The 72,089-nt window shown below is 41.9% G+C and overlaps 1 protein-coding gene across 1 annotated transcript; it reads left to right on the top strand.

The window, feature by feature from the left end:
• The first annotated feature begins 16,295 nt into the window (after positions 1-16,295).
• LOC118381284 (somatostatin receptor type 5-like) lies at positions 16,296-41,742 on the top strand. The gene is given in 5 exon segments (XM_052513249.1): positions 16,296-16,824; positions 31,182-31,893; positions 31,895-31,939; positions 34,609-35,058; positions 41,498-41,742. Coding segments are annotated over 4 exon segments (1,287 nt in total). The 5' UTR covers positions 16,296-16,824; positions 31,182-31,185; the 3' UTR covers positions 41,582-41,742.
• Positions 41,743-72,089: the final 30,347 nt, after the last annotated feature.

The raw sequence follows: 72,089 nt of genomic DNA, 5'->3' as shown, positions 1-72,089 counted from the left end.
CTCTTTTAGGTTCTACAGTCGTGGCCAAAAGTTTTGAGAATGACACAAATATTCATTCAAGTCTGCTGCATCAGTTTGTATGATGGCAATTTGCATATACTCCAGAATGTTATGAAGAGTGATCAGATGAATGCAATTAATTGCAAAGTCCCTCTTTGCCATGCAAATGAACTGAATCCCCCAAAAACATTTCCGCTGCATTTCAGCACTGCCACAAAAGGACCAGCTGACATCAAGTCAGTGATTCTCTCGTTAACACAGGTGTGAGTGTTGACGAAGACAAGGCTGGAGATCACTCTGTCATGCTGATTGAGTTCGAACAACAAACTGGAAGCTTCAAAGGAGGGTGGTGCTTGGAATCATTGTTCTTCCTCTGTCAACCATGGTTGCCTGCAAGGAAACATGTTCCATCATCATTGTTTTGCACAAAAAGGGCTTCACAGGCAAGGATATTGCTACCAGTAAGATTGCACCTAAATCAACCATTTATAAGATCATCAAGAATTTCAAGAAGAGCGGTTCAATTGTTGTGAAGAAGGCTTCAGGGCACCTAAGAAAGTTCAGCAAGCGCCAGGATCGTCTCCTAAAGTTGATTCAACTGCGGAATCAGAGCACCACCACTACAGAGCTTGCTCAGGAATGGCAGCAGGCAGGTGTGAGTGCATCAGTGAGGCGAAGACTTTTGCAGCAAAGAAGCCACTTCTCTCCAGGAAAAACATCAGGGACAGACTGATATTCTGCAAAAGGTACAGGGATTGGACTGCTGAAGACTGGTGTAAAGTAATTTTCTCTGATGAATCCCCTTTCCGATTGTTTGGGGCATCCGGAAAAAAGCTTGTCCGGAGAAGACAAGGTGAGCGCTACCATCAGTCCTGTGTCATGCCAACAGTAAAGCATCCTGAGACCATTCATGTGTGTGGTTGTTTCCCAGTCAAGGGAGTGGGCTCACTCACAGTTTTGCCGAAGAACACAGCCATGAATAAAGAATGGTACCAGCACATCCTCTGAGAGCAACTTCTCCAAACAATCCAGGAACAGTTTGGGGATGAACAATGCCTTTTCCAGCATGATGGAGCACCTTGCCATAAGGCAAAAGTGATAACTAAGTGGCTCGGGAAACAAAACATCGATATTTTTTTGGTCCATGGCAAGGAAACTCCAACGACCTAATCCCATTGAGAACTTGTAGTCAATCCTCAAGAGGTGGGTGGACAAACAAAACCCCACAATTTCTGACAAACTCCAAGCATTGATTATGCAAGAATGGGCTGCCATCAGTCAGGATGTGGCCCAGAAGTTAATTGGCAGCATGCCAGGGCAGATTGCAGAGGTCTTGAAGAAGAAGGGTCAACATAGCAAATATTGACTCTTTGCATTGACTCTTTGCACTTCATGTAATTGTCAATTAAAGCCGTTGACACGTATGAACTGCTTGTAATTATACTTCACAATTCCACAGCAGCAAACTTTGTGGAAATGAATATTTGTGTCATTCTCAACTATTTGGCCACGACTGTAAATAGCACCTTTGTGTATTCTCTCTGGCAGTTCAATTTATCCAATGAGTTTTTCACAGCTAATCTCCAACAACCGCTACCTCTACCCAGCCCAGCTTCATCTCCATCCATAGGCCCTGGCATTGGACATGTATTCCTAATATGGACACCCATATCAGTGGATGTTTAGGAGGGCTTTGTCAATCAGAAAGAATGCAACTCATTTTCAGCACTGACCCTGCCCAAACCCTCTTCTTGTCCTCCTATCCTCGTCTCCTTTCCTAGTGGGTCCATTGTCGTCACTGGTCTGCTCCGTGCTCCAACCAATTGGCTGCTGTTTCTGTGAATAACAAGCACAGAGATGTATTCTTTTTGTATCTTTCGTTCTTGCGTTCCAACTTGCAGACTGTCTGAAATTGAATAGAACACCAAATAGGCGTCTTACTTTTCCATAACAAATCCACCAACAGTAGCAAAGGAGAATACTATTATTTCTGTCTCTGTATTCTTCAGTCAGCGTTATGACTAGTAGTGGAGGGCTACACTGAACATCCATAAGCCAACGAAGATAGAAGACGTGGGTTAAAATACTATTTGAAATCCTTTCAAATACTATGGCTGTGCTTGATTGAACTTGCATGGAGCAATAGAATAGTCTCAAAATTGCAAGTAGTATTTGAACCCAGGTCTGGAAGATCGTATCTGTTCTGAGTTTCTGCTGTGTGTTTATTGGTCACAGAGGGATTAGACTAGCCTTGTAATTACCAGACTGATTACCGCTGCGTAGGGAAAAGCCATGTAAGTTCGCGAGACCAGGCGGCTTGCGAGGCTGGGTTTAGACAACATGGCTGAGAGAACACAGTTGATCAGGGGGAACCAGGAAGGACAACGCTCAGAGGACAGATTGCAGGAAAATAATGTTGTGATGAAGAGAGGAAGGCTAGGGGAGAGCAGCTGATAGTGATGTGGCACATTTGGAAACAAAGACGATAAACTATTATTTTACAGCATCTGGTGGATGGAGAGGAAAGTAGGTGCTGTGGAAGTAATATTACACAGAGATAGATAGAGAGGGAGAATGACAGAGAGAAGGAAACAGACAGAGAGAGTAGGGCAAAGAAAAAGAAACACAGAAAGAGGGAGATAACCAATATAGAAAGACAAAAATGGAAGACAGAGAAAACAATGGGAGAGAGAGGGAGAGAGATTGAGCGGGAAAGAGCAAAAGAAAGAGATATGATTAAAGGTACTACGTGTAACAATGTAACACACAAACTGTCTCTATTGTCAAATTGACTGCAGCCAGCAAATCTCTTGTTGTCAAATTGACTGGGGCCAGCAAATCTCTTGTTGTCAAATTGACTGGGGCCAGCAAATCTCTTGTTGTCAAATTGACTGGAGCCAGCAAATCTCTTGTTGTCAAATTGACTGGAGCCAGCAAATCTCTTGTTGTCAAATTGACTGGGGCCAGCAAATCTCTTGTTGTCAAATTGACTGGGGCCAGCAAATCTCTTGTTGTCAAATTGACTGGGGCCAGCAAATCTCTTGTTGTCAAATTGACTGGTCCGTTGTTGATTGAACTCATAGCTTCTTTAAGTTTGGACAGGTCACCATACTCTCATCTATTTGAGTGACGCATGTTCAGAGAGTGGACATAGACAATGTTGCCACACTAAGTCAAGCGAGGTGTCATGCGTCATAGGAGTCATCAACCCCAGAGGTCTTTCCTCACCCTGTTAACGTTCACCACGTCCACAGGCTTTAGAATAGTGCTATTTCTCTGTCTTTTTATTGAGTTTTTAGCTCTACCCCTCCTTCCCTGCCTCTGTCCTCTATATATCTCTTCCTCTATTTTATGTATTTGCTCCCTCTCTCCTTAAATTCCTCCCTCTCCTCTCCTTGTCTCTAGGGAGCCATCCATTCAGATGCTGTTGAACACTTCTCCCTCTCCATGTCTCTCACTCTCTCTTTCTCCCTATCCATGTCTCTCACTCTCTCTTTCTCCCTCTCCATGTCTCTCACTCTCTCTTTCTCCCTCTCCATGTCTCTCACTCTCTCTTTCTCCCTCTCCATGTCTCTCACTCTCTTTCTCCCTCTCCATGTCTCTCACTCTCTCTTTCTCCCTCTCCATGTCTCTCACTCTCTCTTTCTCCCTCTCCATGTCTTTCACTCTCTCTTTCTCATCTCCATCTCTCTTTCAATTCAATTTCATTTCATTGCCAAAGCAAGTGAAATTAACAAGAATTAAAACTGAGAAGAAACAAATTTAACAACATCAACAAAAAATGATTAACAGTAAACATTGCAGTCAAAAAGGTTTCAAAAAGATAAAGACATTTCAAGTGTTACATCATCAGTTATGTACAGTATTTTAGCAATGTGCAAATAGTTGTAGTACGAATAATAGTACAAATAGTACTACAAATACCACCAATACTTATAAACAGATAAATATTGGTGATATTTACAATGTTTTTGTACTCCACTTGTTGCCCTTTTCCCATGGCAACAAGCCACACATCTTGCCACTGTGATTGCACATGGTGGTATTTTGCCTAACAGATGTGGGAGTTTATCAATGCTGAATTTGTTTTCAAATTCCTTGTGGGTCTGTGAAATCTGTGGGAAGTATGTGTCTCTAATGTGGTCATACATTGGCAGGAGGTCAGGAAGTGCAGCTCAGTTTCCACCTCATGTTGTGGACAGTGGAGACATATCCTGTCTTCTCTTGAGAGCCAGGTCTGCTTATGGCGACGTTTCTCAATAGCAAGGTTATGCTCACTGAGTCTGTACATAGTCAATGATTTTCTTAATTTGTGGTCAGTCACAGTGGTCAGATATTCTGCCAATGTGTTGTCACTGCTCAGGGCCAAATAGCAATTTGTTTGGCTGATTCTTTCCAGTGTGCCATTCAGTCTTTTGGACTTCTCACAGTTTGGTTGGGTCTGTTTGTGTTTGTGAACAGAGCCCCAGAACCAGCTGGCTGACGGGACTCTTCTCTAGGTTCATCTCTCTGTAGGTGAGGGCTTTGTGGTGGAATGTGTGAACATTGCTTCCTTTTAGGAGGTTGTAGAGTTGAACAGGTTTTTTCTGGATGCTGATAACTAGCAGGTATAGTCATCATTCTGCTCTGCATACATTGTTTGGGGTTTTGCGTTGAACAACAAAGTATATTTTGCAGAATTCTACATGCAGATTCTCAATTGGGTGTTTGTCCCATTTAGTTAATTCTTGTTTGGTGAGTGGACCCAGACAATCACAACCATAGAGGGCAATGGGTTTGATAACTGATTGAAGTATTTGGGATGTCAAGTTTTATGTTCCTTTTCATGGCATAGAAGACCCTTCTTGACTTGTCTTTTAGATGGTTCACAGCCTTGTGGAAGTTACCTGTGGTGTTGATTTTTAGGCCGAGGTAGGTATAATTCTTTGTGTGCTCTAGGGCAATAGTCTCACTCTCTCTATCTCTCACTGTGTCTCTCACAGAGAGTGTCAAGAGATTTATGTAAAGTATATCAAGAGATTTCCTTTGCCCACGAACACAACTCAGAGGAGTTACTTCAGCCTCAACACCCAGGAAAACTGTCTATTGCTCTAAATCAGGTCCTGTTAGTGGAGAGAGAGAGAGAGAGAGAGAGAGAGAGAGAGAGAGAGAGAGAGAGAGAGAGAGAGAGAGAGAGAGAGAGAGAGAGAGAGAGAGAGAGAGAGAGAGAGAGAGAGAGAGAGAGAGAGAGGCCATGTTCACAATCTGTCCTGCCTACTACTTACAAAAACGACATACTGTATACTAATTGTACTACATACTATTTAGAAAGTACTGTTTAGTAAAAACAAATGAAGTAAGCAACACATATTACCACACTAGGCTCATACATATTGAGAATGCATCATCTAATGGGCAAGTACGCTACTTAATATAATGTTTACATACCCTACATTATTTATCTCATATGTATACGTATATACTGTACTCTATATCATCTACTGCATCTTTATGTAATACATGTATCACTAGCCACTTTAAACTATGCCACTTTGTTTACATACTCATCTCATATGTATATACTGTACTCGATACCATCTACTGTATCTTGCCTATGCCGCTCTGTACCATCACTCATTCATATATCTTTATGTACATATTCTTTATCCCTTTACACTTGTGTGTATAAGGTAGTAGTTTTGGAATTGTTAGCTAGATTACTCGTTGGTTATTACTGCATTGTCGGAACTAGAAGCACAAGCATTTCGCTACACTCGCATTAACATCTGCTAACCATGTGTATGTGACAAATACAATTTGATTTGATTTGATTTGACGTTGATTCCCAGCATTAGTTCATTTTAGAACAGTGCATCTGATTATCAGCTTTAGTCAAACCCGTGTGTCTGGAAAGATCATTCTCTTCTTCAATAGTGTGCAGCAAATTCTACTAGATGAACAACCAAAATGAGTATGACATCCTGGCATTTAAAGCAAACTCAATTGTAGAAAATGTGCATACCGAAAATGCCTACTATTTAGAACACGGGTATTCGGGACACGGTCAGAGCGAGGGAGAGGGAGAGGGAGAGGGAGAGAGCGAGAACCAGAGAGAGAAAGGGAAAGAGAGAGACAGGAAGAGAGAAATGGACAGTGACTCTAACCTATAATAGTCCTTAGTAAGTGGTGACACGTAGCGATAGTGGTCCCTTGACTGGTGCTACACACTGCCACAGCCTGGAGGCTGCCCCGGGGCACTGGGTAATCTCATGGTGGTTAGCGGCCCGTCTCAGGGCTACGGGAGACTGGTGGGGGCAGTTGGAGATGGTGGATTGAGAAGTAAGGAAAAGGGGATTTGAAGACCTGGAATGGAGAGAATAGGGCAGTGAGGAGGAGGAGAGGAGAGGGAAGGAAAGGACAGGGACAGGTAGGCATATGTCTACAAGAAGGTATAAGGTAGTGAGAAGGAGGGAAAGAGAGGACAGTTTACCTCCTGGGTAAAGCTGGGCAATGGAGGTGGACTCTTAGACATATCAGTTCATTCATCAGAGTGACAGATATAAAGTGACTAGTCGACCATCTTGAGTCAGATTGTCTCAGGAGACATCGTTCCCACTTCCCAGGAAATCACTGTCATATAACTTCACCCCCCCTTTCCTCCCTCTCTCCCTCCCTCCCTCAGCCCCTCCCTTCATCCTCCCTTTCCTCCCCCCTCTCTCTCTCCCTCCCTCAGCCCTCTTTCATCCCCTTTCCTTTCCTCCCCCTCAGCCCTCTCCCTCCCTCAGCCCTCTTCACCCCCCTTTCCTCCCCCTCTCTCGCCCTCCCTCAGCCCTCTTCATCCCCCTTTCCTCCCTCCCTCTCTCCCTCCCCCAGCCCTCTTCATCCCCCTTTCCTCCTTCCCTCTCTCCCTCCCTCAGCCCTCTTCATCCCCCTTTCCTCCCGCTCTCTCGCCCCTACTGTATTATGTCCTTAAGCCCCACCCTGCAATGCAATGTCTGTCTGTCTGTCTGTCTGTAAGTAAAGGGGCTTTATTGGCATGGGAAATATATGTTTACCTTGCCAAAGCAAGTGAAATAGATAATAAACAAAAGTGAAATAAACAATAAAAAAGAACCTTAAACATTACACTCACAAAAGTTCCAAAATAATAAAGATAGGTTGAATTTACAATGGGGTTTGTTCTTCACTTGTTGCTCTTTACTTGTACTTGTACTTGTGTATTTCACCCAATAGATATGTGAGTTTATCTCTCTCTCTCTCTCTCTCTCTCTCTCTCTCTCTCTCTCTCTCTCTCTCTCTCTCTCTCTCTCTCTCTCTCTCTCTCTCTCTCTCGCTGTCTGCTTTGTGATATTTTTAAAGTTGAAAGTCAAACACTGCAACTGCCACAGGATTACAAAGATACTTTACATGTCATCATATAATTGGCTGTGTATGACCCATTCCATTGCATTGACCCAGGCCAAAACGGGTCTTTTGTCCAATCACATCAGATCTTTTCACATCAGATCTTTCTCAGAGCTGATCTGATTGGTCAAAAGACCAATTAATGAAAAAAGTACCAGAATTGGGCTGCCTGTCTAAATACAGCCTTTACTGTCTCTCTCTTTTTCTCTCTGTTTCCTATATACGCTGAGTGCACAAAACATTCGGAACACATTCCTAATATTGAGTTACACCCCCTTTCACTCTCAGAACAGCCTCAATTCATCGGGGCATAGACTCTACAAGGTGTTCGAAAGCGTTCCACAGGAATGCTGGCCCATGTTGACTCCAATGCTTCCCACAGTTCTGTCAATTTGTCTGAAAGTCCTTTGGGTGGTGGACCGTTCTTGATACACACGGGAAACTGTTGAGCGTCAAAAACTCTTAAGAAACCGGTGCACCTGGCATCTACCACCACACCCTGTTCAAAGACACTACAATGTTTTTTCTTGTAAATTCAACCTCTGAATGGCACACATACAGTACACAATCCATGTCTCACTTAAAAACCCTTCTTTAACCTGGCCAGTCATGGAAAGAGCTTTGTACACATAGTGTTTTGTACACTTAAGGTTTTGTACACTTAGTGTAGTCTTCCATATAATAAAAATAACCCAAGGGCATACTAAACAATAACACAAGGCAATGTTAAAACACAAAAACACATCCCAGTAGTACAGGCAGGAAGTTGAGGGATGAGTCAAATATATAAACCGGTTTCTCATGGTCCTGTTCTTGCCAAATCCAGACATATGAACACAATCAGTACAACTTTGGCCACATGGGATTGATAGATAGGCAATACTTAAACAGTGATGGAGGGTACAGGTCAATCCCAGTCCTCTGAGAGAAGAAGAACAGGGAGAAGGAATAAAGGAGGAGCGAGGAGTTGGAAAAAAACATTCTATTATGTTTTGTTTTGGAGTTCCTTGAAATTGCTGTTGTTTTGTGTTAAAGTAAAATGTTAGAAAGGAAGGATAATCTCACATTTATGTGCTATGGTTTTGTGTTTTTGCATTGTGTGTGTTTTGTGTTTCTGTTGTATATTTTCTGTTGTTGGTGACTGTCATACATTAGAATTATAGAAGTAAAATCTTTGAAAGGAAGGATAATCACATGTATGTGCTATGCCAATAAAAATGAGTGCCTGAGTGCCAGTCTTTTGGTGCTATCATGCCAACTCATTGTCACTTAATGGCTGCATTTACACAGGCAGCCTAATTCTGATCTCTTTTACACTAATTGGTCTTTTGACCAGTTACATCAAATCTTTTCACTTCAGATATTTTTCAGAGCTGATCTTATTGCTCAAAAGACCAATTAGTGAAAATAAGATCAGAATTGGGAGGCCTATGTGAAAGCAGCCATTAAGTCAAATATTGACCAGTTTTCATGGTACTCTTCCTGACATTTCCATTGTTGGTTCACCACAGAGGTTTGAAGTAAATCCAGACATATGAACATAATCAGTAAAACTTTGGCCGCAAGGGGCCACAAGCATAAATCAACTGATGGGGGCTGTAGGTCAGTGTTTCCCAATCCTGGTCCCGGCCATGAGGACCATAAAGGGTGAATATTTTTGTTTTTACCATAGCACTAACACATTGAAACAAGTAATCAACTCATCATAAAGCCTTTTAGCATTTCATAAAAGGTTGTGTTGGTGATAGGGCAAAAACTAAAACGTGCACCCCGTTGGTTCCCCCGGGACCAGAGTTTGTAATTTGAGAAACAACTGGTGCATGTGCTTTATAAGGATTTCAACTTGTATGTGATTTGTCTAGGCCCTACTGCAACAGAGACAGTAGTGGTTATACCAAGATGGATCATCTGTGGTTGTGGTTATTTCCTCTGGAAGGACTGGCATACTGTATGTCTTCCAGGGGAAACTTGATAGGTTTCAGTGCATCTGGATCCCCGTGGTTTGGTATATGGGAGAGGATGCAGTGTTGAGAGGGGTTGGCTGGGCCGTAAGAGAACAAGACGAGGGACAAGGGAAGGAAAGGAAGAAAGAGTGATGAGTTGGAACATAGTGACAATAATAATAATAATAATAATAATGCTGGATTTTTCTTCTTCTTTTTCTAGTATGTTTTTGGAGTTCCTTGACATCGTTGCTTTTGTGTTGTACATTGTGTTGTGTTATACATTGTGTTGTGTTATACATTGTGTTGTGTAGTATACATTGTGTTGTTTTGTACATTGTGTTGTGTTATACATTGTGTTGTGTTATACATTGTGTTGTGTTATACATTGTGTTGTGTTGTACATTGTGTTGTGTTGTACATTGTGTTGTGTTGTATTGTGTTGTTATACATTGTGTTGTGTTGTACATTGTGTTGTGTTATACATTGTGTTTGTGTTGTACATTGTGTTGTGTTGTACATTGTGTTGTGTTGTACATTGTGTTGTGTTATACATTGTGTTGTGTTGTACATTGTGTTGTGTTATACATTGTGTTGTGTTATACATTGTGTTTGTGTTGTACATTGTGTTGTGTTGTACATTGTGTTGTGTTGTACATTGTGTTGTGTTATACATTGTGTTGTGTTGTACATTGTGTTGTGTTATACATTGTGTTGTGTTATACATTGTGTTGTGTTGTACATTGTGTTGTGTTATACATTGTGTTGTGTTATACATTGTGTTGTGTTATACATTGTGTTGTGTTATACATTGTGTTGTGTTGTACATTGTGTTGTGTTGTACATTGTGTTGTGTTGTACATTGTGTTGTGTTATACATTGTGTTGTGTTATACATTGTGTTGTGTTGTACATTGTGTTGTGTTGTACATTGTGTTGTGTTGTACATTGTGTTGTGTTATACATTGTGTTGTGTTATACATTGTGTTGTGTTATACATTGTGTTGTGTTGTACATTGTGTTGTGTTATACATTGTGTTGTGTTGTACATTGTGTTGTGTTATACATTGTGTTGTGTTATACATACATTGTGTTGTGTTATACATTGTGTTGTGTTATACATTGTGTTGTACATTGTGTTGTACATTGTGTTGTGTTATACATTGTGTTGTGTTACATTGTGTTGTGTTGTACATTGTGTGGTGTTACATTGTGTTGTGTTGTACATTGTGTTGTGTTATACATTGTGTTGTGTTGTACATTGTGTTGTGTTATACATTGTGTTGTGTTGTACATTGTGTTGTGTTATACATTGTGTTGTGTTGTACATTGTGTTGTGTTATACATTGTGTTGTGTTATACATTGTGTTGTGTTTGTGTTATACATTGTGTTGTGTTATACATTGTGTTGTGTTATACATTGTGTTGTGTTATACATTGTGTTGTGTTATACATTGTGTTGTGTTGTACATTGTGTTGTGTTGTACATTGTGTTGTGTTGTACATTGTGTTGTGTTATACATTGTGTTGTGTTATACATTGTGTTGTGTTATACATTGTGTTGTGTTATACATTGTGTTGTACATTGTGTTGTGTTGTACATTGTGTTGTGTTGTACATTGTGTTGTGTTGTACATTGTGTTGTGTTGTACATTGTGTTGTGTTGTACATTGTGTTGTGTTATACATTGTGTTGTGTTATACATTGTGTTGTGTTGTACATTGTGTTGTGTTATACATTGTGTTGTGTTATACATTGTGTTGTGTTATACATTGTGTTGTGTTGTACATTGTGTTGTGTTATACATTGTGTTGTGTTGTACATTGTGTTGTGTTATACATTGTGTTGTGTTATACATTGTGTTGTGTTATACATTGTGTTGTGTTATACATTGTGTTGTGTTATACATTGTGTTGTGTTATACATTGTGTTGTGTTATACATTGTGTTGTGTTATACATTGTGTTGTGTTATACATTGTGTTGTGTTATACATTGTGTTGTGTTATACATTGTGTTGTGTTATACATTGTGTTGTGTTGTACATTGTGTTGTTACATTGTGTTGTGTTATACATTGTGTTGTGTTGTACATTGTGTTGTGTTGTACATTGTGTTGTGTTTGTACATTGTGTTGTGTTATACATTGTGTTGTGTTGTACATTGTGTTGTGTTATACATTGTGTTGTGTTGTACATTGTGTTGTGTTGTACATTGTGTTGTGTTGTACATTGTGTTGTGTTATACATTGTGTTGTGTTATACATTGTGTTTGTGTTGTACATTGTGTTGTGTTATACATTGTGTTGTGTTATACATTGTGTTGTGTTATACATTGTGTTGTGTTGTACATTGTGTTGTGTTATACATTGTGTTGTGTTGTACATTGTGTTTGTGTTATACATTGTGTTGTGTTGTACATTGTGTTGTGTTATACATTGTGTTGTGTTATACATTGTGTTGTGTTATACATTGTGTTGTGTTATACATTGTGTTGTACATTGTGTTGTGTTGTACATTGTGTTTGTACATTGTGTTGTGTTATACATTGTGTTGTGTACATTGTGTTGTGTTATACATTGTGTTGTGTTATACATTGTGTTGTACATTGTGTTGTGTTATACATTGTGTTATACATTGTGTTGTGTTATACATTGTGTTGTACATTGTGTTGTTGTACATTGTGTTTGTGTTGTACATTGTACATTGTGTTGTGTTGTACATTGTGTTGTGTTGTACATTGTGTTGTGTTGTACATTGTGTTGTTTTATACATTGTGTTGTGTTGTACATTGTGTTGTGTTATACATTGTGTTGTACATTGTGTTGTGTTGTACATTGTGTTGTTTATACATTGTGTTGTGTTGTACATTGTGTTGTGTTATACATTGTGTTGTACATTGTGTTGTGTTGTACATTGTGTTGTTTATACATTGTGTTTGTGTTGTACATTGTGTTGTGTTATACATTGTGTTGTGTTGTACATTGTGTTGTGTTATACATTGTGTTGTGTTGTACATTGTGTTGTGTTATACATTGTGTTGTGTTATACATTGTGTTGTACATTGTGTTGTGTTATACATTGTGTTGTGTTATACATTGTGTTGTGTTATACATTGTGTTATACATTGTGTTGTGTTATACATTGTGTTATACATTGTGTTGTGTTATACATTGTGTTATACATTGTGTTGTGTTATACATTGTGTTATACATTGTGTTGTGTTATACATTGTGTTATACATTGTGTTGTGTTATACATTGTGTTGTACATTGTGTTGTGTTATACATTGTGTTATACATTGTGTTGTGTTATACATTGTGTTATACATTGTGTTGTGTTATACATTGTGTTGTGTTATACATTGTGTTGTGTTATACATTGTGTTGTGTTATACATTGTGTTGTGTTATACATTGTGTTGTACATTGTGTTGTGTTATACATTGTGTTGTGTTGTACATTGTGTTGTGTTGTACATTGTGTTGTGTTGTACATTGTGTTGTGTTGTACATTGTGTTGTGTTATACATTGTGTTGTGTTGTACATTGTGTTGTGTTATACATTGTGTTGTGTTATACATTGTGTTGTGTTATACATTGTGTTGTGTTATACATTGTGTTGTGTTGTACATTGTGTTGTGTTATACATTGTGTTGTGTTGTATACATTGTGTTGTGTTATATACATTGTGTTGTGTTATACATTGTCTTGTGTTATACATTGTGTTTGTGTTGTACATTGTGTTTGTGTTGTACATTGTGTTGTGTTATACATTGTGTTGTGTTGTACATTGTGTTGTGTTGTACATTGTGTTGTGTTATACATTGTGTTGTGTTATACATTGTGTTGTGTTGTACATTGTGTTGTGTTGTACATTGTGTTGTGTTATACATTGTGTTGTGTTGTACATTGTGTTGTGTTATACATTGTGTTGTGTTGTACATTGTGTTGTGTTATACATTGTGTTGTGTTATACATTGTGTTGTGTTGTACATTGTGTTGTGTTGTACATTGTGTTGTGTTGTACATTGTGTTGTGTTGTACATTGTGTTGTGTTGTACATTGTGTTGTGTTGTACATTGTGTTGTACATTGTGTTGTGTTGTACATTGTGTTGTGTTGTACATTGTGTTGTGTTATACATTGTGTTGTGTTATACATTGTGTTTGTGTTGTACATTGTGTTGTGTTATACATTGTGTTGTGTTATACATTGTGTTGTGTTATACATTGTGTTGTGTTGTACATTGTGTTGTGTTATACATTGTGTTGTGTTATACATTGTGTTGTGTTATACATTGTGTTGTGTTATACATTGTGTTGTACATTGTGTTGTGTTGTACATTGTGTTGTTTTATACATTGTGTTGTGTTGTACATTGTGTTGTGTTGTACATTGTGTTGTTTTATACATTGTGTTGTGTTGTACATTGTGTTGTGTTGTACATTGTGTTGTGTTATACATTGTGTTGTGTTATACATTGTGTTGTGTTATACATTGTGTACATTGTGTTGTACATTGTGTTGTGTTATACATTGTGTTGTGTTATACATTGTGTTGTGTTGTACATTGTGTTGTGTTATACATTGTGTTGTGTTATACATTGTCTTGTGTTATACATTGTGTTTGTGTTGTACATTGTGTTTGTGTTGTACATTGTGTTGTTTTATACATTGTGTTGTGTTGTACATTGTGTTGTGTTGTACATTGTGTTGTGTTATACATTGTGTTGTGTTGTACATTGTGTTGTGTTGTACATTGTGTTGTGTTATACATTGTGTTGTGTTGTACATTGTGTTGTGTTATACATTGTGTTGTGTTGTACATTGTGTTGTGTTATACATTGTGTTGTGTTATACATTGTGTTGTGTTGTACATTGTGTTGTGTTGTACATTGTGTTGTGTTGTACATTGTGTTGTGTTATACATTGTGTTGTGTTGTACATTGTGTTGTGTTGTACATTGTGTTGTGTTGTACATTGTGTTGTGTTGTACATTGTGTTGTGTTATACATTGTGTTGTGTTGTACATTGTGTTGTGTTGTACATTGTGTTGTGTTATACATTGTGTTGTGTTGTACATTGTGTTGTGTTGTACATTGTGTTGTGTTGTACATTGTGTTGTGTTGTACATTGTGTTGTGTTATACATTGTGTTGTGTTGTACATTGTGTTTGTGTTGTATGTTTTCTGTTGTTGTTGGTAACTGTCACGTGTTTTAAATGATAAAAGTCAAATGTTTGAAAGGAAGGATAATCTCACATTCATGTGTAAAAAAGTCATACAAATGTAGCATGAGTGTCAATCTGTTTGTTTCCGTCATGACAACTCCTTATCACTCGTTATCATGACAAACATGTTTGTCTTGACAATGAGCAATGGGGTTGGGACCAGACTAATGCCCACATGCCACCCTGACAATGATCTCTACTTAGGCCACAAGGGAGTGATAGAGGGCCATAATCAATCATCTAATGGAGGGTATGAGTCAGTGTTTCCCAATCCTGGTCGTGTGACCCTATGGGGTGGATATGTCTGCTTTTGACTAGAACTAACACATTTTATTAACTTGGTTCAACTCATCATCAAGCCTGATTATTTCAATCAGGTGTGTTGGTGATAGGGGAAAAAGTATCATTTTGGGTTCCCAGGAAAATAAATTGTAATTTGGGAAACAATTATGTATTTTTTTAAACTAGGCAAATCAGTTAAGAACAAATACTTATTTACAATGACAGCCTAGGAACAGTGGGTTAACTGCCTTGTTCAGGGGCAGAGCGACAGATTTTCCCCTTGTCAGGATTCAATGTAGCAACCTTCCGCTTACTAGTCCAACGCTCTAAACACTACCTGCCACCCCATGTATGTGCTTAAAGGATATTCAGACATGTTTGGCTTGACAAGCACACACACATAACTTGGACCAGGCTAATAGAAATGACTGGAATACATGTCCATGCAATATTGTATGTCTTAAACAAGATGAAAGACCCCATGCTGGTAGAGGAATCCATTTTCTATGATCTTAGTTCATTAGTGTCTGACACCCAAACCATACAACCATTCATCTGTCAACATAAAACAACATGAAAACATTCCAAGCCAGAAAGCCGTGGGTTTATCCTATGGGGACAGAGTCTCAAATAATGAACTCTGTATTAGGAATATAGCCAATATAATGATATAAACATCTTCCCTCTCAAATTAATGTCTTGAACCATACATCAATCCAAGTGTAGAATCTATTTTTTTATAGAATCCTGGATAGTCCTAGCCTAATTAAAAAACATATACATTTTAACAAAAGATTACAAAATTTAAAAAATTAAATGGTAAGACTGATATTTGGAAAGGTGTAAATAAAGTTAATGATGCTAAAAACAGCTGCTGTGCAAAGATTTCATCGGTCAGCTTGGTCTCATATAATAGACGTAACATAGTAAACGAAGATCAGAGTAACTCAATTTGTATGATATGTTACATTTGGTATAGTGACGTATATAACACGAATGTCTAGCACCCCAAAGGTTGCGTGTTCGAATGTCATCATGGATTTTGGCACTTTAGGTAATTAGCAACTTACTAATGAACTACTTGCTACTTTACAACTACTTAGCATGTTAGCTAACCCTTCTTCTAACCATAACACTTTAACCTAATGCCTAACCTTAACCACCTAGCTAACGTTAGCAACAACAAATTGGAATTCGTAACATATCATACGCATTGCAAATTCACAACATATTGTACGAATTGCAATTCTTAACATATCATACGAAATTGATGATAGATATCCACACATGTATAAATACCATACCAAATGTTACATATCATTCTAATTTGAACATCCACGATTGTCCTTTACTATGTTATGCCTAACCCTGAGTCCAGGTTGCATCAGTCCTATTGCCTTAGCTTGTGCAACAAGTGAGTACTGTATGTATGTCTTTATGGTGGATCAGTAGCTATTGGTGAGAGACCTGCTCAGAAGCATAGTGACGTTGTCGCGCTATTGTGATATATAAATACCAGCGCAGCAGCCAGCCTCCCTCTCCAAAAGGACTAGCCGAAAAGCTCCAGATGAATTAACTGCATTCCCACCTTCAAATGAATTCTGCACCGTGCAGAGCTGGAGCTTGCTGTTTTACTTTGCTAACAGTAAACTACACATTCATCACAATCAAACAAGATACTTTGATTTGATAAGAAAATGTATCTTAGTTTACATAACAATAATGATTAGATTGTGGGCGTTTTGAGATCAGCAAAGATGCAAAAACGGATTATTGAGTGTGTGCTGCTCCCGCCTGGAATTGACACGAGGACTTGTTGACTTGATCGTTGTGTAACATAGTCAACTTCTTCAAAACATTTCGTTGCTTTGATACAAGTCTTTAACAGCACCACGTCGATAAAGGCGCGCGTCTGAAGTGGAAAAGACATGGAAATGCGCACTGCGCGAACGGCGAAACTCGGACGTGCCATGGACAGTGTATGAAACGCTCAGGTAAGTCTTTCAATAGAAATTAATAAAGCGAGCAAATATGTTCGTTTTTTCATGGGAATTATTAAAACAAGATTAAAGTTACATTGTTTAATATGTCCCTAAGCAATGTAATATTAGGTTTGAAGGATTGGTGTGCTTGGCGAAAACAAGACTACTCTAACACTTAGAGGAGCTACTGTACACCTGGATGGCGCGTTCCCAAACTGTGAACAGGACGTTAGTGCAGTAATTTTACACGCTACACCAGAGAGGGAAACAGATGCGTGGGTGGAAGCAGAATCAGTAGTACTAGATCTGTTCTGCAAGGAATATCTTGATTTGGGGTCCAATGTGTGTATATGACGACAACCATATTTCTCATTACATCAAAAATAAAGCTGAGTAAAAATTCTACAACCATCTGGCAGTCAATTCATTAACCTCATTCATTAATCAACAATTGAACAGTTGCTGGCTAGCTGCAGTGGTGGCCTGCCCATTTGGGCGTTAGGGGCAGAACCCCACATGTGATTGGTCAAATTGTAAAAATAAATAATATATAATAATATATTTATATATATATACAAATATATATTATATAATCATGATTATGTTTTAAATGTTTCATAAAAGTGTGGCAAATGTGTACATTTCCCTGTTTAAAAAATATATTGTTCAAAACAAGTGGTGCAGTCACTTACTACTCTGCCCCTCATTGACTCAGCAGCAGCAGCAGCTCCGTGGGCACATAGGCCGTGTGAACATTGCTTGGATTGTTTTGCCACCTATTTGATATGAGGAAGAACTGCCCCAATGAAATCACAGAATATTATAGCATACATTTTTACATCAATAAATAAATGGACCACCCTGGAGCACTCAAATGTTCACTCAGAACTTCTGGGTCTGATCTAGTCTTCCTCCCAATGAGTCTCTCCAACCCCCACAGCTTACTTCTGCTTGAGACTAGATCTGCTCTATCAGGTACAGATGATGCTTAAGCAAAAAGCTAATTGTATTTAACTTGTAAATAATCACAACAGTCATGGAAGCCTGGGACCTGATCAACCGTACATCTACATCCAACAAGAGTGGAAGGACAGAGGGATACACTAGCTAGAACCTTCTCATCGCAGATCTGGTTGGGCAAAAAGCATGACTGTGGCTGGTCAATTGTATTGTTTTCCCCATGGTGTTTATCAGGCGACATGTTGTGTTGACTTACACAGCGTAAATCTGTGTTTATCACAAAGCATGATCAAATTAATTAACTAGTTATAGTAACTTTGACAAACATTGTGAAATAGTTTGGTAGTGTCATGACATAAGGCGAGACACAGGAGGCAGATGGTTGGAGTCTTACAATGTTTATTAATCCAAAAAGGTGTAGGCAAGACAGTAAGCAAGACAATGGTCATGGACAGGCAAAAGGTCAAAACCAGATCAGAGTCCAGGAGGTACAGAGTGGCAGACAGGCTTGTGGTCAAAACCAGGAGGACTAGAAAAAGGAAAAATGCAAAAAGCAGGAGAACAGGAAAACCACTGGTTGACTTGGAAACATGCCAGACGAACTGGCACAGAGACACAGGAAACACAGGGATAAATACAGTGGGGAAAATCAGCGGCACCTGGAAGGGGTGGAGACAATCACAAGGACAGGTGAAACAGATCAGGGCATGACAGGTAGATTTTTGGGTCAAACCCTTTATCTACCTTTGATAAGCAGATAGCTAGCTATAGCTAGCTGGTAGCTTGTTAGCTAGGTAGCTCCCATGCCAATTTCAAGTCTTTCTAAACTAATATCTGACTAACTTGGAAATAGGAAGTTATTTCAGAATGAAAGTTAACTTGCTAGCACATCATGCTTTGTGACATTATGTTAGCCATCTCCAGTTAGATAATGTGTTTTGACTTATAGCATCTGCATGCTTGTTGCATTCTCCCTGGGGCACTTGTTCATTTGTGAGCTGGCTGCTCATTCTAAATAGAACACCACCCCTGGGTTTCAACCAATCACAGCCGCCACTGGCTAGCTGTCTGTACTTTGTAGGCCAGAACAAATGCACATCAATTGATTCTGTTGACAAAACATACCTGGTTCTCCGAGGACGGTTGCTACAGCATTCCATGCTTTTTCTTTGGACAAAGCATCCTTGTATTTGGGGTTGCTGGGGTCGTACAGCAAAGGGTGCTTCTCAACTTCGATGACCAAACTGGTGGCATCCATTTGGCCAACTTTGTCCTGTCACATCAGAATAATTTCTAAGGAGGGTTGGGGGAGGGTCTACTCTACAGCATCCTCTGCCTCAAAAGATAATACAAGGTAGACCATCAGCTCTGCAACTGCCTTTCGGTTCATCAGCTGGTTTAAATGTTTAAATGTTTCTAATAAACCTATTGCTACTATACATATAACCTACCTCCAGTTATGAACTAGGAAGACATCAATCAAATGTATTTATAAAGCCCTTCTTACATCAGCTGATGTCACAAAGTGCTGTGTAGGTGTAGAAGGTGTAGAAGCACCTAAAACGACAGTTTTATTTTTATGTGATTTTCATACAGGTAGCCTTCTACTATTGTCACATCCGTCATATAGAGGAGACCAAGGCGCAGCGTGATGAGAATACATTCTTCTTTAAATGAACGAAGAACACTTAACAAACTATACAAAACGAACATGACGCTATGAACAACAAGTGTCAACACAGGCAACTATACATAGACATAACGACACAGGCAACGATCCAAGGAATATGGCTACCTAAATATGGTCCCCAATCAGAGACAACGATAAACAGGCAACCATAGACATATATACACCTAGACTAGAAAACCCCATAAACATACAAAAACCCAGAGACAATACAAAAACTACACAAACCACCCTTGACACACCCTGACCTAACCAAATAATATAGAAAACAAAGATAACTAAGGTCAGTGCATGACAACTATTGTGTTGATGTAACCGACTACTATTATTCAAATTTCTATTACATTTTCACTATGAAGCTGAGTGAATATGTTTTTTAAGTGTCAAAAAAATATTTAGGCACTTTGTATGGTGTTTACGCATGTGGATCTGAGAAAAATAGACTCCAAACCTAATTTTAGGTTGCTGCTACAGCAGCTGCACAACACCTAGGCTTTATGCACGTGCTGATATAGTAAGTAACATTGACTACAGAATGACTCTTATCAACTCCGTATCAAGCAAGTCTCACAGAAATCCACACGTGGCATAGCTAGGCCGTTACATACTCTTATTATTATTAGTGTGCTTGCTGAAGGCAAGACCACTCTAGATCTCTTACGTAATAATATGAATCATGTTTTGGGTGGCATGAATTAATGTGGGCTTGAATGAGAACAATTGTAATACATTGGTAGGTATTCAACATTGTCCTGCTCCTAAGCTAATTAAGCTACAAGAACAACTTTAAAATGTTCAGGCTATCCTAACTACAAAATTCTATAAAACCTTTCTAAACTACATAAATACATGTATTTGCATAAATTTGCATAACACTTAATGGATTCAATGCCAGCCATAAGAACAAAGTGGTGGACATTTTAAAAGCTACCGCTCTTTAACCATTTCAGCTACAAACATTAAAACAACTTTTAAAATGTCAAAACTTTATAAATTATAACTATTGACATTTGCATAAATTACCCATCTAAAATAGCAGTAACTCTTGAACCACTCAAGCTAGAAACACCAAACCAACTTTTACATATTTAAGCTATCAATCAATCAATCAATCAATCAATCAATCTTTCAATCAATCAATCAATCTTTCAATCAATCAATCAATCTTTCAATCAATCAATCAATCAATCAATCTTTCAATCAATCAATCAATCAATCTTTCAATCAATCAATCAATATTTCAATCAATCAATCAATCAATCAATCTTTCAATCTAGCTACTATTTCAACTGTAACCGGTCACTACGATTACTACTGCAGTCACTAGCACTACCATAAATACTTCAAGACAAGCTAGCAAGCACACACATATTCTTTAGGAAATGTACTTTTCTAGTATGTATGTATTATTCTTTTCACATGGCTGAACCAACTTTATATATATTATACAATTGTAAAATGTGAACAATTCAATGCATGAACATTTTTTTGCCTGCAGGCTTTTGCATTGATATGCAGCATTGCCTGTGTCTAGTTTTTCTATTAGTTCAATGACTGACTGTGAAACTATCTGGCTTGACGTTAGGTATTTGCCCAGCGTCACTTATCATAGCATTTTACTGTGACTGAAGTCACCCGGAGATGAGCTGGTTTATTGCCAGGACATCCATGTCCTTAAAGATAAGAATGTTCCAATGTGGTTAGCTAAAAATGTCATAAGATAGTTCACAAGGCCATCATCCAGAGTTTCAAATCAACAGATATGCCACTTTTCCAGTTCCTTCTTGTTGCAGGGCGCGTTGACAGGAATTAGAATTTGACTATAGAAAACCATGCCTTTGTTATGTGTGACATGACAATTGGAGAGAAAGAATATTACACAGGTAGCCAAATTCGGATCTTTTGCCCAAGTATTGTCAAAAAGGCTGATCTGATTGGTCAAAAGACCAATAAGCAGCTAAATATCCGAATTGGGCTGCCTGTGTAAATGCAGCCAAAGAAGAGGTGTGGAGAAAGAATGTCACCATGCAGGTTTGCAGACAGTTACCACGTTTCCATCCAACCATTTTTCTGTGTAAAAGGTAAGTGCATAGGTATGTAGGAGGGCATTTTCATCACCATGTGGATTTCCACAAGTAATCACATAACCTCTCACATGTGAAATCATGTGGTTTTGGAACACTTCACAAGTGATGATATTTCACATTAACCTTCACACATATATATATATATATATATATATATATATATATATATATATATATATATATATATATATATATATATATTTAACCTTTATTTAACCAGGCAAGTCAGTTAAGAACAAATTAACTCTAAAATAGCAGTAACTCTTGAACCGCTCAAGCTAGAAACACCAAACCAACTTTTACATATTTAGGCTATCAATCAGTCAATCAATCAAGAACAAATTCTTATTTTCAATAACAGGAACTGCCTGATCAGGGCAGAACAACAGATTTGTACCTTGTCAGCTCGGGGGTTTGAACTTACAACCTTTTGGTTACTAGTCCAATGCTCTAACCACTAGGCTACCCTGCCGCCCACATGTGAATTAAAATGTTCACATAATGCACTGCAAGCAAAAATGTGTTGTTACGATGTCCCTGGAACATCCTGAAATAGCCACAGTGTTTTCAACTTACAAACGTGATGTACATGATTACATTGTGTATGTATATTTATACAGTCATTATTAGTCAACATGTTCTCACCTGGGATTTGAACTCAGAACTTCTTAGTTCCCGGTATTCTGATTCTCCTGCTATGCCACCATGGCTGTATGAATAACTGAGTTCACCTGTACACTGAGTTCACCTGTACACTGAGTTCACCTGTACACTTTGGACTTCAAAGTAAATCCTTAAAACCTCCATTTCATTACTTCTCTTACAACAACAAAAAATAAGAGAATAACATGTTTTCACTCATTTCAATTTTCACGTGAAAATTAAATGAGCATCTTAACTTTCACATGTGGAATTGCATTTTCACATGTCAAAAACTGTCACTTGAAAATCTAACTTGCACTTTAACGGGAAAAACTTTAAAAAGTTGTCACATAGTTTCAAGATATGAAATTTTACATCCCCATGTTGTCACATTTATTTCCATGAGATCATGTTTTTATATGTGTAGTTTCATGTTGTCACATTTATTTCCATGAGATCATGTTTTTATATGTGTAGTTTCATGTTGTCACATTTATTTCCATGAGATCATGTTTTTATATGTGTAGTTTCATGTTGTCACATGTTTCTTTTACATGTTGTCACATGTTATCACATTAACTTCACATAAGATCACATGAAATGGATATGGTTTTTCCTGTAAGGGTACTGCAGTCACTATCACTACTATAACGTATTTCAAAACTATAAATACTTTAAGACAAGCTATCAAGCACACAAATGTTCTTTAGGAAATGTACTTTTGTAGTTGATCTATTTCTTCCACTCACTCTAGCACTTAAAGCACGTACACATTCAACACTAAACAACCCCAACTTTGATTGCTTGAGATTTTTTCCCTTCTATTTATACCTTTTCTACTCAACATTTCTTAAGTGCATTTCACCAAATGCATTTCAATGGCAATACAAGTGCATGTAACACTTTATTTTAAGGGTCCATAATGAACCATTTATAAGGCATTTAAAGGGCATTTGCTTACCATTTATTAATCATTACTCCCACATTATTAATTATTATTAATTATTCACACTTATATATATTTCCTTTAACATCCTGTGTTGTGTGCTTGTTATTTTACCAGGGACTACAGAATGTCTACCAATGGCATGCCCATCTTTTTTACACTGGTCACTCCAAACATTTATGGAAGATTTATATACATAGCATCCCTTAATGTTTACATACCCTACATTATTCATCTCATATGTATATGTATATGTATATACTGTACTCTATATCATCTACTGCATCTTTATGTAATACATGTATCACTAGCCACTTTGTTTACATACTCATCTCATATGTATATACTGCACTCAATACCATCTACTGTATCTTGCCTATTCCGCTCTGTACCATCACTCACTCATATATCTTTATGTACATATTCTTATCCCCTTACACTTGTGTCTATAAGGTAGTAGTTTTGGAATTGTTAGCTAGATTACTTGTTGGTTATCACTGCATTGTTGGAACTAGAAGCACAAGCATTTCGCTACACTCGCATTAACATCTGCTAACCATGTGTATGTGACAAATACAATTTGATTTGATTTGAGATGAAAGAATGCAAAATACTTCACTTGATTAGTAAATGGTTTATTCATGTGGGAGTAATGCTTAATAAATGGTGAACAAACAATTTATAAATGGCTAATAAATGGTTTATTGCAGACCCTTAAAATACCACTTGAATGGTCAAACCTTAACGCTACTCTTCTTGAACCGTTTAAGCTATCAAAACCATACTAATGTTGAAATATGCAGACTGAAACAATTTAATAATTGCCCACAGCTTTTTGATACTATTTATACTTTTCGAACCAGAAACATAAAAAATGTGCATTAAAATGGTAACATTAAGAAGCCAGCATACATCCAAATGAGGAAAAAATATATTACCCTTCAGAAATACTTGTAATAGGCCTTTGATTATTGATTTAAATTTGTTTTTAAAGTAAGGGTAGATTGCATCATCTGTGGATCTATTGAGGGGGTATGCAAATTGGAGTGGGTCTAGCGTTTCCGGATGAAGGAGTTGATATGAGCCATCACTGGCCTTTCAAAGCGGTAGTCATTTAGGCAGGTTACCTATGCTTTCTTGGGCACAGGGACTTTGGAGGTTTTGTCTGAAATGGCAAAATGTATCAACTTGACCAGTCCATATTTTGTATTTTGCCCCCAAAAACATACATTTTTTAAAAGATCAAATGTTTTGTGGATTTTCTATGTAACTTTCTTTTAGTAATATTTTGTTGTCCTTTATGGCTTAACTTGGAGACATAACCAGGGTTTAAATTGGACCCAATCCGCCAGGTAACACTTCAAATGAATGGCTCAGAAATAAGAAATAATCATTTTTAACACACTTTAATTATTATACTCAGATAGGCTAAGTTGCCTTTTGACAGAATGGCATTACAGAATTTGCACTTCCATATGTGGAAACATTGCTACTGCAGCATGCTAACAACACCTCTTCACATGTGAGGTGAATAACACTATTCCACCATCACACGTGAAAGGGAGATTTTCACCTGTGGAGTTTTCGTACATGTGAAAATGCAAATGTGATTTTTACACGGTTGTTTTATACGTGTCTTGGTGTGGGCTCTGGAGTGGAACAGCGGTCTAATGCACTGCATCACAGTGCTATAGGTGTCATTACAGACCCTGGTTCAATTCCAGGCTGTATCACATCTGGCTGTGATTGGATGTCCGATAGGACGGCACACAATTTGATTTTCAAATGTTGAACTGCATATCTAAAATTCACATGAAGTGAAACAGCTAATTTCACATGTGCAACTGCAACTCACATGGAAAGTTGGTGTTAACAAGTGAACTCCACATTTTATACATGTGAAAATATTTTCACGTGAAATTTAAGCTCAACATTTGAAAATGCGATTTTCACATGTGAAACTGCAAATTTTACATCCTTTTTTGTAAAGGGAGTATGCAACAGAAAAATCAAAGAATCCCACTGTTGAATAGTTGAACTATTCAATTGTTCAGCCTATAATGTATTCCTCTCGAAGGCGTATTCAAATTGCGAGTGCTGCACAGGGAGAGAAATATGTATGCCCTGTCACTCACTGTACAACATTCTTAATGCAGTCGCAGGAAAACACACCTTTGAAAGCAGTCACTGTTAAAAGAGGAGGATCACTTGTCTTTCTACTGTTACTACAGTGGTAGGATCTTCATTTCACCTGTATTGTCGCAGCAAAATAATCCTGCAGCAACAGGAATTTAACATTTAGTCCATTGGCTGCGTGGGGGGGGGGCATTCAAGTCATTAATGTGTTGCCAACTAGCAACAAGATAGCCTAATGTTTATACTTTAGAGGTTGTGATCTAGGTAATGATTAGCCTAATGTTTATACTTTAGAGGTTGTGATCTAGGTAATGATTAGCCTAATGTTTATACTTTAGAGGTTTGTGATCTAGCTAATGATTAGCCTAATGTTTATACTTTAGAGGTTGTGATCTAGCTAATGATTAGCCTAATGTTTATACTTTAGAGGTTCTGATCTAGCTAATGATTAGCCTAATGTTTATACTTTAGAGGTTGTGATCTTGGCAATGATTAGCCTAATGTTTATACTTTAGAGATTGTGATCTAGCTAATGATTAGCCTAATGTTTATACTTTAGAGGTTGTGATCTAGCTAATGATTAGCCTAATGTTTATACTTTAGAGGTTGTGATCTATCTAATGATTAGCCTAATGTTTATACTTTAGAGGTTGTGATCTAGGTAATGATTAGCCTAATGTTTATACTTTAGAGGTTGTGATCTAGCTAATGATTAGCCTAATGTTTATACTTTAGAGGTTGTGATCTAGGTAATGATTAGCCTAATGTTTATACTTTAGAGGTTGTGATCTAGCTAATGATTAGCCTAATGTTTATACTTTAGAGGTTGTGATCTAGGTAATGATTAGCCTAATGTTTATACTTTAGAGGTTGTGATCTAGGTAATGATTAGCCAAATGGGGCAAATGCAGATGGGTAACCTTCAGGCTGTTTATTTACAGACACTATGTTGCATCATATGGGCTACATCAGGTGATAATGATAACCCCTGCCTGATAGTATTGTCCAATATGTTATTAAGCTCATTTCTGGAGGGGGAAAGTATATTTTAAATGTCAGCATTATTTCATTTTCATTCATTTTGGAGCAGAGTGCCCCTTTAAAAATTAACCAGAACTGACTTTCTCCCCAAAAAGTGTAGGTCCCCCCATGACCTATAGTATGATGTGATAAGGGTTGCTGTCAGTATTGTTGTCAGGAGGTTTAAGCACCTCCTAAATCCCAATTTGACCTTACTTCTTTAACATCAAATGAATAAACGTAATTGCAGTATTCTGACCTCATAAACCACCATTTTGTGGTTTGTTGTTGAAATATATATATTTGAGTTATTTTGATGTCGGAAGGTAAACCATCTCTCTAAATTGTCTATCAAATATGAATGTGGTTCCATGTCTCAGTTTGGCAACCCTTTAAGCCCAATGTTGCATTTTTGCAGCACTTACAAATCTAACTCTAGCTCTGGCTCAGAATGTTTGTTTCTGAAATGATTTTATTTGAACATAATCACTACATCTTAGAAAGATAGGGAAAAATATTGTATGTACTTGCATGGATGGCTTACAACATATGCTTGTTTGGTGGACTGGTGTAGTCTTAGATGAGTGGACAGGTTTCTGATGTTTCAGAGTCTACTGATGCCACAATAATCATACAGACACACAACGCATACTGCTCAGAGATACATCTGGGTCTAAGGAGATGCACTAGGTAGTGTTTGTCATGATGTTTTAGTTTAGGACCTGTACACAATGCAATTTTTTGGAAGCATTGCATTTGTTCAACCATGGGTCTTACAGGGTTAAGCTATGAACTTCAATCCCATGTTGAAATGTGCAGACTGACTCAACTCAGATGGCTTGCATACGGCTTGTTGTTACTATTTATACTTTTTGGATTTATAACCATTTAACATTTGCATAAATGAACATGGGTTTGAATGAGAAGCATACGAATACAGTGGTAGCTATTCAAAACGGTCCTACTCCTTGGCGACAAGACCAACTTTAAGATGCTTAGGCTGTCCTAACTTCAAGTTCTCTAAAACCTTTAGAAACTATAATGACATAATATAGACTATAATGACAAAACATTAGGAAAACACTCACTTTCCATGACATAGACTGACCAGGTGAATCCAGGTGAAAGATATGATCCTTTATTGATGTCACTTGTTAAATTCACTTCAATCAGTGTAGATGAAGGGAGGAGACGTGTTAAAGAAGGATTGTTAAGCCTTGAGACCACTGAGACATGGATTGTGTCTGTGTGCCATTCAAAGGGTGAATGGGCAAGACAAATGATTGAAGTGCCTTTGAATGGGGTATGGTAGTAGGTGCCAGGAGGGGGGGGTATACTCTATGTATATAGATATAATGCTAATAAACTTGAACCATTTCAGCTACAAATACCACTTTAAGATTTTAAAAACATTAAATTATACAGAGTGGCTACGCTAAAGATACTGAGATTTTTAGCGCGTGTGCAGGATCGAGTCCTTTCAGCTGTTGCCTTAGTGCTCACTCATTTCGTGACTCCCCTGCTGCTTGTTCAAACAAACTTAGTTCATTGTCTATTGTAACAGTAATCAAAGCAAACATGAGAACGACAACAGGCAGTCTAGCAATTTCATGTTCTTCTTTCAGGAGAGGGAGTTGGCCTTCATGCAGCTATTTAGGCCAGCTAGATGTACACAGCATAGCAAAAAGCAAGCCACAGACAGGCAGTAAGTAGCAATTCGATGTGCAAGCAATATCAGTTACAACAGACAGATAGCCTTCATATATGTTTGGGCCGTATATATAACCCACAAGCCAATGTTGACACCCAGACATAAGCAAAGGCAAAAATCTCAGCCCAACCCCCTATATGCCCGGCACACATTCACATTCACACACACACACTGGTCACACACACAGCCTAACACATAACACACTGTCTGTGCGGGTCGCTACAATATATACACACACACACACACACACACACACACACACACACACACACACACACACACACACACACACACACACACACACACACACACACACACACACACACACACACACACACACACACACACACACACACACACAGAGGACAAGACATTAGGATCACCTGCTCTTTCCATGACATAGACTGTTCAAAATATTACAAAGCAGTCACCCCGCCACTTGGATTGGTAAACAGCTGAGGGGCGGGGCTTGAGTAATATAACCACTCACAAATTCATAGACAAAGCTATGGATGCAAGGACTTACCATCCATGAGATTGAAATGATAGTTTTAACATGTTTTAAAGCTATAGTGGTTGTTTACATGGACTTTGTTTACAAACATTGACATAAAACAAGCTTATATTTTGGCTTCTGATGGGTTCCTACAGTTGAACTAAGCTCATGAGGCTTTGATAAAGTATATTATTCAAGAATCAATGGCTATATATCAATCATTTAACGGTGCAAAAATGGATGTAGTAACTGCGGATTGCCTCTGTAAATGGCACAAACATAAGTTATTAAACAAAGTCATGTTATGTTTACTTTATTTATTTATTACTTTATTATTATTATTATTATTATTATTTATTTTCTGTATAAATTTGAATATTATATAACCAATTTTTGGGCACTGGAAAGTGCAATTTTTCATGAGTGAAAATAGAAACTGTCATGATTTTGCGCTAATAGAGTCAGACAATTATGTCCTTACAATAGTTTTGATTTAGAAATGTCAAACCGATTTATGCAACTTCGCCTCCATGCCACATGCAATTGTTTATAGTCACAACACTAGGCTGTTGAATGGACGTCATTCCAATGTTTTGGACTGCGGTTCAATGAATCCCCACATCAGACCACTTATTGGCGCAACAGGTTTCAGGAGCTAGTAGCTAGGGGTTTACTCAGAAACACTGACCCATCATGAACAATAAAATGTCAACCCTTGACCTAGCCTTGGCCTAGACTTGCACGCCATTGACAGACTAGCCAGATTGTTACATCCATTCTTGGACTTAGAATTCATAATATAAACCCATTGAAGAGTATAAGAGTTTAGTTCCACTGTCTTACCCCATCAGAACCAAACAGAACCCAAATGTTTTTACATTTTATTTTACTAGGCAAGTCAGTTAAGAACAAATTCTTATTTTCAATGACAGCAGTTAACAGTGGGTTAACTGCCTGTTCAGGGGCAATACAGATTTGTACCTTGTTAGCGCGGGGATTCGAACTTGCAACCTTTCAGTTACTAGTCCAACGCTCTAACCACTAGGCTAGCCTGCCGCCCCAATATAACCATGTTTTACCCCTTTGTTTGTAAACAATGCAATTGTAAACAAACACTGTATAAAAGTATCAAAACAAGGTTAAAAGTATTTACATTTGGGTATCTTGGATGGTCAACCCCATCCTTGCATCCAAGCTCTGTCTAGGGTGAACTGGTTACAATTCTCCATCAGCTATTTACCAAGTCAGTTGCAGGGTGACCACTTTGGTTACATTTCTCCAACCCCATCCTTCAGCTATTTACCAAGTCAGTTGCAGGGTGACCACTTTGGTTACATTTCTCCAACCCCATCCTTCAGCTATTTACCAAGTCAGTTGCAGGGTGACCACTTTGGTTACATTTCTCCAACCCCATCCTTCAGCTATTTACCAAGTCAGTTGCAGGGTGACAACTTTGGTTACATTTCTCCAACCCCATCCTTCAGCTATTTACCAAGTCAGTTGCAGGGTGACAACTTTGGTTACATTTCTCCAACCCCATCCTTCAGCTATTTACCAAGTCAGTTGCAGGGTGACCACTTTGGCTACATTTGCCCAACCCCATCCTTCAGCTATTTACCAAGTCAGTTGCAGGGTGACCACTTTGGTTACATTTCTCCAACCCCATCCTTCAGCTATTTACCAAGTCAGTTGCAGGGTGACAACTTTGGTTACATTTCTCCAACCCCATCCTTCAGCTATTTACCAAGTCAGTTGCAGGGTGACAACTTTGGTTACATTTCTCCAACCCCATCCTTCAGCTATTTACCAAGTCAGTTGCAGGGTGACCACTTTGGTTACATTTCTCCAACCCCATCCTTCAGCTATTTACCAAGTCAGTTGCAGGGTGACCACTTTGGTTACATTTCTCCAACCCCATCCTTCAGCTATTTACCAAGTCAGTTGCAGGGTGACAACTTTGGCTACATTTCTCCAACCCCATCCTTCAGCTATTTACCAAGTCAGTTGCAGGGTGACCACTTTGGCTACATTTCTCCAACCCCATCCTTCAGCTATTTACCAAGTCAGTTGCAGGGTGACCACTTTGGCTACATTTCTCCAACCCCATCCTTCAGCTATTTACCAAGTCAGTTGCAGGGTGACCACTTTGGTTACATTTCTCCAACCCCATCCTTCAGCTATTTACCAAGTCAGTTGCAGGGTGACCACTTTGGCTACATTTCTCCAACCCCATCCTTCAGCTATTTACCAAGTCAGTGGCAGGGTGACTACTTTGTAGTAAGGCATGAGGAATACGTGGAAGAAGTGCATGGATGTATGCCTGCCTGAGGTAGTCCATGAAAATGTGCTGTCTTTCTGATGAAGTACAGAGTGAACAGTGTCAATATGGGCCCCCTGCCCAGAGAATGTCCATGTGGTGTTGTGGGTGAACAAAGTGGAGTGGTGAAGCAGTATAGTAGAAAAGGTGAAATATCACACTATTACATAACACAAACATTGAAACATCACTCAACCTCTCATCCATAAGATGGTTTTCATAGACAAATGTCAGAATGACTAATGATGTTCAATTCTATTCTAATTTATTCTATATTCTTCTTCTATTCTGTTCTTTTCAAAATGTCCATCTATTAGAATGTCTATTTTCCATCCTCAATAACTGACAGTTCTATTTTTATTTTCAGCCTTATGGGCCATTTCCTGATTCATCTCCCTGACCTCCAACCCCACCCCCACCTCCCCGCTATGAATCCCCAAGACTGCACCTCCATCCCTGGGGATTTCAACCTCTCCTCCTCCTCCAGGGGCTACTCCACGGTCACCAACCTCTTCATGAATGAGTCCGGCGAGAGCGCTCCCTTCCAGGACAGCAGCACCGTTATCACGGCAGTAATCTCTATGACTGTATTCATGGTGGGCCTCCTGGGCAACACGCTGGCCATCTACGTGGTCCTGCGCTATGCCAAGATGAAGACTGTCACCAACATGTACCTTCTGAACTTAGCCCTGGCAGATGAATTGTACATCTTAGGACTTCCCTTCCTGACCACCCAGAACGTGCTCTCTTATTGGCCGTTCGGGCAGTTTCTGTGCCGTGTGGTCATGACGGTAGACTCCATCAACCAGTTCACCAGCACCTTCTGCCTGACCGTAATGAGCATTGACCGCTACCTGGCCGTGGTGCACCCCATTCGGAGCGTCAAGTGGCGGCAGCCGAAGGTGGCTAAGATCATAAACGGGCTGGTGTGGGTGGTGTCGTTCGTGGTGGTGCTGCCGGTCACCATCTACTCAGATGTTCAGGACCGCTTCAACTCGTGCAACATGAGCTGGCCTGATCCCCAGGAGCTGTGGTCAACGGTCTTCATCCTCTACACGGCCATCTTGGGCTTCTTCGGCCCCCCTGCTGATCATCTGCCTCTGCTACCTGCTCATCATCATCAAGGTATAGTTGTGTTGTACTATAACCCACATCCTCTTTAGTCTTATGTTGTTCATTGTTTGTTCATTGTTTAAGGCCCCTTCCATTTGTTTGAGACCCCATTTAATTTGTTTGAGACCCCATTCCATTTGTTTGAGACCCCATTCCATTTGTTTGAGGATCCATTTAATTTGTTTGAGACCCCATTCCATTTGTTTGAGACCCCATTCCATTTGTTTGAGGATCCATTCCATTTTTGAGGATCCATTCCATTTGAGACCATTCCATTTGTTTGAGACCCCATTCCATTTGTTTGAGGATCCATTCCATTTGTTTGAGGATCCATTCCATTTGTTTGAGACCCCATTCCATTTGTTTGAGGATCCATTTAATTTGTTTGAGGATCCATTCCATTTGTTTGAGGATCCATTTAATTTGTTTGAGACCCCATTCCATTTGTTTGAGGATCCATTTAATTTGTTTGAGGATCCATTCCATTTGTTTGAGGATCCATTCCATTTGTTTGAGGATCCATTCCATTTGTTTCCATTCCATTTGTTTGAGGATCCATTCCATTTTTCCATTTGTTTGTTTGAGGTTTGAGGATCCATTCCATTTGTTTGAGACCCCATTCCATTTGTTTGAGGATCCATTCCATTTGTTTGAGGATCCATTCCATTTGTTTGAGGATTCCATTTGTTTGAGACCATTCCATTTGTTTGAGACCCCATTCCATTTGTTTGATTTGTTTGAGGATCCATTCCATTTGTTTGAGGATCCATTCCATTTGTTTGAGGATCCATTCCATTTGTTTGAGGAACCATTCCCCCATTTGTTTGAGGATTTCCATTTGTTTGAGACCCCATTCCATTTGTTTGAGACCCCATTTGTTTGAGGATCCATTTGTTTGAGATCCATTCCATTTTTTGTTTTCCATTTGTTTGAGACCCATTCCATTTGTTTGAGACCCCATTCCATTTGTTTGAGGATCCCCATTTGTTTGAGGATCCATTCCATTTGTTTGAGACCCCATTCCATTTGTTTGAGGAACCATTCCATTTGTTTGAGACCCCATTTTTGTTTGTTCCATTTGAGGCTCCATTCCATTTGTTTGAGGATCCATTCCATTTGTTTGAGGATCCATTCCATTTGTTTGAGGATCCATTCCATTTGTTTGAGACCCCATTCCAATTGTTTGAGGATCCATTCCATTTGTTTGAGGATCCATTCCATTTGTTTGAGACCCCATTCCAATTGTTTGAGACCCCATTCCAATTTGTTTGAGGATCCATTCCATTTGTTTGAGGATCCATTCCATTTGTTTGAGGATCCATTCCATTTGTTTGAGGATCCATTCCATTTGTTTGAGGCCCCATTCCATTTGTTTGAGGATCCATTCCATTTGTTTGAGGATCCATTCCATTTGTTTGAGGATCCATTCCATTTGTTTGAGGATCCATTCCATTTGTTTGAGACCCCATTCCAATTTGTTTGAGACCCCATTCCATTTGTTTTTCCATTTGTTTGATCCATTTGTTTGAGACCATTTGTTTGAGACCCCATTCCATTTGTTTGAGGATCCATTCCATTTGTTTGAGGATCCATTCCATTTGTTTGAGGATCCATTCCATTTGTTTGAGGATCCATTCCATTTGTTTGAGGATCCATTCCATTTGTTTGAGGATCCATTCCATTTGTTTGAGGATCCATTCCATTTGTTTGAGACCATTCCATTTGTTTGAGGATCCATTCCATTTGTTTGAGACCCCATTCCATTTGTTTGAGGATCCATTCCATTTGTTTGAGGATCCATTCCATTTGTTTGAGGATCCATTCCATTTGTTTGAGACCCCATTCCAATTGTTTGAGACCCCATTCCATTTGTTTTAGGATCCATTCCATTTGTTTGAGACCCCATTCCATTTGTTTGAGGATCCATTCCATTTGTTTGAGGATCCATTCCATTTGTTTGAGATCCATTCCATTTGTTTGAGACCCCATTCCATTTGTTTGAGGATCCATTCCATTTGTTTGAGGATCCATTCCATTTGTTTGAGGATCCATTCCATTTGTTTGAGACCCCATTCCATTTGTTTGAGACCCCATTCCATTTGTTTGAGGATCCATTTAATTCCATTCCATTTGTTTGAGGATCCATTCCATTTGTTTGAGACCCCATTCCATTTGTTTGAGGACCCATTCCATTTGTTTGAGGATCCATTTACCCCCATTCCATTTGTTTGAGACCCCATTCCCCATTCCATTTGTTTGAGGATCCATTCCATTTGTTTGAGACCCCATTCCATTTGTTTGAGGATCCATTCCAATGCATTTTTTGAGACCCCATTCCATTTGTTTTTGAATCCCTTTAATTTTTGTTTGAGGCCCCATTCCATTTGTTTGAGGATCCATTCCATTTGTTTGAGGATCCATTCCATTTGTTTGAACTTTAATTTTTTGTTTGAGACCCCATTCTTGTTTGAGACCCCATTGGAGGATTCTTAGGTTTGTGCATTTGAGTCCTTAATCCCTTCTTCTCAAAAACCCAATGGACCAGTGCCTTAGACCCTGGCCTGGGCCTAAAACCTCTCCAAACCACTATAAATCCTCTCAATATAGTGATCTTCAAAGGTGTCCATGTCCAGAGCTATTCCTTCACAAAGTCACAGACCAAAACCTCCCATTCATTACAGGTGAAGTCTGCCGGGGCCAGGGCGGGCCTGACCAAGCGGCGCCGCTCCGAACGCAAAGTCACCCGCATGGTGGTCATCATCGTGGTGGTCTTTGTCATCTGCTGGCTGCCCTTCTTCACCACCAACATAGTCAACCTCGTCTTCATCATACCAGAGAACAGTGTCACCGCCGGCGTCTACTTCTTCCTGGTCATCATGACCTACGTCAACTCCTGTGCCAACCCGCTCCTCTACGGCTTCCTGTCTGACAACTTCAAGCAGAGCTTCAGGAAGGTCCTGTGTCTCCACAAGGCGAACGGGGTTGGGGTGGGGGACGGAGGAGACATGGGGAGTGGAGGAGGACGTCCCATATCTCCTAGGCTGGAGAGGGTGGAGACGACGCAGCAGCATGACCCGCTCTTCACCCCCCGGATCATGGACTTCAACAATGGACACATGCAGAACAACCAAGTAGGTAAATCTATAGAAATAAAACGACTAGAACGGACATTCACAATAAGGTGAACGTTCTGTGATGGGTGGACTACTAATTCTATGGGTCAATATTCTACCCAAGAACTGTGAATGGCTGTCAGGTTTCAATTATTTTGGTCAGTCTGCCAAAGATAATCTTGAAGGCTGTCCATTTCATTCATTGGTAGTCAACCGCAGTATAAAATATAACTAGATTCACAGCCAATTTATATGTAATTTATATTTATCTAAATGATATTACTTGATAGTTTTTTTCACCTGCAGAGCATCTTAAGAAGTAGAATAGATTAATAAGCACTTACTACACAGGGCGTTTACCCTTCTCCTTGGCCCACAACAGCTTTACAGCATAGAGGGTGAGAGGAGCGGAAAAATCACTCTGGAAGCCTAACATAGTAAACCCTCCTGATCAGAAGCTTTGGCGCTGAGGGGATCCAGTGTACTGTGTGCTGATAGTTAGTTACACCCACTAGTACTGTAAATGGGTACCACTGATTTCTCCTCTACTGTTGATGCCTCAGTGTATTACTTTTTTAAAATTCTGAGTGCTATGCATTTCGCTAGTACATTGACGTGTAAGGGCCCTCCAGTTTTTAGATAGACTGGGTCTTTATATTTGCCATCTAGATCTTGTTTTAATAATAGAGAAATCAGACCTTCCTGCTGAGTACCTGACAGACTACCATTTCTATAGGAGTAGTTAAAACAAACAATGGCGCTTTTAGTATTTAAAGAAGGCTTGATATACCTCACCCGGTATGCCATCAAGCTCTGGGGTTTTTCAGACTAAAAGGATTTAATAGCATCAACAAGTTCTTCCTCTGTAATTTGATCTTTCTGTACATTTGTTAATTTTCTATTTTTTATATTATTTGGGAAGAATTCCTTTTAAAATTCCATTTGGAGAAACATAGATTCTTCAGTAACGAGTTTCTGCAAATTATTTTTGTTAGTGTTCCTGTATTGGAGATTCAGGAAAAATGTTGTGCATTTTCTCCATATTCCATCCAGTTTGCTTTATTTTTGTAATAGATTACATTAGATCATTCTTGAATAAGTTATTTTTGTTTTCCTGAATAATTGCTATCAACCTGTACTTTAGTTAATTGACACCTGAAACCCCACCTCTTTAAGGAATACCTAGGATATAAAGTAATCCTTCTCACCCCCCCTTAAAAGTATTTGTTGTCATAAGTTTTTGTATTGCTCTGATAAGAGCCTGTACTTAAATGTAATGTAAAGTTAATGTATATCCCTTGTTAGTCTTGGCTCTTGTGCCAGAAACTGCTTTGTTATTATTGATGAATATTGAATTGAATGACACCTGAAGGTACATGTAAAGGTATCCCAAACAATAAGGGGATTTGCTGAACCTATACTATACTGGAAAAATTCAGTTATACATTATTTTGTCTTAGTTTAAAATAAGTTGTCCTCCCGTAAACTTTGATGAAATTTCCAATATCCCCATCCACGTGGAAAATATTTAAGAGTTATGTGAATGCCAATTAGATGATGATCCGATCTCATTCTGTTTACTATTAAAACTTTTGTTTGTAGAGTGATAACCTTTACGGCCCATTGAGATATTCAAAAGGATCCACCTTCCTTGCGAATCATTCCTGACTATTTGCACATTCAGATCTACATTTTTGGTAATTTATATCACACCTTTTGAGTTCCTGTCACGTTCATCGTATGAAGGAGACCCAGGCGCAGCGTGAATAGAGTTCCACATATTTTTATGAACTGAAACTCAAAAACAAAAAACAAACAACCTAACAAAACGTGAAGCTACTAGTGTGCACACAGGCACCTAACTGTAGACAAGAAAGTGGACACCAGAAAGTGGAAAAAAGGCATGCCTAGATATGATCCCCAATCAGAGACAACGATAAACAGCTGTCTCTGATTGGGTACCATATCAGGCCAACAAAATACAAAACCCTAGACATAAAAACGTCCCCACCCTAGTCACACCTTGACCTAACCAAAATATATAGAAAACAGAGATTTCTAAGGTCAGGGCGTGACAGTACCCCCCACAAAAGGTGCGGACTCCCGGCCGCAAACCTGAACCTACAGGGGAGGGTCTGGGTGGGCTTCAACCCTCGGTGGCGGTTCCGGTTCTGGATGCAGTCCCGCTCCCTACACTGATCCCTCCGCTTCTGTGGAACCCGACCGTGATTGTTGGAGACTCCAGACTGAGACTCCGGACTGGGGACCGTCGCCGGAAGCTCCGGACTGGGAACCGTCGCCGGAAGCTCCGGACTGGGGACCGTCGCCAGAGGCTCCAGACTGGGAACCGTCGCCGCCAGAGGCCCGGACTGGGGACCGTCGCCGGAAGCTCCGGACTGTGGAGGCACACTGGAGGCCTGATGCGTGGGACCGGTACAGGTGGCACCGGACTGATGACACGCACCTCAGGGCAAGTGCGGAGAGGAGGCAAAGGGGCGTACTGGACTACAGGTGGGAGTCGGACCGCGGAGTGAAGGAAAAGCACCCAACAAGTGCTCACCATATGTGGGAACTCCTTCAAGACTGTTGGACAAGCATTCCAGGTGAAGCTGGTTGAGAGAATGCCAAGGTGTGCAAAGCTGTCATGAAGGCAAAGTGTGAAGGCAAAGTGTAGCTATTTGAAGTGCATTAACAACGTTGTCACCAAAGTAACTATACATACATATGCCAACCAGAAGCCGTGGATTACAGGCAACATCCAAACTGAGCTAAAGGCTAGATCTGCCACTTTCAAGGAGCGGGACACTAATCCGGACACTTTAAAAAAAAATCCTGCTACGACCTCCAACGAGTCATCAAACAGTCAAATCTTCCATACAGGACTAAGATCGAATCCTACTATGCTGGCTCTGATGCTTGTTGGATGTGGCAGGGCTTGCACACTATGAACGATTAGGGAAACCCAGCCACAAGCTGCCCAGTGACGTGAGCCTACCAGACGAGTTCAATTCCTTCTATGCTCATTTCAAGTCAAGCAACACTGAGCCATGCATGAGAGCACCAGCAGTTCCGGATGACTGTGTGATATCCCTCTCCATAGCAGATGTGAGTAAGACCTTTAAGCACGTTAACATTCACAAGGCCGTGGGGCCAGACGGATTACGAGAATGCATACTTAGAGCATCCACTGGCCAGCTTGCAAGTGTCTTCACTGACATTTTCAACTTTTCCCTGACCCAGTCTGTAATACCTACATGTTTCAAGTAGACTACCATAGTCCCTGTGCCCAGGAAGGCCAAGGTAACCTGTCTAGATGACTATCGCCCAGTAGCACTTACATTGATAGCCATGAAATGCTTTAAAAGGCTGGTCATGGCAAAGACCATCATTTCAAACACCCTGGACCCACTCCAATTTGCAACAACACATCCTCCACGCTGACCCTTAACATGGGGGCCCCTCAGGGGTGCATGCTTAGTCCCCTCCTGTACTTCCTGTTCACCCATGACTGTGTGGCCGCACACAACTCCAACACCATCATTCAGTTTGCTGAAGACACAACAATGGTTTGCCTGATAACCAACAATGATGAGACAGTCTATAGGGTGGAGTTCAGTGACCTGTCAGTGTTGTGCCAGGACAATAACCTCTCCCTATACATTAGCAAGACGAAGGACCTGATCGTGTACTACCGGACCTAGAGAGCCTAGCATTCCCCAATCCACATCGACGGGGCTGTTGCAGAGTGGGTCGAGAGCTTCAAGTTCCTCGGTGTCCACATCACTAAGGAATTATCATTGTCCACACACACCAACACAGTCACGAAGAAGGCATGACAATGCTTCTTCCCCCTCAGGAGGCTGAAAAGATTACCATGGGCCCTTAGAAAGTTCTACAGCTGCAGCACTGAGAGCATCTTAACTGGCTGCACCCCCACTTATTATGGCAACTACTTGGCATCCGACCGCAAGGCACTGCAGAGGGTACATCACTGGGACCGAACTCCCTGCCATCCAGGACCTCTATACCAGGCGGTGTCAGAAGAAGGCCTTAAAAATGGTCAAGGACTCCAGCCACCCAAGTCATAGACTGTTCTCTCTGCTACCACATGGGAAGCGATACTGATGCACCAAGTCTGGTACCAAAAGGACCCTTAACAGCTTCTACCCCCAAGCCATAAGACTACTAAATAGTTAGTCCGGGTAGCTATTGGTTAACTATGTATCTTTCTGCACTGACCCTTTTAGCACTAACTCTTGCATTTACGTTGCTTTAACTGTTTATTATCTATCCTGTTGCATAGTCATTTTATCCCTATAAATATGTACACATCTACTTCAATTACCTTGTACCCTAGTACATCGACTTGGTTCTGGTACCCCGTGTATATAGCCAAGTTATCGTTACTCATTGTGTATTTATTCCTCGTGTTACTATTTATCTTTTTTTCTCCCAGCATTGTTGGGAAGGGGCCGTACATCGTTTCACTGTTAGTCTACACCTGTTGTTTACGATGCATGTGGCAAATACATTTTCATTGGATTTGATTCAACACCAAGCTCAGAGCCTTGGGTCCGGACACCACCTCTGCAACTGGATCCTGGACATCCTGACGGGCAGATGACAAGCTGTCAGGATTGACAAGCCATTCTCCAGCACACTGATTCTTAACACAAGGGCCACCCAGGGGTGTGTCCTGAGTCCTCTGCTGTAGGTCTATTAACCAACAACGGCGAATCAGCCTAAAGGGAGGAAGTAAGTGAACTGGCATTGTGATGCTAGGACAACAACCTTTCCTCAACATCAGCAAAACAAAGGAGTTGATTGTTGACTTCAGGAAGCAGAGGGGGGAACATGCCTGATCCACATCAATGGGACTACAGTAGAGTCATGTTCCTTGCTGTCCACATCATCAAGGACATGACATGGACCAACAACACCGTCTCTGCTTCCTACGGCGGCTGAAGAAATTCCAAATAGGACTGCTGACCTGTTGCATCACAGCCTGGCACAGGAATTGCTTCATCCACGACTGTCCTTCACCAACAGCTGGATACACACCATTTAAAAGTGAAAGAATGGAATGAAGGAATATACAAGTATTAGGATGAGCAACGTCAGAGTGGCACAGATTAAAATACAGTAGAATAGAATACAGTATTTAATTTTTGTTGGTGAAGAAGGCCCAGTTTAAAATTATTTTTTTTTAACCTTTATTTTACTAGGCAAGTCAGTTAAGAACAAATTCAATTACTGCCTAGGAACAGTGGGTTAACTGCCTGTTCAGGGGCAGAACGACAGATTTGTACCTTGTCAGCTCGGGGATTTGAACATGCAACCTCTCGGTTACTAGTCCAACACTCTAACCACTAGGCTACCCTGCCGCCCCATCACTGGGACCATGTTCCCACCCATCCAGGACATCTACTCAATCGTTGCCTGGGGGCGAGCAGTTGCATCATCAAGGAACCCACACACACCTAGTCACTCCTTTACCGTCGGGCAGATGGTATCGGAGCATGAGGTCTGATAGCTACAGACTCAGATACAGTTTCTATCTACAAGCCATCAGACTGCTGAACAACTGGTCTGACCACCTCCAGTCACTCTGCACACCGTAGCACATATGCACTCATTTAATCACTCACACAACAGATATGCAGTCATCCACACAAACACGCATACACAATCACACATATTTATGCTACACACACATCACAACTGCTGCTACCAGACTCTTATTATCATTGTTAAATACTGCACAATTTATACACTTGCCCACCCAGGATCGTCCCTTCCCCCAAAACACGTGTAAATATTGGACTATAAACTGTGCCTTCATATATAATACTTATGCAAAAATAAAAATTATATTGTACTGAGCCATTTACTTTATATTTGAATTGTTATCTTTTATCATGTCTTACTGTTGTTGGTTGTCAAGAAGGAACCTGCAAGTAAGCATTTCGTTGGATGATGTTTACCATGTGTGTCCTGTACATAAGACTAATAAAACATAAAAGTTCACTTGTTTGTGTGTGAATAGATTTCTGGTGATCTCCTTGGTGTGACTTGTCTCCATCTGAGAGCTGTGTCTGTGTCTAGTACTCCCTGTTAGTGTGAATGTGTGTCTATGATGCCATAATGTGAGAATACATAACAAATCAGCAGCAGCTCTGTGTGACATATCAGACAGAAGATGCTCAAAGAGATGTCCTCTTTTCTATTATATCTTAAAATAGATGTATCGTCTCTTTTACAGTTTGAAGATTAAAAACAAATTGTCGCTGACGGGGAATGGGCTGGGGGCAGACGGACGGATGGGGGGACGGATGGACGGACGGGGGCAAAGGGGGATGGGGGAGTGTATGTCATAAGCTTTGTCCAGCCAAGGAGTCCCTGATAGAGTGTGCTGGTCATTGTTTGTGTCTAAATGTATCTCTTGTTGTCTTTGCAGTGTGTTCAAATTGAGACTTGTGCCAACATGACGACGGAGCTTCTGCCCTTAGAGAGCCCAGTGATTGATCAGTCTACGCTATGATGAGGCCTGATAGGTCAGTCTACGCTATGATGAGGCCTGATTGGTCAGTCTACGCTTTGATAATCCCTGATTGGTCTGTCTACGCTTTGATGAGCCCTGATTGGTGAGTCTACACTTTGATAAGCCCTGACTGGTTAGTCTATGCTTTGATGAGCCAAGCCACCTCCTCTCCATCATGACAAACAATCCATCATTGGGAGCCTCCCACTGTCAATCCATGTAGCTCTTGACCAATGACCTGTTTCGACGATACAGGAAGAAGAGGTACATGGGACTTCAAAGAACACTTCCTGTTCTGACACTACACTGAACGATTTCTGCGATGACACCTCTCCTATTTGTCAGTATAAACCACAGACATTTACAGCGCATTGCAGCACTGGAAGGCTGGGGGAGGATGGCTCATAATAAGGGCTGGAACGGAGCGAATGGAATGACATCAAACACATGGAAACCATGTCAATGTATTTTATACCATTCCACTGATTCCGCTCCAGCCATTACCACAAGCCTGTCCTCCTCAATGAAGGTGCCACCAACCGCCTGTGCATTGCACCAGCTTGGTGTCATGGAACCAGCAAGAGCACATTCTTCCATGTACTTTATAGATTCCTTACATATACTATAAGGAAAGACTATTTTTAGACTGTGAATGGGTAGAAACTTAGCATTAGATTAAAATGCCCTAGAAAATGAACCTGAGTATTCCCTTCACTTTATATGAACTGGATCATTTGATTTCATCAGAAATGTTGTGAATTGAAATGGATTGTCATCTTTGTGAGCTTGGAACTTTCTGTATGTAGGTATGTACTGGGCCTTCATCACTATGTAGGTAAGGCCATGACGGGAACGTACTACACACACTGTCTATGACCCTTGTCCATTTGTCACTATGATCACCTGTAACAAGTCCCAAAGGCTCATAATTCCCACCTGTGGACTCATGGATGGTTTCTGCTCTGGACAAAGTTAGTTCAAGCTGGGATGACCAATGAAATGGTACTAGAGGAAACCTGCATTGTGGAAAAGAACACTGTCCCCCAACAGAGAATGATGATAATGATGATGTCAATCAAATAGATGGATCATGGCGTACAGTACTCACTGTATCTATGGCATAATGTTATAACTGAGGATCCTATTCATATTATTGATGAATTATTGTTATTTGTTGGGTATTATTGTTATAAACTTGGGTAGTTGTTCCAAGTGTTTTGCTATTTTAATGTGTTTATTTTTGATTAATGGATCCCCTTGACCTTTATTGGAGTTTGAAGCACTGGTGCAACTTCATTGTGCTTGACCTTACCTGAGGTCATGTTCTTTAGGCACCATATGGAATATAAAACGGGCTGAAACAGGGAGGGACTACCTCCTAATGTCCAGTAAGATACACAGATGTTAATTTCACCTTTGAATTGTTTCCCCTTGCATGCCCTACTGAACAATCTGCGTACAACAGCATAGTCGTCGCTGGCTAATGGAAAGCACTCATCTCCAAAACACATTTCTTCAGGAAATGGAAGAAATTACCATATTGTCCCATTATTGAACATACAATTCTGGAACTTCAGGAGCTATTTTGAATACATTTTCTTGGTCCTAGAGTCATTACATGTTCAGAGTACATTGAAGGGAGTTACTGCTTTCAATTTTAAAAAAATAATGTAAATGGCAAAAATTGTGTTTTCATCAGACAGCGACTCAATGATTAATCTGTTGTACACACATGCAGTATTTTATGGATTAGCTTTAACTGTATTTCAATGAGCACACAATCCACGCGACTGTCTTACAGTCATGTATGACAGGTTCAAGATTTATACAGTAAGTTATTATCTGTGTACTCTACTCTGGGATTACACCGTGGGTCAAGTAAATGTAAAAAAGTTGCTGTTACTTATGATAATTATTTAAAATAATACCATAGCATTATTGCTAATGTGTACCATCTGGACATGTGTTCAAAATGTTTAATTTCAGTGTTATTGTTTTAATAAAATGACAAAAATACAATTGGTTCGATCAATATGCATGTAGTCCGAGTACCAGTCTTTTTAGCTAACATTCCACTCCTTGTACCAGTCTTTGTAGCTAACATTCCACTCCTTGTACCAGTCTTTTGTAGCTAACATTCCACTTCCAGTCTTTTTTAGCTAACATTCCACTGTACCAGTCTTTTAGCTAACATTCCACTCCTTGTACCAGTCTTTTTAGCTAACATTCCACTCCCTGTACCAGTCTTTTTAGCTAACATTCCACTCCCTGTACCAGTCTTTTTAGCTAACATTCCACTCCCTGTACCAGTCTTTGTAGCTAACATTCCACTCCCTGTACCAGAAGCACATCTTTTAGCTAACATTCCACTCCCTGTACCAGTCTTTTTAGCTAACATTCCACTCCCTGTACCAGTCTTTTAGCTAACATTCCACTCCCTGTACCAGTCTTTTAGCTAACATTCCACTCCTTGTACCAGTCTTTTAGCTAACATTCCACTCCTTGTACCAGTCTTTTTAGCTAACATTCCACTCCCTGTACCAGTCTTTTTTAGCTAACATTCCACTCCCCTGTACCAGTCTTTTTAGCTAACATTCCACTCCTTGTACCAGTCTTTTAGCTAACATTCCACTCCCTGTTCCACCAGTCTTTTAGCTAACATTCCACTCCTGTACCAGTGTACCAGTCTTTTAGCTAACATTCCACTCCTGTACCAGTCTTTAGCTACCAGTCCAGTTTTTAGCTAACATTCCACTCCTGTACCAGTCTTTAGCTTGTACCTGTACCATCTTTTTAGCTAACATTCCACTCCTGTACCAGTCTTTTTTAGCTAACATTCCACTCCTTGTACCAGTCTTTTTAGCTAACATTCCACTCCCTGTACCAGTCTTTTAGCTAACATTCCACTCCAAGACCACATGGTGCTTTTAGCTATTCCTGTACCAGTCTCTTTAGCACTGACCAAGTACAGTTCCCGCTCCTTGTACCAGTCTTTTAAACATTCCACTCTGGCCCCAGTCTTTTGGCTAACAAACTCCCTCACGACGCCAGGACAGTGGAGTCAATCACCACCTTCCGGGAGACACCTGAAACCAGTCTTTAAGGGAATACCTAGATAGGGCATAAGTAATCCTCCACTCCCCCACTAAGATTTAGATGCAGCCCAGTAAAGTGACTGTTCTACTGGATGTCATAAGGTGAATGCAAATTCCAACGTCGCGTTAAATGACTTAAATGTAAATGTAAATCACCAGTCTTTTAGCTAACATTCCACTCCTGTACCTGCTAACATTCCACTCATTGTACCAGTCTTTTTTAGCTAACATTCCACTCCCCTTTGTACCAGTCTTTTAGCTAACATTCCAATCCTGTACCAGTCCTTTTTAAACAAGGGCAGTTCCTCCGCCACAAGACCACATTGGCCTAGGGAATGCTCAGTACCTCCAACATGCGTAAATGTAAAACTGTACCAGTGGAACTTTTAGCTAACATTCCACACCTGAAACCTGGAATACCTAGTCTTTTTAGATTTAGATGCTAACATTCCACTCATTGTACCAGACTTAAATGTAAATGAAATGTACCAGTCTTTTAGCTAACATTCCACTCCCTGTACCAGTCTTTCCACTCCTGTACCAGTCTAGCTAACATTCCACTCCAGTCTTTTTAGCTACCCAGTACCAGTCTTTTAGCTAACATTCCACTCTGTACCTCCGCTTACAAGACCATGGTGCTTGCCTACGGAGCTGTGAGGGGAACGGCACCTCAGTACCTCCAGGCTCTGATCAGGCCCTACACCCAAACAAGGGGCACTGCGCTCCATCCACCTCTGGCCTGCTCGCCCCTACCACTGAGGAAGTACAGTTCCCGCCAGCCCAGTCAAAACTGTTCGCTGCTCTGGCCCCCCCCAATGGTGGAACAAACTCCTCACGACGCCAGGACAGTGGAGTCAATCACCACCTTCCGGAGACACCTGAAACCCCACCTCTTTAAGGAATACCTAGGATAGGATAAGTAATCCTTCCCCCTTTAAGATTTAGATGCAATATTGTAAAGTGACTGTTCTACGATGTCATAAGGTGAATGCACCACTTGTAAGTCGCTTCTGATAAGAGCGTTGCAAATGACTTAAATGTAAATGTAAATGTACCAGTCTTTTTAGCTAACATTCCACTCCCTGTACCAGTCTTTTAGCTAACATTCCACTCCCTGTACCAGTCTTTTTAGCTAACATTCCACTCCCTGTACCAGTCTTTAGCTAACATTCCACTCCCTGTACCAGTCTTTCTAGCTAACATTCCACTCCCTGTACCAGTCTTTGTAGCTAACATTCCACTCCCTGTACCAGTCTTTGTAGCTAACATTCCACCCTTTACCCTTTACCAGTCCAATTTTTTCTTTGTAGCTAACATTCCACTCCTGTACCAGTCTTTTTTAGCTAACATTCCACTCCCTGTACCAGTCTTTTTTAGCTAACATTCCACTCCTTGTACCAGTCTTTTTAGCTAACATTCCACTCCTGTACCAGTCTTCCACTTTGTACCAGTCTTTTTAACATTCCACTCCTTGTACCAGTCTTTTTAGCTAACATTCCACTCATCGTACCAGTCTTTTTAGCTAATGTAACAGTATAATTTTAAACCGTCCCTCGCCCATACCCGGCGCGAACCAGGGACCTTCTGCACACAACGACAACAGTCACCCTCGCATCGTACCCATCGCTCCACACAAAGCTGCTGACCTTGCAGAGCAAGGGGAACTACTACTTCAAGGTCTCAGAGCAAGTGACGTAACCGATTGAAACGCCATTTAGCGCACACGCTAACTAAGCTAGCCGTTTTCACATCCGTTACACTCACCCCCCTTGACCTTCCTCCTTTTCCGCAGCAACCAGTAATCCGGGTCAACAGCATCAATGTAACAGTATAATTTTAAACCGCCCCTCGCCCATACCCGGGCGCGAACCAGGGACCTCTGCGCACAACGACAACAGTCACCCTCGAAGCATCGTTACCCATCGCTCCACAAAGCCGCTGGCCCTTTGCAGAGCAAGGGGAACTACTACTTTAAGGTCTCAGAGCAAGTGACGTAACCGATTGAAACGCTATTTTTTTATTTTTATTTTTATTTTTTAAAACCTGATAACACTTGCCAGCCCAGCTTCCCTGCCCATCCACCGCTGCCCCCTGGACACTGATCTCTTGGCTACATAGCTGACGCACGCTGGACTGTCCATTAATCACGGTACTCCATTCTGCTTGTTTGTTTTATCTGTCGGCCCAGTTGCCTAGTCAACGCCATTTTACCTGCTGTTTGTTGTGCTAGCTGATTAGCCTCGCCTACTGTTTTTAGCTAGCTTTCCCAATTCAACACCTGTGATTACTGTATGCCTCGCTGTATGTCTCTCCCAAATGTCAATATGCCTTGTATACTGTTGTTCAGGTTAGTTATCATTGTTTTAGTTCACAATGGAGCCCTAGATCCACTCTGCATACCCCTGTTACCTCCTTTGTCCCACCCCCCACACATGCGGTGACCTCACCCATTACAACCAGCATGTCCAGAGATACAACCTCTCTCATCATCACCCAGTGCCTGGGCTTACCTCCGCTGTACCCGCACCCACCATACCCCTGTCTGCGCATTATGCCTGAATATATTCTACCATGCCCAGAAACCTGCTCCTCTTATCCTCTGCCCCCAACGCTCTAGGGCGACCAGTTTTGATAGCCTTTAGCCGCACCCTCATACTACTCCTTCTCTGTTCCGCGGGTGATGTGGAGGTAAACCCAGGCCCTGCATGTCCCCAGGTACCTCATTTGTTGACTTCTGATCGAAAAAGTCTTGGTTTTATGCATGTCAACATCAGAAGCCTCCTCCTAAGTTTGTTTTACTCACTGCTTTAGCACACTTGCTAACCCTGATGTCCTTGCCGTGTCTGGAATCCTGGCTCAGGAAGGCTACCAAAATTCAGAGATTTCCATACCCAACTATAACATCTTCCGTCAAGATAGAACTGCCAAAGGAGTCGCAGTCTACTGCAGAGATAGCCTGCAAAGTAATGTCATACTTTCCAGGTCCATACCCAAACAGTTTGAACTACTAATTTTGAAAATTACTCTCTCCAGAAACAAGTCTCTCACTGTTGCCGCCTGCTACCGACCCCGTCAGCTCCCAGCTGTGCCCTGACACCATTTGTGAATTGACGCCCCCATCTAGCTTCAGAGTTTGTTCTGTTAGGTGACCTAAACTGGGATATGCTTAACACCCCGGCAGTCCTACAATCTAAGCTAGATGCCCTCAATCTCACGCAAATCATCAAGGAACCCACCAGGTACAACCCTAACTCTGTAAACAAGGGCACCCTCATAGACGTCATCCTGACCAACTGGCCCTCCAAATATACCTCCGCTGTCTTCAACCAGGATCTCAGCGATCACTGCCTCATCGCCTGTATCCGCCCGGAGCCGCAGTCAAACGACCACCCCTCATCACTGTCAAACGCTCCCTAAACACTTCTGAGCAGGCCTTTCTAATCGACCTGGCCCGTGTATCCTGGAAGGACATTGACCTCATCCCGTCAGTTGAGGATGCCTGGTCATTCTTTAAAAGTAACTTCCTCACCATTTTGGATAAGCATGCTCCGTTCAAAAAAATGCAGAACCAAGAACAGATACAGCCCTTGGTTCACTCAGACCTGACTGCCCTCACCAGCACAAAAACATCCTGTGGCGGACTGCAATAGCATCGAATAGCCCCCGTGATATGCAACTGTTCAGGGAAGTCAGGAACCAATACACGCAGTCAGTCAGGAAAGCTAAGGCCAGCTTCTTCAGGCAAAAGTTTGCATCCTGTAGCTCCAACTCCAAAAGTTCTGGGACACTGTGAAGTCCATGGAGAACAAGAGCACCTCCTCCCAGCTGCCCACTGCACTGAGGCTAGGAAACACGGTCTCCACCGATAAATCCATGATTATCGAAAACTTCAATAGCACTTCTCAACGGCTGGCCATGCCTTCCGCCTGGCTACTCCAACCTCGGCCAACAGCTCCGCCCCCCCGTAGTTCCTCACCCAAGCCTCTCCAGGTTCTCCTTTACCCAAATCCAGATAGCAGATGTTCTGAAAGAGCTGCAAAACCTGGACCCGTACAAATCAGCTGGGCTTGACAATCTGGACCCGCTATTTCTGAAACTATCTGCCGCCATTGTCGCAACCCCTATTACCAGCCTGTTCAACCTCTCTTTCATATCGTCTGAGATCCCCAAGGATTGGAAAGCTGCCGCAGTCATCCCCCTCTTCAAAGGAGGAGACACCCTGGACCCAAACTGCTATAGACCTATATCCATCCTGCCCTGCCTATCTAAGGTCTTGAAAGCCAAGTCAACAAACAGGTCACTGACCATCTCAATCCCACCGTACCTTCTCCGCTGTGCAATCTGGCTTCCGAGCCGGTCACGGGTGCACCTCAGCCACACTCAAGGTACTAAATGATATCATAACCGCCATCGATAAAGACAGTACTGTGCAGCCGTCTTCATCGACCTCGCCAAGGCTTTCGACTCTGTCAATCACCAAATTCTTATCGGCAGACTCAACAGCCTCGGTTTTTCGGATGACTGCCTTGCCTGGTTCACCAATTACTTTGCAGACAGAGTTCAGTGTGTCAAATCAGAGGGCATGCTGTCCGGTCCTCTGGCAGTCTCTATGGGGGTGCCACAGGGTTCACCTCTCGGCCGACTCTTTTCTGTATATATCAATGATGTTGCTCTTGCTGCGGGCGATTCCCTGATCCACCTCTACGCGAGACGACACCCATTCTATATACTTTTCCCGTCATTGGACACTAGCATCAAACCTCAAACGAGCTTCAATGCCATACAGCACTCCTTCCGTGGCTCCAACTGCTCTTAAACGCGAGTAAAACCAAATGCATGCTTTTCAACCGATCGCTGCCTGCACCCGCATGCCCGACTAGCATCACCACCCTGGATGGTTCCAACCTTGAATATGTGGACATCTATAAGTACCTAGGTGTCTGGCTAGACTGCAAACTCTCCTTCCAGACTCACATCAAACATCTCCAATCAAAATCAAATCCAGAGTCGGCTTTCTATTCCGCAACAAAGCCTCCTTCACTCACGCTGCCAAGCTTACCCTAGTAAAACTGACTATCCTACCGATCCTCGACTTCGGGCGATGTCATCTACAAAATGGCTTCAACACTCTACTCAGCAAACTGATGCAGTCTATCACAGTGCCATCCGTTTTGTCACTAAAGCACCTTATACCACCCACCACTGCGACTTGTATGCTCTAGTCGGCTGGCCCTCACTACATATTCGTCGCCAGACCCACTGGCTCCAGGTCATTACAAGTCCATGCTAGGTAAAGCTCCGCCTTATCTCAGTTCACTGGTCACGATGGCAACACCCATCCGTAGCACGCGCTCCAGCAGGTGTATCTCACTGATCATCCCTAAAGCCAACACCTCATTTGGCCGCCTTTCGTTCCAGTACTCTGCTGCCTGTGACTGGAACGAATTGTAAAATCGCTGAAGTTGGAGACTTTTATCTCCCTCACCAACTTCAAACATCAGCTATCCGAGCAGCTAACCGATCGCTGCAGCTGTACATATAGTCTATAGGTAAATAGCTCACCCTTTTTCACCTACCTCATTCCCATACTGTTTTTATACTGTTTTTATTTATTTACTTTTCTGCTCTTTTGCACACCAATATCTCTACCTGTACATGCCCATCTGATCATTTATCACCCAGTGTTAATCTGCAAATGTGTATTATTCGCCTACTTCCTCATGCCTTTTGCACACATTGTATATAGACTGCCCATTTTTTCTACTGTGTTGACTTGCTAATTGTTTACTCCATGTGTAACTCTGTGTTGTCTGTTCACACTGCTATGCTTTATCTTGGCCAGGTCAGCAGTTGCAAATGAGAAACTTGTTCTCAACTAGCCTACCTGGTTAAATAAAGGTGAAATAAATAAAAATAAAATAAAAATATTTAGCGCACACCGCTAACTAAGCTATCTGCCACATCCGTTACACTAACATTCCACTCCCTGTACCAGTCTTTAGCTAACATTCCACTCCTGGTACCAGTCTTTTAGCTAACATTCCACTCCCTGTACGTCTTTTAGCTAACATTCCACTCCCTGTACCAGTCTTTGTAGCTAACATTCCACTCTTGTACCAGTCTTTAGCTAACATTCCACTCTGTACCTTGTACCAGTCTTTTTTTAGCTAACATTCCACTCCCTTGTACCAGTCTTTGAAGCAACATTCCACTCCTGTCTTTTTGTAGCTAACATTCCACTCCCTTTGTACCAGTTCTCAGTCTTTGAAGCTAAGCCAACATTCACCCCTGTACCAGTCTTTGCCCAGTCTTTTAGCTACATTCCACCCCTCTGTACCAGTTGTACCACTCCCTGTACCAGTCTTAGAAGCACATTCCACTATTGTACCAGTCTCTTTAACATTCCACTCCTTGTACCAGTCTTTTTAGCTAACATTCCACTCCTTGTACCAGTCTTTTTAGCTAACATTCCACTCCCTGTACCTCCGCTACAAGACCATGGTGCTTGCCTACGGAGCTGTGAGGGAACGGCACCTCAGTACCTCCAGGCTCTGATCAGGCCCTACACCCAAACAAGGGCACTGCGTTCATCCACCTCTGGCCTGCTCGCCTCCCTACCACTGAGGAAGTACAGTTCCCGCTCAGCCCAGTCAAAACTGTTCGCTGCTCTGGCCCCCAATGGTGGAACAAACTCCCTCACGACGCCAGGACAGTGGAGTCAATCACCACCTTCCGGAGACACCTGAAACCCCACCTCTTTAAGGAATACCTAGGATAGGATAAGTAATCCTTCTCACCCCCCTTTAAGATTTAGATGCAATATTGTAAAGTGACTGTTCTACTGGATGTCATAAGGTGAATGCACCAATTTGTAAGTCGCTCTGGATAAGAGCGTCTGCTAAATGACTTAAATGTAAATGTAAATGTACCAGTCTTTTTAGCTAACATTCCACTCCCTGTACCAGTCTTTTTAGCTAACATTCCACTCCTTGTACCAGTCTTTTTAGCTAACATTCCACTCCCTGTACCAGTCTTTTTAGCTAACATTCCACTCCCTGTACCAGTCTTTTTAGCTAACATTCCACTCCCTGTACCAGTCTTTTTAGCTAACATTCCACTCCCTGTACCAGTCTTTTTAGCTAACATTCCACTCCCTGTACCAGTCTTTTTAGCTAACATTCCACTCCCTGTACCTCCGCTACAAGACCATGGTGCTTGCCTACGGAGCTGTGAGGGGAACGGCACCTCAGTACCTCCAGGCTCTGATCAGGCCCTACACCCAAACAAGGGCACTGCGTTCATCCACCTCTGGCCTGCTCGCCTCCCTACCACTGAGGAAGTACAGTTCCCGCTCAGCCCAGTCAAAACTGTTCGCTGCTCTGGCCCCCAATGGTGGAACAAACACCCTCACGACGCCAGGACAGCGGAGTCAATCACCACCTTCCGGAGACACCTGAAACCCCACCTCTTTAAGGAATACCTAGGATAGGATAAGTAATCCTTCTCCCCCCTTTAAGATTTAGATGCACTATTGTAAAGTGACTGTTCTACTGGATGTCATAAGGTGAATGCACCAATTTGTAAGTCGCTCTGGATAAGAGCGTCTGCTAAATGACTTAAATGTAAATGTAAATGTACCAGTCTTTTTAGCTAACATTCCACTCCCTGTACCAGTCTTTTTAGCTAACATTCCACTCCCTGTACCAGTCTTTTTAGCTAACATTCCACTCCCTGTACCAGTCTTTTAGCTAACATTCCACTCCCTGTACCAGTCTTTCTAGCTAACATTCCACTCCCTGTACCAGTCTTTGTAGCTAACATTCCACTCCCTGTACCAGTCTTTGTAGCTAACATTCCACTCCCTTTACCAGTCTTTTTAAGCTAACATTCCACTCCCTGTACCAGTCTTTGTAGCTAACATTCCACTCCCTGTACCAGTCTTTTTAGCTAACATTCCACTCCTTGTACCAGTCTTTTTAGCTAACATTCCACTCCTTGTACCAGTCTTTTTAGCTAACATTCCACTCATCGTACCAGTCTTTTTAGCTAATGTAACAGTATAATTTTAAACCGTCCCCTCGCCCATACCCGGGCGCGAACCAGGGACCTTCTGCACACAACGACAACAGTCACCCTCGAAGCATCGTTACCCATCGCTCCACAAAAGCCGCGGCCCTTGCAGAGCAAGGGGAACTACTACTTCAAGGTCTCAGAGCAAGTGACGTAACCGATTGAAACGCTATTTAGCGCACACCGCTAACTAAGCTAGCCGTTTCACATCCGTTACACTCACCCCCCTTTTGACCTTCCTCCTTTTTCCGCAGCAACCAGTAATCCGGGTCAACAGCATCAATGTAACAGTATAATTTTAAACCGTCCCTCGCCCATACCCGGGCGCGAACCAGGGACCTTCTGCGCACAACGACAACAGTCACCCTCGAAGCATCGTTACCCATCGCTCCACAAAGCCGCGGCCCTTGCAGAGCAAGGGGAACTACTACTTCAAGGTCTCAGAGCAAGTGACGTAACCGATTGAAACGCTATTTTATTTTTTTATTTTTATTTTTTTAAACCTGGATAACACTTGCCAGCCCAGCTTCCCTGCCCATCCACCGATGCCCCCTGGACACTGATCTCTTGGCTACATAGCTGACGCACGCTGGACTGTCCATTAATCACGGTACTCCATTCTGCTTGTTTGTTTTATCTGTCGGCCCAGTTGCCTAGTCAACGCCATTTTACCTGCTGTTTGTTGTGCTAGCTGATTAGCCTCGCCTACTGTTTTTAGCTAGCTTTCCCAATTCAACACCTGTGATTACTGTATGCCTCGCTGTATGTCTCTCCCAAATGTCAATATGCCTTGTATACTGTTGTTCAGGTTAGTTATCATTGTTTTAGTTCACAATGGAGCCCCTAGATCCACTCTGCATACCCCTGTTACCTCCTTTGTCCCACCCCCACACATGCGGTGACCTCACCCATTACAACCAGCATGTCCAGAGATACAACCTCTCTCATCATCACCCAGTGCCTGGGCTTACCTCCGCTGTACCCGCACCCCACCATACCCCTGTCTGCGCATTATGCCCTGAATATATTCTACCATGCCCAGAAACCTGCTCCTCTTATCCTCTGCCCCCAACGCTCTAGGCGACCAGTTTTGATAGCCTTTAGCCGCACCCTCATACTACTCCTTCTCTGTTCCGCGGGTGATGTGGAGGTAAACCCAGGCCCTGCATGTCCCCAGGTACCCTCATTTGTTGACTTCTGTGATCGAAAAGTCTTGGTTTTATGCATGTCAACATCAGAAGCCTCCTCCCTAAGTTTGTTTTACTCACTGCTTTAGCACACTCTGCTAACCCTGATGTCCTTGCCGTGTCTGAATCCTGGCTCAGGAAGGCCACCAAAAATTCAGAGATTTCCATACCCAACTATAACATCTTCCGTCAAGATAGAACTGCCAAAGGGGGCGGAGTCGCAGTCTACTGCAGAGATAGCCTGCAAAGTAATGTCATACTTTCCAGGTCCATACCCAAACAGTTTGAAGTACTAATTTTGAAAATTACTCTCTCCAGAAACAAGTCTCTCACTGTTGCCGCCTGCTACCGACCCCCGTCAGCTCCCAGCTGTGCCCTGGACACCATTTGTGAATTGATCGCCCCCATCTAGCTTCAGAGTTTGTTCTGTTAGGTGACCTAAACTGGGATATGCTTAACACCCCGGCAGTCCTACAATCTAAGCTAGATGCCCTCAATCTCACGCAAATCATCAAGGAACCCACCAGGTACAACCCTAACTCTGTAAACAAGGGCACCCTCATAGACGTCATCCTGACCAACTGGCCCTCCAAATATACCTCCGCTGTCTTCAACCAGGATCTCAGCGATCACTGCCTCATCGCCTGTATCCGCCACGGAGCCGCAGTCAAACGACCACCCCTCATCACTGTCAAACGCTCCCTAAAACACTTCTGTGAGCAGGCCTTTCTAATCGACCTGGCCCGTGTATCCTGGAAGGACATTGACCTCATCCCGTCAGTTGAGGATGCCTGGTCATTCTTTAAAAGTAACTTCCTCACCATTTTGGATAAGCATGCTCCGTTCAAAAATGCAGAACCAAGAACAGATACAGCCCTTGGTTCACTCCAGACCTGACTGCCCTCGACCAGCACAAAAACATCCTGTGGCGGACTGCAATAGCATCGAATAGCCCCGTGATATGCAACTGTTCAGGGAAGTCAGGAACCAATACACGCAGTCAGTCAGGAAAGCTAAGGCCAGCTTCTTCAGGCAAAAGTTTGCATCCTGTAGCTCCAACTCCAAAAAGTTCTGGGACACTGTGAAGTCCATGGAGAACAAGAGCACCTCCTCCCAGCTGCCCACTGCACTGAGGCTAGGAAACACGGTCTCCACCGATAAATCCATGATTATCGAAAACTTCAATAAGCACTTTCAACGGCTGGCCATGCCCGCCTGGCTACTCCAACTCGGCCAACAGCTCCGCCTCGTAGTTCCTCACCCAAGCCTCTCCAGGTTCTCTTACCCAAATCCAGAGATAGCAGATGTTCTGGAAAGAGCTGCAAACCTGGACCCGTACAATCAGCTGGGCTTGACAATCTGACCCGTTTATTTCTGAAACTATCTGCCGCCATTGCTCCAACCCCTATTACCAGCCTGTTCAACCTCTTTCATATCGTCTGGAGATCCCCATGATTGAAAGCTGGGCCGCAGTCACCCTCTTCAAAGGAGGGAGACACCCTGGACCCAAACTGCTATAGACCTATATCCATCCTGCCCTGCTATCTAAGGTCTTCGAAACCAAGTCAACAAACAGGTCACTGACCATCTCTAATCCCACCGTACCTTCTCCGCTGTGCAATCTGGCTTTTCCGAGCCGGTCACGGGGTGCACCTCAGCCACACTCAAGGTACTAAATGATATCATAACCGCCATCGATAAAAGACAGTACTGTGTAGCCGTCTTCATCGACCTCGCCCGGCTTTCGACTCTGTCAATCACCAAATTCTTATCGGCAGACTCAACAGCCTCGGTTTTCGGATGACTGCCTTGCCTGGTTCACCACCACTTTGCAGACAGAGTTCAGTGTCAAATCAGAGGGTATGCTGTCCGGTCCTCTGGCAGTCTCTATGGGGGTGCCACAGGGTTCAATTCTCGGGCCGACTCTTTTCTCTGTATATCAATGATGTTGCTCTTGCTGCGGGCGATTCCCTGATCCACCTCTACGCGAGACGACACCATTCTATATACTTTCGGCCCACATTGGACACTGTGCTATCAAACCTCCAAACGAAGCCTAATGCCATACAGCACTCCTTCCGTGGCCTCCAACTGCTCTTAAACGCGAGTAAACCAAATGCATGCTTTTTCAACCGATCGCTGCCTGCACCCGCATGCCCGACTAGCATCACCACCCTGGATGGTTCAACCTTGAATATGTGGACATCTATAAGTACCTAGTGTCTGGCTGACTGCAAACTCTCCTTCCAGACTCATCAAACATCTCCAATCAAAATCAAATCCAGAGTCGGCTTTCTATTCCGTACCAAAGCCTCCTTCACTCACGCTGCCAAGCTTACCCTGGTAAAACCGACTATCCTACCGATCTCGACTTGATGTCATCTACAAAATGGCTTCCAACACTCTACTCAGCAAACTGGATGCAGTCTATCAGTGCCATCCGCTTTGTCACTAAAGCACTATACCACCCACCACTGCGGCTTGTATGCTCCTGGTCGGCTGGCCTCACTACATATTCGTCGCCAGACCCACTGGCTCCAGGTCATTTACAAGTCCATGCTAGGTAAAGCTCCGCCTTATCTCAGTTCACTGGTCACGATGGCAACACCCATCCGTAGCACGCGCTCCAGCAGGTGTATCTCACTGATCATCCCTAAAGCCAACACCTCATTTGGCCGCCTTTCGTTCCAGTACTCTGCTGCCTGTGACTGGGCGAGTGCAAAATCGCTGAAGTTGGAGACTTTTATCTCCTCACCAACTTCAAACATCAGCTATCCGAGCAGCTAACCGATCGCTGCAGCTGTACATAGTCTATAGGTAAATAGCTCACCCTTTTTCACCTACCTCATTCCCATACTGTTTTTATACTGTTTTTATTTATTTACTTTTCTGCTCTTTTGCACACCAATATCTCTACCTGTACATGCCCATCTGATCATTTATCACTCCAGTGTTAATCTGCTAAATTGTATTATTCGCCTACTTCCTCATGCCTTTTGCACACATTGTATATAGACTGCCCATTTTTTTCTACTGTGTTATTGACTTGCTAATTGTTTACTCCATGTGTAACTCTGTGTTGTCTGTTCACACTGCTATGCTTTATCTTGGCCAGGTCGCAGTTGCAAATGAGAACTTGTTCTCAACTAGCCTACCTGGTTAAATAAAGGTGAAATAAATAAAAATAAAATAAAAATATTTAGCGCACACCGCTAACTAAGCTAGCCGTTTCACATCCGTTACACTAACATTCCACTCCCTGTACCAGTCTTTTTAGCTAACATTCCACTCCTGTACCAGTCTTTTCAGCTAACATTCCACTCCCTGTACGTCTTTTTAGCTAACATTCCACTCCCTGTACCAGTCTTTGTAGCTAACATTCCACTCCTTGTACCAGTCTTTTTAGCTAACATTCCACTCCTTGTACCAGTCTTTTTAGCTAACATTCCACTCCCTGTACCAGTCTTTTAGCTAACATTCCACTCCTTGTACCAGTCTTTGTAGCTAACATTCCACTCCCTGTACCAGTCTTTGTAGCTAACATTCCACTCATTGTACCAGTCTCTTTAGCTAACATTCCACTCCTTGTACCAGTCTTTGTAGCTAACATTCCACTCCTTGTACCAGTCTTTTTAGCTAACATTCCACTCCTGGTACCAGTCTTTTTAGCTAACATTCCACTCCCTGTACCAGTCTTTTTTAGCTAGCATTCCACTCCTTGTACCAGTCTTTGTAGCTAACATTCCACTCCCTGTACCAGTCTTTGTAGCTAACATTCCACTCATTGTACCAGTCTCTTTAGCTAACATTCCACTCCTTGTACCAGTCTTTGTAGCTAACATTCCACTCCTTGTACCAGTCTTTTTAGCTAACATTCCACTCCTGGTACCAGTCTTTTAGCTAACATTCCACTCCTGGTACCAGTCTTTTTTAGCTAACATTCCACTCCCTGTACCAGTCTTTTTAGCTAACATTCCACTCCTTGTACCAGTCTTTGTAGCTAACATTCCTCTCCCTGTACCAGTCTTTGTAGCTAACATTCCACTCCTTGTACCAGTCTTTTAGCTAACATTCCACTCCTTTGGAAAAACAACAGGAGTGGCAAGGAGTAGAATGTAAAAGCTGAACAGACACTGCGACCAGGCTAATATGCATGCTCTTTGGATGGATGTCGCTCCCCATGTCTCTGTCTCTCTGTCTGTCTTTCTTTCTTTCTCTCTATATGCCCTTCTTTCATCTCCCATCCTCCCATGATCCCTCCCTCTCACCAACCGTCCTTGGTGCTTTCTCTTTCTCTTCACCCGTATTTCCAGTGTGTTTACAGGCAACGTGTCCCAGTGGCTTACTACTGCAGGTGCATGCAGGTGTATGGGTGAAAACAACAAGCTCCCCTTTAAACCGCTAGGCCCTAGGCTGCACCTATCCGTTTGACTGGCATGTTTTCCAGCCCTCAATGTCAGGGGAAAGGACAGAAGGAGAGCAGTAGGGTATTTGAAGGTCTGTTCTCAAATCTTCCTATATACGTTAGCTAGCTATCACATGGACCGTTGAATGAAGCTCACGGTGTGTTGACGAGCTTTGTTGTGTAGTCTTACTTCAAATCTGTTGTTAACAATGGCTATGTTTTGAGACTTATCTGAATTAGGTCAACGTTATAGCTTCAAGAAAAGGTCCAATGCGGCACACACTGCCATAGCGCTGCAGTTTTAACCTTCTCCAATTATACAAACAAATGGTGGATTTTAAAAGTGTAATACTTTTTAATAATACAATAATAATACAAATGATTCAAGTTTAAATATACCAAGTAGGCAACAGTTCCATCAATTTCTGCTTCCAGGAGAGCAAGGGATTATTTATAACTGCGGTATTGTCACAGGCCCCGTGGGTTTTAAGAGGTCGCAGGTGGGGGGATTGCTTTTTCCACCCATAAATGTTTATTCAATAGGAAATAAACAAACCTGCAATTACATTGGTGCTTGGGTGGTGTCAAGCCCGGCTTGCCTCTAGTGATAAATCTGTAGCCTCCATACTCTGGCTTGAACAGTGATGAGACTTATGAGGTCTCAGAGGAAGATGTAACGTTGTGGAGAAGAGGAGAGAGGAAGACATAAGGCAAAAGACAAAATACTATTTTAGGGTTTTAATTGGTTTACAGATGTTGGTGTTTTTTTATTGACGCTTCATGAAATACGGTAACATTAGACTGCACTGTACGGCATTCTACAGCTAAGTCTTGGGATGAGTTGATGCATTTTGAAATACAATACAATCCATATGTAGGCCATTTTATTCATTTTTATTTATTTAACCTTTATTTAACCAGGTTAGTCCCATTGAGATAAAACACATCTTTATCTCAATGAGATTAAACTGGTTGACTAAAGGTTAAATAAATTAAACATAAAATAGCCTACATATTGATTGTATTGTATTTCAAACTCATCAACTCATCCCAAGACTTAGCTGTAGAATGCCGTAACAGAGGGGCCAGACAGGCACCCTTTCCCAGAGAAAGAACATTTTCAGTAGGGAAGAGCTTCTCTGTTATGAATAATACTTCTCTTCTCTTTCAGAAGGGAAGAGCTTCTCTGTTATGAATAATACTTCTCTTCTCTTTCAGTAGGAAGAGCTTCTCTGTTATGAATGACCACACATACTTCTCTTCTCTTTCAGAAGCGAAAAGCTTCTCTGTTATGAATAATACTTCTCTTCTCTTTCAGAAGGGAAGAGCTTCTCTGTTATGAATGACCACACACTTCGTCAACCATTTTGAAAAGAAGGTCGATGACATCCGATCCTCGTTTGCTAAGTCAAACGACACCGCTGGTTCTGCTCACACTGCCCTACCCTATGCTCTGACCTCTTTCTCCCCTCTCTCTCCAGATGAAATCTCGCGTCTTGTGACGGCCGGTCGCCCAACAACCTGCCCGCTTGACCCTATCCCCTCCTCTCTCTTCTCCAGACCATTTCCGGAGACCTTCTCCCTTACCTCACCTCGCTCATCAACTCATCCCTGACCGCTGGCTACGTCCCTCCCGTCTTCAAGAGAGCGAGAGTTGCACCCCTTCTGAAAAAACCTACACTCGATCCCTCCGATGTCAACAACTACAGACCAGTATCCCTTCTCTCTTTTTCTCTCCAAAACTCTTGAGCGTGCCGTCCTTGGCCAGCTCTACCGCTATCTCTCTCAGAATGACCTTCTTGATCCAAATCAGTCAGGTTTCAAGACTAGTCATTCAACTGAGACTGCTCTTCTCTGTATCACGGAGGCGCTCCGCACTGCTAAAGCTAACTCTCTCTCCTCTGCTCTCATCCTTCTAGACCTATCGGCTGCCTTCGATACTGTGAACCATCAGATCCTCCTCTCCACCCTCTCCGAGTTGGGCATCTCCGGCGCGGCCCACGCTTGATTGCGTCCTACCTGACAGGTCGCTCCTACCAGGTGGCGTGGCGAGAATCTGTCTCTCACCACGCGCTCTCACCACTGGTGTCCCCAGGGCTCTGTTCTAGGCCCTCTCTTATTCTCGCTATACACCAAGTCACTTGGCTCTGTCATAACCTCACATGGTCTCTCCTATCATTGCTATGCAGACGACACACAATTAATCTTCTCCTTTCCCCTTCTGATGACCAGGTGGCGAATCGCATCTCTGCATGTCTGGCAGACATATCAGTGTGGATGACGGATCACCACCTCAAGCTGAACCTCAGCAAGACGGAGCTCCTCTTCCTCCCGGGAAGGACTGCCCGTTCCATGATCTCGCCATCACGGTTGACAACTCCATTGTGTCCTCCTCCCAGAGCGCTAAGAACCTTGGCGTGATCCTGGACAACACCCTGACGTTCTCAACCAACATCAAGGCGGTGTCCCGTTCCTGTAGGTTCATGCTCTACAACATCCGCAGAGTACGACCCTGCCTCACACAGGAAGCGGCGCAGGTCCTAATCCAGGCACTTGTCATCTCCCGTCTTGATTACTGCAACTCGCTGTTGGCTGGGCTCCTGCCTGTGCCATTAAACCCCTACAACTCATCCAGAACGCCGCAGCCCGTCTGGTGTTCAACCTTCCTAAGTTCTCTCACGTCACCCCGCTCCTCCGCTCTCTCCACTGGCTTCCAGTTGAAGCTCGCATCCGCTACAAGACCATGGTGCTCGCCTACGGAGCTGTGAGGGGAACGGCACCTCAGTACCTCCAGGCTCTGATCAGGCCCTACACCCAAACAAGGGCACTGCGTTCATCCACCTCTGGCCTGCTCGCCTCCCTACCACTGAGGAAGTACAGTTCCCGCTCATCCCAGTCAAAACTGTTCGCTGCTCTGGCCCCCCAATGGTGGAACAAACTCCCTCACGACGCCAGGACAGCGGAGTCAATCACCACCTTCCGGAGACACCTGAAACCCCACCTCTTCAAGGAATACCTAGGATAGGGTAAGTAAGGGTAGGTAATCCTTCTCCCCCCCCCCCCCAACAAGATTTAGATGCAAGTGGCTGTTCCACTGGTTGTCATAAGGTGTATGCACCAATTTGTAAGTCGCTCTGGATAAGAGCGTCTGCTAAATGACTTAAATGTAAATGTAAACATACTTCTCTTCTCTTTCAGAAGGGAAGAGCTTCTCTGTTATGAATAATACTTATCTTCTCTTTCAGTAGGGAAGAGATTCTCTGTTATGAATGACCACACATACTTCTCTTCTCTTTCAGAAGGGAAGAGATAATACTCTCTTCTCTTTCAGAAGGGAAGAGCTGAAATGACCACACATACTTCTCTTCTCTTTCAGAAGGGAAGAGCTTTCAGAAGGGAAGAGATTCTCTGTTATGAATGACCACACATACTTCTCTTCTCTTTCAGTAGGGAAGAGATTCTCTCTTATGAATGACCACACATACTTCTCTTCTCTTTCAGAAGGGAAGAGATTCTCTCTTATGAATGACCACACATACTTCTCTTCTCTTTCAGGCGCACTGCGCCCGGCCCGCCACAGGAGTCGCTGGTGCACGATGTTACAAGGATATCCCTACCAGCCAAGCCCTAGGCCAATTGTGTGTGGCCCCACGGACCTCCTGGTCGCGGACTGTTGCGACAGAGCCTGGGCGCGAACCCAGAGTCTCTGGTGGCACAGCTGGCAGTACAGCGCCCTTAACACTGCGCCACTCGGGAGGCCCTCGCATTGCTCTTTTTCACTCTCTAGCTAGCATTCGTGCACAAACACACACATACAAAAACACACCAACCTCTAAAACACACTCTTTAGGAAAGTCTGTCACCCAGTCAGAGACAATTAGTGGCTTCCAATAAATCAATATCTCGTTTTCAAGTGGTTGCGATAATATTGTAACTCACACAACACTGACATCAATATCCTGGGAGATTCGTTTCTGGGAGGCGGAAACTAAATTACACATTTTTATAGATTCATGAAGACCACTTGTACTTGTGTTGCTGTTGATTACACAAAAGTTAAATAAAAACAAATTGATAACACATACAGTGCCTTGCGAAAGTATTCGGCCCCCTTGAACTTTGCGACCTTTTGCCACATTTCAGGCTTCAAACATAACATCTTTGCTTCAAACAAAGCTCTTGTCTAAATGTTTGCATCTGAGGGGACTACCCGTAAAGTACCCTCCCCGTAACTGAACGTGTTGTGTGTTCTCAGCTCTCCAAATGATTTCTTTCTGGGTTTTGCAGAGAAATGAGAGGTAAGCAAGGTCACTGTAGGAGACCTCAAGTATTTCCTCATTCTGATTTAAAGGCTACAGCAAGGCTTTGATGTATCTTGGTCTGTTAACTCAAAGGAATTGAGCTTGAGGTCTTTGACCTTGACCCACTAGAATTACTGCAGTGTAATCTTACGAAAGAAGTGAGACAGAATGAGCCTACTTTGCAGCCATCAGAAAACACAGGAAGAAAAGTTGAAATGGTTGAATTTGTTACCGTTTTTTTCTCCACTATACAGGCTTAGTTGTTATATCCACGTGAATGCTTAAGAAAGGTGAAGCCTTAACCCATTACCAGTGTCTTCCAGAAGACACCCTGAGTATCAAGTGAACATTTCTGGTTTTGTCTTTCTTTTTACTCACTCTGGAGGGAGGGGGGCAGCCCACTTTTCTTGTGTGGCAATCCTAGGAGTATGAGCACCACCACTTCTCAGTTATGTGGAGAAAAGTTTTCCATTGGGCGAAAAGAGGGGGAAGAACAGAGGGGATGAAAGTAGGAATGAGAAGGAGGACAGAAGGAGAGACAAGATAAGGCAGACAAGGAGGAGGTATAAGGTTTCTGTTCTACACATCCTCAGGACTGAAAGCCTTTATTGTTCTCTCCGGTGTTCCTCCCCACAGGTGTTTCTGTGACGGACAGATGAGTCCAGAGGGCTCGATGGGGACGTGTGGCTGAATAATAATTTATTGATTTGTCTAATGACGGAATGGATGACTGTTTAACAGAGGTGATAAATAACCTTGCCTGTGGCCTGTAGATTTGAGTTTGTCCTCAAGTTAATGCTAAAGCTTAAAGATGGAATCTGGTGAAACTGCCACATCCATTTGGGCTATTACAACAACAAAGACGTTACTGCAAACAACAAACACTGTTTTTTGCCCCTCAGACAAAACTGCACGCGTGGTAGAACAGAACATTATGTACAGAATGTTTTTTACCACGCTCCTCCTCTCCATTCGGAAGCTCCTCCTCTCCATTTGGAAGCTCCTCCTCTCCATTTGGAAGCTCCTCCTCTCCATTTGGAAGCTCCTCCTCTCCATTTGGAAGCTCCTCCTCTCCGTTTGGAAGCTCCTCCTCTCCATTCGGAAGCTCCTCCTCTCCATTTAGAAGCTCCTCCTCTCCGTTTGGAAGCTCCTCCTCTCCATTTGGAAGCTCCTCCTCTCCATTTGGAAGCTCCTCCTCTCCTTTGGAGGCTCCTCCTCTCCATTTGGAAGCTCCTCCTCTCCGTTTAGAAGCTCCTCCTCTCCGTTTGGAAGCTCCTCCTCTCCATTTGGAAGCTCCTCCTCTCCGTTTAGAAGCTCCTCCTCTCCGTTTAGAAGCTCCTCCTCTCCGTTTGGAAGCTCCTCCTCTCCATTTGGAAGCTCCTCATCTCCTTTCCGTTTGGAAGCTCCTCCTCTCCGTTTGGAAGCTCCTCCCTCTCCATTTGGAAGCTCCTCCTCTCCGTTTAGAAGCTCCTCCTCTCCATTTAGAAGCTCCTCCTCTCCGTTTGGAAGCTCCTCCTCTCCATTTGGAAGCTCCTCCTCTCCATTTGGAAGAAGCTCCTTTAGAAGCTCCTCTCCATTTGGAAGCTCCTCCTCTCCATTTGGAAGCTCCTCCTCTCCGTTTGGAAGCTCCTCCTCTCCATTTGGAAGCTCCTCCTCTCCGTTTGGAAGCTCCTCCTCTCCGTTTGGAAGCTCCTCACCTCCGTTTAGTCAACAAAACAAAAACCATAACAAAGGCGCTGGGGTGAACAGGGACGCTGTTTCCCCTAATGCAGACTCCATCTTTAATTGGTGAAACTGTCCATTTGGGATAGTACAATAACAAAGAAGTCACTACAAAACCATAAACACTGTTTTTTTCTCCTCAGACATCACTGCGTGATCAACCTTTTTTTTTACCACACTGTGCAGATGCTCCTCTTTTCAGTTTTCCCTCCATTTCATGAACAAAACAAACAAAAAATAACAAAGGCTGTGGGGCGAAGAGTGGTGCTGTTCCCCTTAATGCAGATTCCAGATTGAAGCTTCACTGGCTATAATAGTATTGTTTATTAGATGTGTAAAGGAGGTGGTTTACTGTGTTAGCCTGCTGAGCTTAAAGCGCAACTGAAGGCAATAAACAACTTATCTGATCCAAAACGGCCTATGTGGCATCCTTATTATTCAGAAACATTTATTCTAGTGTCAAAATTTACTACAAAGTGTAAATAGGATAAAATGTTTCATAAAGTCAGTCTCATCCAAAACTGAGTTTTGTATGTGACTTTGTCATTACTAACTGGTTTTGATTTCGACAAGGCTCACTTGCCCACTAACACAGGATACACAGCTGCATTGATTGCTCTCTATCCAATCCTACTGCAGAACACACAGACAATGAGACAAACCTGCCCAGCAGTGCAGCGGGTCGGACTTGGTTTACATAAGACAACACATTGCTAGATGTACAATTGGGTGAATAAAACCTCCTCAGTAAAAACTTCCTTGAGTTATCTTAGATTCCTTCTGACTATTTAGGAGAAATAACACTATTTCACCACCAGATGTGAAATTGTAATTCCACATGTGAAAGTGAGATTTCAACATGCAGAGTTTATCATATGTGAAACTGCATATCTGATTTTCATATGTGAAAGCGCAAGTTTGACAGGTCGTTTTTTTTAAGGGAGTACTGGCTTTGTTCCTACGGTTTGTCATGAGACAAACATCAGTAACTGCCACATCAAATCACATCCCCAAGACTGAAATAGTTTTTGTTTAATGAGCAACAGAGTGGCACTGCATCTCAGTGCTAGAGGCATCACTACAGACCCAGGTTCGATTCCAGGCTGTATCACAAACAGCGGAGATTGGGAGTCCCATAGGGCTGAGCACAATTGGCCCAGTGTCTTCCGGGTAAGGGTTTGGCCGGGGTAGGGTTTGGCTGGGTAGGGTTTGGCCGGGTAGGGTTTGGCTGGGTAGGGTTTGGCCGGGGTAGGGTTTGGCTGGGTAGGGTTTGGCCGGGGTAGGGTTTGGCTGGGTAGGGTTTGGCTGGGTAGGGTTTGGCCGGGGTAGGGTTTGGCTGGGTAGGGTTTGGCCGGGGTAGGCCGTCATTGTAAATAAAAATTTGTTCTTAACTGACTTGCCTAGTTAAATAAAGGTTGAATTAAACAATGTAAAAACACATGCAAATCGCTGTGTTCAGTCACTCTTTCAGCCCAGGCATTAGCTGGCTCAGGGAGCTTATGCAAGGCTTCAGGTCTCTCATTTGGGATTGGGATGGGATTCCATGCACCACACTTGCTTGATGAGTCACCTTGTCTGAGACCTGGAGACTTGAGTAAACTCCCCAAGCTAGCTAATGGCTAGGCTTTAGCTCGGAGGCTATTGCAGTCTTGTGGCATGCAGGAGACTCAGATTCGAACCCAGTCACAGGGGGAAGTATTTGAGTATTTCAACTCATTGGTAACTGTATAACTGATGAAGAACATGGGGTTTCAAACATAAACATTAACACACTGTCTGGTTTGGTAAATAGACATTTTTATTTTCTACACATCCAAGACCAAGCTGTGAGGTCTAAAGTAAGTGTGAGATGTGTCAATAGCAATCTGATAAATCTATACATTTTCTGTCTACAAACATGTTGAATATTCAGATGTGTTTGACACTGAGTCAAAGCAGATGTAGTGATGTCTAATTTAACAGAGATTAGCTTTATTGTCAATGTTTAGGATGTCAGGTTTAAAATAGCATAGATGAGCTAATGATTATACATGCACCCAATGTGTTCCAATCAATCAAAACGGATAACAGGCTGCTCGAGATGAGGAAGGATGATTTTTAAATTAGAATTGTTCTTTGTGACGGACCAGACCGTGAGGTCGTGCTGAACTTTTCAGGTTAGCTGCTAGTTAGCAGGAGAGAATAAATGTGGTTTGTTTTAATTGGTAAATGATACATACAATAGCCTACCAACACACTGCTGCTATACACAGACAGGAATGGAGAGTGTGGTCTTCTGGGATAGAACAAAGAGGAGGAGGATGTTATTGAGGAAATATGGAAGAGATCAGGTGAGGAAATAGGAGGTGTGGGGCCGCTGTATGAGGGATGATGGGAAAAAGGTGTTAATAGAGAGAAAAATATTAGGAGTTGTTGGGGGAAAAGGAGAGGAGAGAAGTGAAAAAATAAAGAACACTGGTTGTACAGTATGTTCTTGCTTCTGTTGCACGCTACACTTGAATAAAGTATCATTTTAAATGAAAGTTATATATTAGGTTTGTTTAAGTGGTAATTAAGGTATTTTTTTTACACTTCAGAAAGAGCTAATATCTTCAATGTGATAGATCAGCTCTTGATTAAATCTCTTCAGCCTGGTTCTTGGAAAGCAACCGATGGTTCCTGGTTTTCCAAGTCATTCTCTGTTTTTCCCACTGCCCTCACTGTCTTTGTGTTTCAAACATGAGCTGGTCCGAGGTGTCGTGTCGCACTCGACGACAGTTGCTATCCATTGGAGCTCTGCGATTGGTTGCCCAAAATTCTGTGGCGGGGCTTAGTGAAGGGTCCATTCAACTGAAAAGGCCATGGGGTTTCAAACATCATCAACATTAACACAATGTCTGTTCTGGTGAATAGAAATGTGATTTATATTTTCTACTCATCCAAGAACAGGCTGTGTCTAAAGAACATGAGAGACGTGTCAATAGCAATCTGATGTCTATTCATTTCCTTTCTACGAACATGTTGTTACCTCAGTGGCATGATACATTTGGATGAAGTAATTTTTTTGTTGTTTAAGTGGTAATAAAAAATGTAAGTGGTATTATAAAAGATTATTGCATGAAATTAGGCCATTTTTTCCCTGAACAGGCAAATGACAGTTTCCAGGTTCCCACCTCATTGCTTTCACCAATCTAACCATGTCAGGATCAGATCGGGTCATCAAAAGAAGGAAGTAGCACTATCACACATGCACCCAATTTGTTCCAATCACTCTCAAAATGGCTGACGGGCTGCTTGAGAGGATCAAGGATGATTTGAAATTGTTCTTTGTGATGGAGCAGACCGTGAGGTCGTGATTAACTTTTCAGGTTAGCTGTTAGTTAGCAGGAGAGGGTATGTAGTTTGTTTTAATTGGAAATCGCATATACAATAGCCTACATACACACTGTTACACATAATCAAGAATGGGAATGTATTTTGGGAGAGAAAAAGAGGGTATGTATGTGATGGAGGAAATATGGAAGAGGTCATGTGTCACGTGAGGAAATGGGAGGTGTGAGGGATGATGGGAAAAAGGAGATGATAGAGAGAAAAAGATAAGGAGAGGAGAGAGGTGATCAAATACTGGCTGTACACAGAGACATGTGTGATGGTGTGTGTGTGTGTGTGGTGTCAATATTTTCTATGTGTGTGTGTTCCAGGTTTCTACCATGTGACTAATAACATAAGACTAATCTAATCCTAAAAGGGTTCTTCAGCTGTCCCTCTAGGATAAACCTTTGAATAACCCTTTTTGTTTCCAGGTAGAACTATTTTGGGTTCCAAGTACAACCTTCTGAGTAAAGGGTTCCACATAACTCAAAAGGGTTCTACCTGGAACTAAAAAGGGTTATTCAAAGGTTTATCCTATGGGGACAGCTGAAGAACCCTTTTAGGATTAGATTAGATTAGATTATGTTATTAGTCACATGGTCGCAGATATATATATATATATACACAGTACCAGTCAAACATTTGGACAGGTCTACTCATTCAAGGCCTTTTCTTTATCTTTAGAATTTTCTACAGTGTAGAATAATATTGAAGACATCAACACAAAACTATGAAATAGCGCATATAGAATCATGTAGTAACCGAAAAATATATTTTATATTTGAGATTCTTCAAAATAGCCACCCTTTGCCTTGATGACAGCTTTGCACACTCTGCACTCTCAACCAGCTTCACCTGGAATGCTTTTCCAACAGTCTTGAAGGAGTTCCAACATATGCTGAGCACTTGTTGGCTGCTTTTCCTTCACTCTGCGGTCCAACTCATCCCAAACCATCTCAATTGGGTTGAGGTCAGGTGATTGTGGAGGCCAGGTCATCTGATGCAGCACTCCATCACTCTCCTTCTTGGTCAAATAGCCCTTACATAGCCTGAGAGTGTGTTGGGTCATTGTCCTGTTGAAAAACAAATTATAGTTCTACTAAGCGCAAACTATAAGGAATGGCGTATCGCTGCAGAATGCTGTGGTAGCCATGTTGGTTATGTGTGCCTTGAATTATAAATAAATCACTGACAGTGTCACCAGCAAAGCACCCCACACCATCACACCTCGTCCTCCATGCGTCATGGTGGGACCCACACATGCAGAGATCATCTGTTCACCTACTCTGCGTCTCACAAAGACACGGTGGTTGGAACCAAAAATCTCAAATTTGGACTCATCAGATCAATGGACAGATTTCCACAAGACTAATGTTCATTACTCGTGTTTCTTGGACCAAGCAAATCTCTTATTATTATGTTTTAAATGACCTTCAAATCTTAAAGTAATAATGGACTGTCTTTTCTCTTTGCTTTTTTGAGCTGTTCTTGCCATAATATGGATGCAAGGGTTCAAATCAAATCAAAATTGATTTGTCACATACACATGGTTAGCAGATGTTAATGCGAGTGTAGCGAAATGCTTGTGCTTCTAGTTATTATATTAGGTAACATTGTTTAAAGTGGCTAGTGATATATTTGACATAATTTCCCATCAATTCCCATTATTAAAGTGGCTGGAGTTGAGTCAGTGTGTAACTTTTGCTAGACGTTCTTGTTAAATGCCGACCAACCATCCTACTTTAATTTTTGCATTTATAAATGTTCTGTCTCCTGTAACCATACCAAACGTAACATATCATACTAATTTGCAAGTCCCGGATTTACATTTACTATGTTACGCCTAGTCTATGAGACCAGGCTGGGAGAAGTGTTGAAGGAAAACTTGAATGGCTATTCAGAGAAGAATAGTGTTGTTGGTTGCACATTTTATATCAAAAGCTTGGAAGATGGGACAACACAAGTTGTAGAACTGAAAGGTTTTTGTTTGATTAAAATATTTGTTCATTTCAGTAGGAATGCAAATGGGTGTGTATGTGTTTGTATGTGTGTGTGTATGTATGCATGTTTGTATGTATAAAGTTACGTATGTACAGTATGTATGGACGGGTATGCATATGTAAGTATGTTCATTTTCTTTGGATACAGCAAATACAGTGTCCATGTGGGATGGGCATCATGAAGATGAATGACACAATAATAAATAAAATAAAACATCTAATCACATACAAACACACAATAAATACATTGCTGGAGACAAAAGGAGGAACAAACAATGAATGAGGATGACGAGCCATGGTGAGAGAAGGAAGGGGATGGATAGAAGAATTCAGAAGACTAAAAGAACATATTGGCAGTCCAACAACCTTTGATAGGTTGTGGCAGCCACTTGCCCTCTGTCACAATCTATGATGCCCATCATTAATCATTGTCTTTCCTGAGGTCAGTTATGACAGCAGAGGGCTAAAGAGTCCTCCTCTTGGGGTAGCTTGGTTCCCATTTACAATGTGAACAATGTGCTTCCCGTTCAACATGTTAATGATGCCCTTGAGGAGCGGTGCATGTGTGTGTGTGTGTGTGTGTGTGTGTGTGTGTGTGTGTGTGTGTGTGTGTGTGTGTGTGTGTGTGTGTGTGTGTGTGTGTGTGTGTGTGTGTGTGTGTGTGTGTGTGTGTGTGTGTGTGTGTGTGTGAGTGAGTGAGTGAGTGAGTGAGTGAGTGAGTGAGTGAGTGAGTGAGTGAGTGAGTGAGTGAGTGAGTGAGTGAGTGTGAGTGTGTGTGTGTGTGTGTGTGTGTGTGTGTGTGTGTGTGTGTGTGTGTGTGTGTGTGTGTGTGAGCGTATGTGTGTGTTTGTGAGCGTATGTGTGTGTGTGTGTTTGTAAGCGTATGTGTGTGTGCGTGAGAGAAAAATAGAGAGAGAGTGAGTGAAATTGTGGCATATTTAAAAGAGATCCTAAGACACACATTTTTAGCTTGGCTTTTCCTCAGGGTGCATTTTTTTGTCTTTCAGTTTTTATTGTTATTCTTTTGTTTTTTCCATCCTCTTATGTTTGTTGTGTGGTAAATATTTCTTTTTTTATTTTCGTTGTTTGCTATATAATTAAAGTTAGATTTGATTTGATAGGGTTGAAAGCTACTGGTAATTTACAAAAGTTACCGAAATCTTCAGTAATTTTGGTAATTAACAGAAAATCTATGGAAATCTAATGTAACTTTTGCAATTTATACTTGAATAACATTTTTTAAAACATTTATTCATTTTATTAAAGGTTTTAAAAATATAATCAATTTGACTCAAAATTCCATGATGTGCATGCAGTAAGGCATTGTTGGCAGAATAGATGGATGCAGTTCGATGCATGATTAATATAATTCACCAATACATTTCTTGGTAGTCCAACATATACTGCAATCAGGTTGTATATCACAGCTGGACTGGTACACTGTTTGCAGCCCCCACTCATTCAGGATGCACTGTTTGTTTCAATTACTCAATATTTTAAACAAAAAACGGCCGACTGTAACTAAGGCTGGGAATGTCAATACAATCAAACTAGCAAGGGCAATGATCACAAGTTAGTCACAACGTGGCTAATAGGCTAGCACACATGTGTCAAACAAGGCCTGCGTGCCAAAAAGGACACACAGCGAGTATAATTAGTCAACAGTTGAGTGATCTACTTTATGAAACAACAGCTTGATGTCTTGATGTCTTTGAATTCAACTTCAATTGTGCTGCTTTCGTGTGTCCTGTTTACAGTGCGCAGCAGAGGGAAAGTGTACAGACATATGCCACAGTCTTAGCTAGGCTACTGAAATATTGCAGCCCGGCTTCGGTTTTTAATGCTTGACAATGAATAACCCAAAAACACCATGCAAAAGAGACACATGTAGGCCTATTACAGCAGCATTTGAGCAGAATCCTGCCTACTCAACTACAACTTGCAGACTTGTTTACATGTTGAGGGGGTTTTGTGCGCTTTACCTGACAACTTTACGTTTTTTACTTTTTAATTACCGTTTATATTTTTAATTTTTCCCTCACTCAACTTTTTTTCATTCAACTTTTTCACTCCTGACGCTTTATCTGGACGTGGTTCGTCAGGACCTCCAACAGCCGAAGCTAAGTAGTAACATTAACATGATGCTTTATCTGGACGTGGTTCGTCAGGACCTCCAACAGCCGAAGCTAAGTAGTAACATTAACATGATGGTTTATCTGGACGTGGTTCGTCAGGACCTCCAACAGCCGAAGCTAAGTAGTAACATTAACATGATGGTTTATCTGGACGTGGTTCGTCAGGACCTCCAACAGCCGCTAAGTAGTAACATTAACATGATGCTTCATCTGGATGTGGTTCGTCAGGACCTCCACCAGCC

The sequence above is a fragment of the Oncorhynchus keta genome, unplaced genomic scaffold (assembly GCF_023373465.1).
Source record: "Oncorhynchus keta strain PuntledgeMale-10-30-2019 unplaced genomic scaffold, Oket_V2 Un_contig_9955_pilon_pilon, whole genome shotgun sequence".
Lineage (NCBI taxonomy): Eukaryota > Metazoa > Chordata > Actinopteri > Salmoniformes > Salmonidae > Oncorhynchus > Oncorhynchus keta.
The sequence above is the reverse complement of the archived record's forward strand: the minus strand, read 5'-3'. Positions and strand labels throughout refer to the sequence as shown.